Source organism: Monodelphis domestica, chromosome 3, assembly GCF_027887165.1.
Source record: "Monodelphis domestica isolate mMonDom1 chromosome 3, mMonDom1.pri, whole genome shotgun sequence".
NCBI classification, from domain to species: domain Eukaryota; kingdom Metazoa; phylum Chordata; class Mammalia; order Didelphimorphia; family Didelphidae; genus Monodelphis; species Monodelphis domestica.
In genome coordinates, this window is record NC_077229.1 from 13,670,163 (window position 1) to 13,738,639 (window position 68,477).

General features: G+C 54.1%; 3 protein-coding genes across 10 annotated transcripts; 1 reads left to right on the top strand and 2 right to left on the bottom strand.

The window, feature by feature from the left end:
• Positions 1–406: 406 nt before the first annotated feature.
• SMPD4 (sphingomyelin phosphodiesterase 4) lies at positions 407–39,210 on the bottom strand. Of its 4 annotated transcripts, none has more exons than XR_008917256.1 (21): positions 38,811–38,939; positions 35,272–35,358; positions 33,117–33,203; positions 32,349–32,491; positions 32,147–32,222; positions 31,473–31,581; positions 31,322–31,374; positions 29,619–29,770; positions 26,205–26,337; positions 24,653–24,724; positions 20,827–20,916; positions 9,611–9,756; positions 7,778–7,868; positions 7,291–7,391; positions 6,749–6,912; positions 6,243–6,448; positions 5,068–5,301; positions 4,790–4,921; positions 3,855–3,983; positions 873–2,992; positions 407–745 (listed from the first exon to the last, which is right to left on the bottom strand). XR_008917256.1 is itself a non-coding variant. In XM_056821316.1 (21 exons), exons 3-21 carry the CDS (start codon positions 35,308–35,310, stop codon positions 2,666–2,668), a joined length of 2,484 nt encoding a protein of 827 aa, XP_056677294.1. In that variant the 5' UTR covers positions 35,311–35,358; positions 35,953–36,050; positions 38,811–38,945; the 3' UTR covers positions 407–2,665. The 4 variants fall into 4 exon arrangements, 3 of the variants coding, with proteins under 3 accessions (XP_056677294.1, XP_056677292.1, XP_056677293.1); XM_056821316.1 differs by adding an exon at positions 35,953–36,050 and having other exon boundaries at positions 407–2,992; positions 38,811–38,945; XM_056821314.1 differs by having other exon boundaries at positions 407–2,992; positions 38,811–39,210.
• Positions 39,211–39,266: 56 nt separating this feature from the next.
• On the top strand, positions 39,267–46,877 carry MZT2B (mitotic spindle organizing protein 2B). Of its 5 annotated transcripts, none has more exons than XM_056821335.1 (4): positions 39,267–39,717; positions 42,722–42,876; positions 43,427–43,600; positions 46,607–46,877. In XM_056821335.1, the coding sequence occupies exons 2-4, from the start codon at positions 42,774–42,776 to the stop codon at positions 46,747–46,749; spliced, it is 420 nt and encodes a 139-aa protein (XP_056677313.1). In that variant the 5' UTR covers positions 39,267–39,717; positions 42,722–42,773; the 3' UTR covers positions 46,750–46,877. The 5 variants fall into 5 exon arrangements, with proteins under 5 accessions (XP_056677313.1, XP_007490860.1, XP_007490861.1 ...); XM_007490798.3 differs by lacking the exon at positions 39,267–39,717 and adding an exon at positions 39,724–41,401; XM_007490799.3 differs by lacking the exon at positions 39,267–39,717 and adding an exon at positions 39,725–41,401 and having other exon boundaries at positions 43,427–43,558.
• Positions 46,878–60,285: 13,408 nt separating this feature from the next.
• On the bottom strand, positions 60,286–67,854 carry LOC100025645 (tubulin alpha-3 chain). The gene is made up of 5 exons (XM_007490800.3): positions 67,696–67,854; positions 65,775–65,997; positions 63,540–63,688; positions 61,120–61,800; positions 60,286–60,674 (listed from the first exon to the last, which is right to left on the bottom strand). Exons 1-5 carry the CDS (start codon positions 67,696–67,698, stop codon positions 60,378–60,380), a joined length of 1,353 nt encoding a protein of 450 aa, XP_007490862.1. The 5' UTR covers positions 67,699–67,854; the 3' UTR covers positions 60,286–60,377.
• Between the last annotated feature and the right edge of the window lie 623 nt (positions 67,855–68,477).

A 68,477-nucleotide genomic window follows, 5' to 3' on the forward strand; every position in this document is an offset into this window, starting at 1 on the left:
GGTTGCCCAGAGCTCCTGAGAAATATGAGTTCAGGATCACCTGGCCAGTATGGGAGAGGTGAAACTCGAATTTGGGTCTTCCTGGCTTTAAGACTGGCTCTCTCCATTCTGCCAGATTATCTTGCTGTAAGAGAATTATTAAACAAAACAAGCTTGAGCATTTCACTTCACTCCAAACTAGCCACAATGAAAAAAGACGGAAGGATTGAGTGTTGGTGGGGCTGGGTAAAGACAGGCACATCCACAAGCTCAGAGAAACTTCCCGAGCGTTCCTTCAACTACTTTGGATTTGCCATTCTGGATATCCAATCCTAGGACTCAACTCCTCTTTGACTGGGGCATCCCACTGTTGGGCCCATATTCCAAGGAAGTCCAGGACAGAAGCAAAGATCCAAATACTCATAGAAACACTTTGGGTCCCTTTATTGATAGCCATTTTTTTAATCTCATCTTCATTTTCAGATAGAATGTCCCTCCCCTCCCCAGAAGATAGCCTTCCATCCCTTGTAACAAAGAAATTTTAAAAAGGAAAACAGTTCAGTAAAATGAATCAACCTATCAACCGAGTCAGACAAAACCAGCTATCTTCCCCACCAAGAGTCCTTCCACTGCTCCTCTTCAGGGAGGAGTTGGTCCTTTTGATGTCCTCTTAGACCGTGTTCTGGTTCCTGCTACATCGGTTCACTTCAGTCTCCCATGATTCTCTGAATTCATATTCCTTCTTTCTTACAGCACAAGATTATTTCTAGAACACAGAGAAGAACCAGGAACAAAGGAGACACGCTCATGGGTTGGAAAAATGGTTCCACAAGAAAGGCCAAGTGTAGACCACCAAGCACTGATGCACAGAAAGTGGCAGATCCAACACACACCTGTTGCCAGGGAGAGCCTGGAAATGCCACAGCCCGGCCCGTGGGAGCCCACCAGGACAGAACATGGCATATGACATCAGACAAGGTTTCCATGTGGAATGTTTTTGCTTAACTGTTTCTTGTCACAAGGAAGTGTTGGATCTAGGAAGAGGGTTAGAAAACAGCACGAAAACAGAAAAAGGCAGCAAGAAATGTCTCAGAATTACAAGAGGCAGCATGATAGTAGGAAGGCCTGGCCTGGGAGGTGGACAAATGGGATTTGAATCATGGTTCTGATCCCATCTCGGTGAAGAAATGCTTCTCTGGACCGGTTTCCGCATCTGAAACAGGGGGTGGGGGTGGCTCCTTGAAGAGCCCTAAGGCGCCTCCCAGCTCTAAATCCTGTGATTCTCTGGGGGTTTGGTTACTACTGTGATCTGGAGACTGAGGAACTGTGGTCCCTGGCCGAAGATCCAAGGGGGCACTGGATGCCCCGTGCCAGCCTGCCCATCCAGGAGCATTGAAAGCAGGGTGCTGGCGCCCTCCCTGCCAATCACACCATTTCAGGGCCGAGTTTCGCAGGACGTGACACCTGCTTTGAGCACTGTTTGATACGAAAGATACAGATCGCTGAGCTTTCAAGAAGCCATCCTCAAAGGCTTTGGGTGGCCCAGAACTTCTCCAGCAGGATCCATCTTTGGTTTGATCACAGAAGCCCGTACAAGGAGGTCACCTGACAGTCGTTTGCCAGAACACCTCCATTTCTTTGGAGCAGAGGGACAGCGGGGGAGCCAAAGGGACCCCCCAGGGTAGTCTTCGTGCCCATCACCCTGGCACTCCAGCCCTGGGCATCCCCATGGAATGCTACTGAATGGAGTAAAAAGCAGTTTGGTGCACCCTGAATGCCACTGAGGCTACAAGGTCGGGAAGGCACTCGAGCGTGTCTCGTCCCCTCGCGTGAGTGAGTGTGATTGTCTACTTTCCCTACCAAGGCTGGTTTTGTATTCAAAAAATACAGGGCTCCACGACCTCGAAGGGAAGCTGCCCATCCCGGGGGAAGGAGGAAGAAGCCCCCCATCTCAGCCACACTGAGCTGGGAGGAGAGGCGATGGCAGGCTTGGGGCATCCCTTCAGGGGTCGGTCTATGATGGGGAAATCCATGCCACGGGCAGCCCTCATTGCCGAGGCGGGTTCAGCCCACCACGTTAGGGTTCCCTGCAAGCTGCTCCTGTCCCGCGGCCCCCTCTGAGCAGAGCCGAGCATCGAGGTCCTCGGGGCATTCCCCGCTCTCTGGCAGCCCAGGGTCAGGACCTGGGCTGGGAACGTCTCCTCTCCCCCCTCCTGCCGCTGTTCTAATGGCCTGACCTCCTCCCGGGCCTCCGTCCCCAGCGTCCAGAAGGACCCGAAGGGGAGGGGGAAGGGATAAAATCTGAGGAGGACAAAGCCCGCGTCCCCAGCACTCCAGAGGGCTCGTGACCGACTGCCTGGCAAGCCGAGCACAGCAAGGCCCCGGCCCGGCGGCCATCCAGAAGAAGCGGCGCTCGTGCCCCTCCCCACCCCGAGCCCAGCCCGGGATGTGCGCAAACCAGGGCCCCCAAACCCCCATGAAGCGGCCCCCCGTGCCCCCTCCGCCCGGCCCCAGTCCCAGAGGGCACCCGTTCGTTGGTCCACACAATGCGGACAGGCTGTGCGTCTGGCCTCCAGCTGCCCACACAACAGTGGCTTGTCCAATGTGCACGGCTGTATTACTAAAAAAATACGTTACAAAAAGCGTGGTGACATCAGCCGGGTGCCCACGACTGCGGCCGGCCAGCTCAGGGCTGGTGGGGCTTGATGTTCTGCGTGATGACGGTCATCGTGATGGCGTAGAGCAGGTAGGTCACGAGGATGAGGACTATGCAGGACAGCGGCCCGACGCAGAACAGGGACGCGACGAAGAAGATGGTCAGCAGCGAGACCAGCGTCCGGTAGCTGCCCAGGAAGCGCAGGCTGATCCGCGGACCGTGGGGGCGGCCGGCCCGGTGTGGCGCCACGGGGCTCAGCCTGGTCCTCTGGGCCTGGACCAAGTCCATCAGGTGGTAGCGGCAGAAGGCGCCCAAGAAGTCTTCCCGTGAACACAGCGCTGCCATCTGGCCTGCAAACTGAAGCAGAACGAGGGTGGTCAGCATGGCTCCGGGCCCAGGGCACACTGGCCAGCGCGTGGCAGGGGCCCGAGTCCGAGGCCTGGCAGCCCTCAACCAGCCGTGTGTGACCTGGGGCGCATCCCGGGGCCTGGCTCGCTGGGCCAGCGCGCCTCGGCCAAGGCTTTCGCAGAGCAGCTCCCGGCTTCTCCGGGCGGACGCCCCACCTCTAGAGGATGTGCCTGAGCCGGCCCGATGCCTCCTTCCCTCCTGCTGCCTGTCCCAGCCTCCCTCTGCCCTCCGCCCCGGGGAGCAGGGACCAAGGCCAGGGGCTGCCTCATTACTGTGGCCACGATGCAGCTGATCCCAGTAGAGACGAAGCTCCAAGGGCCTCCCCACTCAGCCTGGGGGCAAACCCACCAAGGACCCGGAACATGGAAGAGACCCGGGCAGAGAGCGGCCCAAGGACCAGGGATAGCATGGCCGGGTGTCCGGACAAGGAAGCCCGAAGCGCAGGCAAGAACGTGCTGTCGATCCAGCCTGTGTCCAGAGTGGTCGAGCCGCGGAGAGAGGGGGCAAGGGGGGCGCCCCCACACTGGGACACTGGCAGCGCCTGGGAAGCCAGGCAGCCCGAGGGCACTAGCTAGGCACAAGGCTGGCACAGTGACCATCCTTGGGAGAGCCGGACGGCCCTGGGCCCCCAAGGGGAGCCCTTTCACGGTTCCCAGCTCACCCTAACAGTGATCTCACCCTGCAAAAGGTGACAAAAGCCCCACCATTCCGGCCTGATCCTCTACAGCACCCAAAAGGGCGAGAGCCGGGCAGACACGGAAGCGCCCCTGCCTCCCCCTAGGCCTCGGCCTGGGCCTTGGCGTCCACTCACCCGCCGATTCAGGGCAGAGGACACCCGGAACAGCAGGCGCACCAGAGGGGCCGCCTCGTAGCTGCGGATGGGCTGCAGTTCCAGGTCCCCCTGGTACTCGATTTCAAACCTGCGCAGGCCGTTGATGATCTGAAAGCCAGGAAGGAAGCGCCAGCGTCAGCCCCGAGGCCCACCGTACGTCCCCCAGGTGTCCCGGCACGTGTGAGAGGCCGGAGCGCCGCGGAGCCCCTGCAGACTAACCCACGGCAGACGTACGCTTCCTTCCCCTGGTCTGACTGGGCTCTGCTCTCAGCCACGGGGGCGGCTAAGGATTATGGCCACAGGAAGAGGCCACGGAAGGGATCTTACAAGGAAGAAGCCATTTCCAAGAAGCCCGGAGAGCCCAGGACCAGGCCTGGAGACCGAGGCTGCCTGCCCACAGTTGTCTGTTCCTCCCCGCACCCAATCGGGGCCAAGAAGCAGGCTGAATCGGGTCGCAGAGTGGCTGGGCTACACGGGAACGAGAGGCCCGGCTGGCCGGGGGAGCTCTGCTCCTTCCCGAGCCCTCGAGAAGCCCTTGAGCCGCTGGACACACGACCAGACCCATCCACCCCTGAGTGACCCCACAGGCTAACAGCATCTGTTTCGTGGACGCAGCAGGGAAGAGAGCACAGGAACGTGGGCTGCTGCCCGAAGGGCGGAGGTCCTCGGCCACAGACCGAGTGACCGGTGCTCAGCCAGACGTCGCCCGGGACACCTCCACTCAGAGAAGCTCCGATGCAGATCAAGCCTGCTGAAGGCGGGGGCCCGGGGGCCAGGCCGCCCAGCCTCGGGCCCTCCATGTAAAATGGGTCTAAAGGGGCCTCTGTCCATCGGAATCTAAGAAGGCCAAGACAGGTTCTGATAGGAAAGTTGGTTTTCGCGACTGTGAGGCCAAGGGCCGGCCTAGACCTGACCTGGTATCGGCCCAGCGGGGTGAGAACGAGCCCCTCGTCGCTCATGATGCAGTCGGGGAGCTGCTTCTTTCCATTTTCGTCCGGAGTGGCGCCCACGTTCACCATGACCTGAGTCAGCTGGGCCTCGCTGATCTGTTGGCAAACAGGCGGGGCCATCAGGCGGCCCCAAGTCACTGGGCCTGGACGGTGTTGTCCCCCAGGCTGACCCTGGTCCCTCCGCCCCTCCCTCCCTCCCTCCCATCCAGGGAGGCAATGGCCGGGGCAGCCCCCCGACGTACCCGGAATATCTGGCCCAAGTACTCCAGGGCCTTCTCCAGGTACTCATCGGTCTTCTTGATGCTGTCCTGGCCCAGTTCGTCGAGGTCGTTAGCGCTGAAGGTACCATTCACATCGACGTGTCGGAAGCCCAGCCAGGAGAAGAAGGACCGGTTGGCCGACATCTCATTCGAGTAGTCGGAGAGCGAGTTTGCCGTCTGCTTGGCTTGCGCGATCATCTGGGCTAGTCTCAGGACCTAAAATGCAGAAAGAGACAAGTAGCGCGAGCCAGTGCGCCTCCTCTCTTCCCACATGCGCGCACACCCTCAGGGCACAGCCTGCACCCTCTCTCTCTGCTCCAGGGCCTGAGGAGGAGGCCGTGGGCACACCTCCCCTCACCCGGCGGCTGCAGGCCAGCCTGCTCTTATACACCTGCCCCCTTTTGCGGTCTGTCTGTCCCAGGTAGATCTGTGTCCACGCGGGTCACTGGAGGAACGAGCGGGGACCAAATCCACAAAGGAGGGACTGTCCAGGGCTGGGGACACCAGCACCCGTGGGCAGGAAGCCCTCAAGGTCTTCTCTATCCCAAGGTGCCCTGTGCACAAGTCTGCCCGCTCCCTGTGAGCCTGTCTCTTCTCTGTAGACACGGCCCACTTCCAAGCCACCTTTCATGAGCCCGGGGGCTGGGGGAGCAACCAGGCACCCATTCAGCCAGTATGGGGCGACTCCGAGCCCGAGGAGTGGTCGGGACTCAGGGGTCCCCCTCCACGGCCTGATGGGGTCCTGTCTGGGGCCCGGAGAGAAGGGAACAAAGAGCATCAAGCTGCTCCGTGTCTCCCCTGCTCCGGTGCCAGGGCCGGGGACACAACTGCTTGGAAGGGAACGACCGAGAGGCCCCGGCTTTGGGGGACACCTGGGCCGCTCAGCCAGGATGTGCCACGCTTTTCCCTTGTGCCCTGGGAAGCAGCTTCTGTCGGGGCACCGGGCTCCCCGTGGGCTGAAAGTAAAGGCGCCCCCTCCTCGGGGCCCGCACAGGACCTCGGCGCCGGGCTCGATTCCCAGGCCTGGACGGCCCTGGCCATCAGTGCGGAGAGAACCCTCAAGGACGGATGGTGCTGGAGCAATTCAGGCTCTGACCCAAAGGCCCTCCAGTCCTATCCAGCCGCATCCCACGGTACAGCTGGAGAGCCCGACTCACCAAGGCGCGGACTTCGGGGCCAAACATCTGCTTGTACTGGCCCTCCTGGCCCTCCAGGCTGTACACGTGGCTCTTCACCTTGAAGGACGCGTCTGTGATGGTGGGGGGCCACGAGGACAGGAGGTTCCCCGGGAAGTTTGGCGTCATGAAGACGCGATGCTGGCGGTGTGGCATGACCAACTCCGGCTCCAGGAACAGCTGCTCTCCTGTGGGGGAGGGGATGAGGTCCGGCCCGGCCTGGCCCGCCGCTCCCCAGCTCAAGGGGCCTCACCCCACCCCCACCCGGCCATGTGCTGGCAGCGCCAGGCACGTTCTGGTGGGAGACCCGAGTGTGGGAGCGCATATCCCCACGTCAAAGCCCGCCCTGGGGGGGTCTGGGGTGCCGTGGGCAGCCTCAGGATTCCTGCCTCGGCTTTCTCACCCGTGAAACAGAAGGGTACCCCGCCGCACCCCAATCCCCTAGGAGGAGCCGTGGAGGAGGGAAGGGCCCGGGGGCTGCCGCTCACCTTTCTGAATCATCTCTGCCAGATTGGGCTGGGCGAAGACTTTGGCCACGCGGAACACCATGAGCGCGTTCTTGGGGCTCACCAGGTCAGTGCGTAGGGCACGGTTGAGAAAGCCTATGAAGAGCCGGGTGTAGAGCAGCAGGTTCTCCTGCACAAAAGGCGCCCTGAAACACAACCGCTGCAAGCGTGAGCCCGGGCCCCAGGAGGTCTCCACGATGCTCGCGTCAGCTCTCAGAGGGAGGGGCCGCCCCGCGGCTCCACCCACTTCTGGACAGCTTAAACGGCCAGGCCGGGCCACAGTCCCTCCTCTGCCCCAGCCGGAAGCTCCGGGCTTTCCCCAACAAGAGACGCTGCTCCGCTCGGGGAAGGCAGGGGCCCGCGGAGCCAGCCTCTCAGAGGGGAAGAGAAGCGGGATGACAGGAGCCCAGTGAGAGGGAGTAACCCAGCCAGAGGCCTAGCCCGGAGGGGCCGGCACAGACGCCCCAGCCCAAGGAGGCAGCGGGGCCTAGGAGAGCCGACGCGGCGAAGGACGGGGCCCTCACCACTTCTCGGGAATGCTCCGAGGCTGAGGGTCCGTGGCCAGAAAGGGCTTCTCCGGCGCGTATCTCCAGGGCTGTAAGTAACTCAACCACATCTCCAGGACCTGGGAGAGAAGAGGCACGTTTGGCACAAGCTGCTCCTCCGCAGCCCCAACCCTGTCACCCATGGAAGGGGCTCCTATCCAGCCCACCCCAAGGCCTCTGAGGCCAATGATTCCCTCCTAGGGCCCCCAGGGGATGCCGGCATGCCCGTCTAAGCTCGCCTGACGCAGTGGGGGTGGCTGTCCTTCATTTGGGGGCTTCCTGATGGCTCTCCACAGCCTGAACCCCTGCCAAGCTACCTCTTGATAGATCCCATCTGTCCAACCCATTCCCTGCTTGGGAGGCTCTTCTCGGGTACCCAGGATCAAACTCAAGAGGCCCCTCTCCTGAGGGTGACCAGGTTCTAGGTCAGTCCCTAGGGAAGTCACAGAGTCCAGCCCATACGTACTGCTCGGAAAGAGGCGTCCAGGGGCCAGTGGCCAAAGCAGTGCTGCAGGAAGATGTAAAGCTTCTGCTGGACAAAGCGAGGGATGACCACTCTGCACACAAAAGGGACAAAAGAGTCAACAAGGCGGCAGGTGGGGACCAAGGCTAAGCCATTAGCCTCCAATGAGCACCGAGTCCTGCATTCCCAGGGGGCTCTGCGGCTCAGATGGAGCCTCGCTGGGGCATCCTGGGCACGTGACTGAACTTATCTGCCTCAGGCTCCTGACCTGTAAAAGGAGACAACGACAGCCCCTAACTGTATGGTGGTTGGCTCAAATGAGGTCGTACTTATCTCCATGTGAGCTACCAGGTCTCTTACCACGGCTCTACCACAACAGCCATGTCGAGGGCACCAGAGGGCAGGACAGTCCTGGCAGGCAACACTGACCCTTCCCCAATGAAGGGGCTCATGCCAGGGTCAGACAGGCCTCCAGTCAGTGCCAAGCCTAATAGAGGGAAGCCTCCAATCCCAATCCAGTCTCAGATACTCATAGCTGTGTGGCCCAGGGCATGGCATGGAACCTTTCTGCCTTAGTTTCCCCCTCTATAAAATGGGGAAGATAACTGCATCTGGCCCCCAGGGTTTCGGTGAGGATCAGCTTAGTAAAGTGCTCCATCCCAGGCCTGGCACAGAGCAGGCGTGACCTCCCTCACCCTCCTGTTGGCCTCCCTGTTCCTCCGGTGACATGGGGAAAGAGAATGTCAAAAGAAGGTTCTCTCAGTCTACATGAGCTCAGGAAGGCATGAGAAGGTAGGTGATGGCCGCACGGTGTTCCCCAGCACCCCAGCTCGGCCGGTGTAGTCTCCAATGCTGCAGATGATGTCAGGCACCATCACTGTGTTGGTGGGCACTGAGGAGCTGGGACGGTTCACGGGGCAGAGTACAGACCCCATAGCTCTAAACCTGCAGGCCCTGGGCAGCCAACATGACCTGCACAATGTGCCTGGGAACTGAAGGAGGAATGGAAGACGTGGGAAGATCATGGAGCGGGCAGCCCCCGAGCCAAGCCTCTAAGAGGCCACCAGAATGGGGGCACAGCCTGGCTCCCCTAAGAATTTGTCTTATGGGAGAGGCAATGGGGAGCCAATAATGATGTCAGGGGAGGGCAGGCCATGGCTACATCGGTTCCACAGAAGCAAGGGTTTGGAATGAATGGTGGTGAGGCAGAGGTGCAGGGAGAGAAGAAGGCACCATCAGGAAGTTGGCCAGCAGAGGGCACTTATTCATCACTTTGGGGCAGCTCAGGAAAGAGAGAAAACCAGGACTGGGCCTTCTGCTGGGCCCAGGGGGAGTCTCTCTGCCGCTCGGAGCAGAGCCCTCTACTCTGGTGCCCTGGGAGAGGGCAGCCACACTCTGGGATCCCCGAGGCCCAGAGGCAGCCCAATACGTCCTCGCCACAGAGAGGGGGACTATTGATCCCCCCGAACCTCGAGGGTCGCTCTGGCACGGCGACATCTCCCAGCTTCGTCTGAGGCAGAGCGTCTCCTGAGCACACTGGCCACAATCATCCCTCTTACAGAGGAGGAAGCGGGGGCGGGCAGGGATGAAGTGATGGCTTGCCCCAGGTCCCAGAGCCACTCAGGAAACACTGGAGGGCAGCCCGCTGGCATCTCACCCCTGTCCTAGTGACTGCTAGTGTCCCAAGGGCTCTGGCTGCCTTTGGGGGCCATGGCAGGGGTGAACGGGCAGAGAGCCTGAGGAAAGAGGCTGGCATCCTGGGGGCCACCTGCGGGAGGAGGCCGGGAACGCGAGGGTCAGGGCCCGAGCCGGGGAGGCAGGCTAGGCTGCACTCACCGTTTAAACTCCTCCAGGGGGCTGGCGGTGTGCGAGTGTGTGGACGGGGACAGCTGCTCCGGCTTCAGGCTGTTGGAGAAGGCATGCAGGTGTTTCAGGAGCAGTCTCACCACCAGCACGTGCTCCTCTGTGGGCTTAAAGGATTCCTGCATGGGGAGTGAAAGCGGAGACAGAGCGCTGGGAGAAGCCCAGCCGCATGCGGAGGGGCCCATCTCTAGCTCCCACTCCTCACCCCGGCCAGAGTTCCTGGCCCCCACGCTCGCTAGCACCTGCACGAGCTTGCTGGAGACGCCTGGGCACTCTCACTTTGGCCCATCACCTCACTAGCCTGAGGTGACCCCCAGAGCTCACCCCCACGGGCACCCAGCCCCCTTAGCATCTGCACACTGGAGGACTGGCCCAAGCCCTCCCCTTGTGTCTGACCCAACATGGGTAGCACTGGGGACGTCTGGAGAAAAGCCCCATCGGTGCCTGAGCCCAGAAGGCAGCACCATGCTGGGAAACCTCGGAGGACCTTCCCTGGGGTAGGCTTCAGAATCCTTCGGGCTTCCAGGCTGGCAGGAGGGCACTTCCCTCTGCCAGAAGGGCGGGAGCAGCCCACAGCCCAAGATGCACTCATTTACTCTAATTAGCTTAAAGTTTACGTCATCCGCCTGCCCCACACGATGCTCTGGGATCCTACATGGAGCCTCGGCCTGCGCAGAGGAACAAACAGCAGGAGATGCCAATCAGATTCTTCCTCTAAAGGTGGAAGGAAGCCAGAAGCAGGCAGGAGTCCCGCTCCTCCGAGGGGCCTCGATCCAGAGTCCGGCATTTCATCCTCCAAAGAGTGGCTTCAGAAAGGGGAGCCCCTCCACTCCCATGTGGATGACCACGTGCTTGGGCTTTGGTTCCCTCCTCCTGCAAAGGCGCCAACACGCTCTGCCCTGCCGGCCCCCAGGGCTATAGGTGCCAATCATTCAATGCTATGGGGCTCTGGGGCTTTCCTGTGATCCTAGCAACTCTTAGGAGCGAGCCCGCAGACACCATTTGAAAGCAATTCACTTGGCCTTCAAGGCCCTTCTCGGACGCCTCTTCCTGAGTCACTGGATTCCCTTCCATGGACTCCCACGTCCCAACTCAAGTGGACAATGGTTCCGCCCCCGGCCATCCTGGGCATTCCTTGCTTTTCCCACGGCTGGTGCGGCCATCCTCAAAGCCCACTTCCCCATTCTTCCCCCCTTCCATGGAGAGCCAGGGCGGCTGAGCCAAGCACAGACTGCGGGCCTCTGGGCGCGTGTGCTACGCCTCTCCTGGACGCCAACTCGGTGACGGCAGGAACGGAGTCGGGGCGGATGTTTTCTCCGACCGCGACGACTGGTCCTCAGTTCGGTACGGACTGACCAACGACCTGCCTCTTTCCAGGTAGTGTGACAGGCCTTGGGGCCACGCAGCGCCTGATCTCTAGGACGGGAGGAAAGAGCCGGGGCCAGAGAAGCGGGGATCCTCAGGGCTGCTCGACGCAGACGTGCCCAGGGGAGCCCCGAGCACAGCCCACATCCCCTGCTAAGGAAGTCTTCCAGGAGCTGATGGGTCACAAGAAAGGGAGCGCCTCGTCCGGCTCTACAGCGGCAGACGGAGGACCACGGGAGGACGTTCCTGACATCAGGGCTGTCCAGCGGTGGATGAGGCTGCCACGGGAGGGGGTGACTTCTAAGAGGAGGCTGCAGGAGGCCGCGGGGTAGGGGAATAGGCTTTGGCCAGGGGGTTGGCCCCATCCCCTCTCCTGGCCTGGGCCTTCACAAGCAGGGTCAGTGACCGAGGAGTTTTAGAACATTTCATGTAGTGTCTTGCCTGTCCCTCTTCTCCTGTCACCTTCGGCTTACATGTTCTTCCTTTTTTTCCCTTTTTTAATAAAAAGTTCTCACCTGCCGTTTTAGAATCAGCACTGTGTCCCGGTTCCATGGCAGAAGAGCAGCAAGGGCTAGGCCATGGGGGTGAAATGACTTGCCTAGGATCACTGAGCTAGCAAGTCTCTGAGGTCATGGTGGAACCCAGGACCTCCCGTCTCTAGGCCTGGCTCCCAATCCACTGAGCCAGTTAGCTGTCCCTGTGGTCTCTCCTTCCTTCAACCCCCACCCCCACCCCCCTTCTGCAGGCTAAAGTTTACTCTGATTAGCCCCATGATCAATGCTGGGTGTACCTCGGTCCTGAGTCAGGGCTGGGAGACAGAGCCCCAAGGCCCCAGGCACTGGCCTGCCCTACAGCGCATGGGCCAGAGGCCACTGGCTAGGTCAGAGCTGTTCCTGTGACTGTTTCTCGTGCTGCCCAGAGGGGAGAGAACAGAGGTCCTGGGGCTCACCGATGGGAAGGGCCCCTCAGCATTGCCATATGGTTCTGAAGACCCCTAGAGGCTGTTAGCTCCAACCAGAGTCAGGAAGGCCAGAGGGGGAATCCGGGCTCTGCTGACTAGTTCTGAGGCTGCAGGCACAGCTGGGAGAAAGGGCTAAAAGTGACTTTGCAGGATTGTGGTGAGCCTCGAAAAAGAGAACCAGCCAGGAGTCCAACTAACAGCTAAATGCCAGCTTCCACAGTCAACAGGGACAGGCCTGCCCCAGGAGCCCAGGCTGGGACCAGCTCTGAAAAGCTCTCAGCCTACTCCCTCCCTCCCAATAGGCTCACTTAAATGTCTTTAAAGATAATGAGAATGGGGCAACTGGGCAGCACAGCAGACAGGCACCAGGCCTAGAATCAGGAGCTGGGCTTGCATATGGCCTTAGATGCTTCCTAGGCATGTCCTTTGTCCTTCTGTTTGAAATGCTGTTCCTGGGGTGGAGCCACAAGCGCAGCTTAGTAGCAGCGAAAGCTGGCACCTAAGAATGTTCCCAAACTAGCCTCAAAACAACTAGAGCCATAGAACCAACAGGGAGACAGGGCAAAGGAGCTCTCCCTCAGAGAACAATGTAACAGGGAGGCAGAGAACAGATTTTCACAGGAAAAGGGGGAACCCAAAGTCAAATTGCACTAGGAAGAGTACCGGACAACCATCCTCCACCTACTGTGCCAGGTTCTGGGACCCCAGGACCCAACCTAAGCCAACAGCAGAACACCCCACACCCCTCATCCACCCCTTGAAGTCCAAAGCACTGGCACAAGCCCACATTGAGGTCCCGAAGTCTGTAGAATTTGGTCCTTTCAAGCCTGCAGTGAAGCCCCAGGACAAAACATCTCACAGTGCAGAGTCCTGCAAGTCATTAACAGAGGCCACAAAATCAGCAATTTTCAGAGCTCCTAGTACACAGGCAAAAGAAGGCTGGGAAAATGAGCAAAAGAAACACCTAACCATAGAAAATTTCTACAGAGAAAAAGAAAAGCAAGGAGGATTCAGAAGGGAATATAATGAGGGCAAAGCTACAACATGCACAATTTCAAAGGAAAATGGGAATTGGTCTCAGGTACGGGAAGAGCTTAAAAAGGAATTCAAAAATCAAATGAGAGACAGGAAATGGGAAAAAGAAATGAAAGCGATGCAAAAAAGAAAATAACAGCTTAAAAAGCCAAATTGGTCAAGTAGAAAAAGAGGCACAAAAATCCAGTGAAGAAAAAGAGTTTCTTAAAAAAACAGAATTCACCTTCTGGAAAAAGAGGTTAAAAATCCAAAGAAGAGTTTCACAAAAAGCAGAATGGAGCAAATGGAAAAGGAGATCCAAATGGTCAAAAATGAAAATCTTTCTTTTAAAAATTAGAATTGGGCAAATAGAAGCTAATGACTTCATGAGACATCAAAAATAAAACAAAATTTAAAAATGAAACCCTGAAAAAAATATGAAATATCTCCTCAAAAAAAAAATGACTGACCTGGAAAATAGATTCAGGAGAGACAATCTTAAGAATTATTGGACTATATGAAAGTCATGAAAAAAAAAAAAGCCTAGACATCATATTACAAGAAATTATCCAAGAAAACTGCCCTGATATTCTTGGATAAGAGGGTGAAATAGACATGGAAAGAATTCACAGATTACTTCCTGCAATAAACCCCCAAATGACAACTCCCAGGAACGTTATAGCCAAGTTCAAGAGATCCCAGGCCAAGGAGAAAATGCTATAAATAGCCAGAAAGAAACAATTCAGATATCAAGGAGTCCCAGTCAGGATTACACAGGATCTGGCAGCTTCCACAGGAAGGACCACAAAACGTGGAATATGATATTCCAGAGGGCAAGAGAACTGGGTGTACAACCAAGAATCACCTACCCATCAAAAAGGACTATATACTTTCAGGGGAAAGTATGGGCATTTAATAAAATAGAAGACTTCCAAGAATTCCTGAAGAAAAGACCAGAAATAAATGGAAAATCTAATGTCTAAATACAAAATTCAAGAGAACCATAAAAAGGGTTAGGGTTAGGATTAAGGTTAGAGTAAGAAAGAGAAAAAAATTAAGGGCTTCAACATAGTCAAATTGATTATATTCCTATATGGAAAAATGAGATCTATAACTCTTAAAAATTGTTATTATCATAATAGTTAGAATAAATATACATAGGCAGAGAGTGTGGTATTGGGTTGTTTAAGATGATATTAAAAAAAAAACCCAGGGGAAAAAAAAGAGAAACACAAAGGAAGAAGTAAAATGAGGTAAATTATAAAGAGGCACATGGTTGGGGGGGGGGGGGTTAGGAATACTATTATAAGAAGGGAAGGATAAGAGTGATGACAGGTAATACTTAAACCTTACTCTCGGTAGAATTAGTTTAGAGGGAAGAACAGACAGATTTATTGGGGTATAGAATCCTATCTTACCCTATAGAGTAGAAGGGGAATAAAGAAGGGGGGTGGGGTGGGGAGGGAAGTAAAATAAGGATGGGGGAAATGCGGACTGATTAAAAGGAAAACACTGGTGAGGAGGGAAAGAGTGAAAGGAGAAAGGACAGAATTAAAAGAGGAAACCAAGATGGAGGGGAATACACAGATTATAATCATAACCGTGAATGTGAATGGGATGAATTCACCCATAGTGAATTAAAAACCAGAAATTTATGGGATACAGCCAAAGCAGTACTCAGGAAAAGTTATATCCTTGAGTGTCCATATCAACAAAATAGAGAAAGAGGAGATCAATGGATTAGGCATGCAAATAAAAAATTAGAAAAAGAACAAATTAAAAATTTCCAGATAAAGACTAAATTGGAAATCCTAATAATCAAGGAGAAATTAGTAAAATTGAAAGTAAAAGAATTATTGAACTAATAAATAAGACTAGGAGTTGGTTCTGTGGGAAAAAAAAAACAAATGAAAGTATTAATCTAATTAAAAAAGAATCAAATTATCAGTATCAAAAATCAAAAGGGGATGAGCTGATATAATAAAATGACAATTCTACCTAAACTGATTTACTTATTCAGTATGATACCAATCAAACTACCAAAAAACTGTTTTAGAGAACTAGAAAAAAAAATAAAAATTCATCTGAAAAAACCAAAAATTCAAAAGTATCAAGGGAACTAATGAAAAAAATGTGAGGAATGGAGGCCTAGTAGTACCAGATCTTAAACTGTACTATAAAGTAGTGATAATTAAAACAATATGGTACTGGCTTAGAGACAGAAGGGTGGATCAATGGAATAGACTAGGGTAAATGGCCTCAGCAAGCTAGTGTTCGATGAATCCAACGTCCCAGCTTTTGGGACAAGAACTCACTATATGACAAAAACTACTGGGAAAAGTGGAAAACAGTATGACAAAAATTGGGTTTAAATATCTCACACCCCATATCAAGATACAGTCAAAATGGGCATATGATTTAGACGTAAAGAGTGATATTATAAATAAATTAGGGAGCACAGAATAATTTACTTGTCAGATTGATGGAGAAGAGAAGAATTTATAACCAAACCGGAGATAAAGAGCAATACAAGATGTAAAGTGAGTAATTTTGATTATGTTAAATTTAAAAGTTTTCATCCAAACAAAACCAATATAACCAAGATTAGAAAGAAAACAACAACCTGGGGGGAAATTTTATAACAGATTTCATGGATAAAGATCCAATTTCTCAAATATATAAAGAACGAAGTCAAATTTGAGAATCCAAGTCAATCTCCTATTGACAAGTGATCAAAGGATATGAATAGGCAGTTTTCAGATGAAGAAATCAAAACTATCAATAAACACATGAAAAAATGTTCTAAATATCTTATGATTAGAGTAATGCAAATTAAAACAACTCTGAGGTATCACCTCACACCTAGCAGATTAGCCAACATGACAGCAAAGGAAAACAATGAATGTTGGAGGGGATGCGGCAAAATTGGGACCCTAATGCATTGCTGGTGGAGTTGTGAATTGGTCCAGCTATTCTGGAAGGCAATTCAGAATTATGCCCAAAGGGCTCTAAAATATTGAATGCCTTTTGATCCAGCAATACCACTACTAGGTTTGTGCCTCAAAGAGATTTTTTTTAAAAAGGGAAAGGTTCTGTTTGTACAAAAATATTTATGGCTGCTCTCTTTGTGGTGGCAAAGAATTGGAAACTAAAGGGATTCTCCACTGGGGAATGGCTGACCCAACGGAACAAATTGTGGTATGTGATGGTGATGAATACTATTGTGCTATAAGAAACAATGATCAGGATAATTTCAAAAAGAGCTGGAAAGAACAGATGCAGACTGAAATAAGCAGAACCAGGAAAACACTGTACACAATAACAGAAATATTGTGGCGTGATCAACTGTGACAGACTTGGCTACTCGCAGCAATACAAAGATCCAGGACAATTCTGAGAGATTTGGGACAAAGAATGCTCTCTACCTCCAGAGAAAGAATGTGGGAGAAGGAATGCAGATGAAAGTGTATGACTTTTCACTTGCTTATTTGGGGATATGTTTGGGGGTTTGGGTTTTATAAGATTATTCACTAACAAAAGTGAGTCATATGAAAATAAAGTTATGAGAAGTTAATATTTTCCTTAAAGAAAAAAAAGTTATTACTAAGGGGCATCTAGATGGCTCAGTGGATGGAGAGCCAGGCCTAGAGATGGAAGTCATGGGTTCAAAACTGGCCTCAGTCATTTCCTAGCTGGGTGACCCTGGCCAAGTCACTTCACCCCCATTACCTAGACCTTAGTGCTCTTCTGCCTTGGAACCAATACTAAGATGGAAAGTGAGTTTTAAAAAAAATCAAGGCAAAGTTTTTAAAGTTTCATTCAGGTTGCTGACGATCAGAAAGTTAAACCCTGTTTGGCAGCACTGAAGCCAGCTTCCCCGTGAGGCCCTTCGAGGGCTGCCTATGGCACGCCAGGCCAGAATGCCCACTCTCACCTGGGACAGCACTGCAGGAAGGGCTGATCGTTGCAAGAGATTCTCTTCTTCATGTTCCCTTTGTCAGCATTCTTCTCAAATGGCAAAGGCACCCAGGCTGCCCACAGCTGAACCTGACCTGCCAGCTGCGCTTGGGAGGTGGCACCTGCCTGGGCTCTGGAAGAGGGTCATCTTCCTCCCCAGAAGGCCTTTTTATTCAGAGTTGGGTCTTGTTTGTTTTTAGCTACCATTTTGGTTCCTCCCCCTACAAAGCCATTCACTCCTGGGTAGGCAAGTACACCTCTCAGCTTGTTTTCCCATCTGTAAACTGGAGCTAACAATCTCTCTTTCCTGTGCCCAGCCTGCAGAGTGGCTATGAGGTTCACCCCAGAAAAGGGCCAGGCAGTCTTGTCACTGGCATTGTAACATAAGTGCAATTAGAACAACTGAGCCCCCTCAAATAGACGCTCCAGGCTTTCCCACAGGAACTACCCATGGTGCGCAGCCATCTCCCTCCATCCTCCCTTCCGCAGCGGGTCTGGGCACCCAGTGCCATGCTTGGCATTCACTGCCTGAACCCCCCTGGCCAATGGGCTTTTTTAGATGAAAAACAAAAGTGCCGGCTTCTCCACGGATCAAGGACGTGCAGTCAGCACCACGTGCCCAGGTCCGGCTAACGGGGTTTCCTGGCTCTGCCGTGGTCGGGTCCTGGCACCAGCTGCCTTTCCTGCCCGGGTTCTCCTCACAGGCACCTCTGGGAATGTCCGCTCCTCCTACAGAGTTCTCCCTCTGTTCTGTCTCGTGTCTACACACAGCTCCACTGAGTGCCTCGAGAACGGGGACCGTTTGCCTCCCTGGCCCCGGGCACAGGGCTGGGATGTCGGAGGGGCTTAGACAGCAGAGGCGGCAAAATCTGTGCACCAGTGCTGTTCAAGCACCCACACAGAGACCCGTGTGTACATCGCTGCGCTACCCAGAGGGCCTTGTGGGGATCACATGCCATTAGTACTTCCCACGAAGAATCCCTGAGGTGAATGAGCAAATAGCCCAAGGCCACGGCCCTCTGTAACTGCTCACGGTCCTGCTGCCTTTCACATTCACCCCTAAAAGCAGCTGAGGTTTCCCACTCTCCCCAATCCTCGGCCCCCCGGCTAAAAGGGGTGACAGCCCCAGAACACAGCACTCCGTGCCCTTCCCATTAGTTCCTCCGGAATAAATTGAAGAACATTCAATCCAAGCTTGTCTCTGCCAACAAGTCACTGTACCCCAAAATTTCAAAAGGTGGATTCTGGGCTCAGAAATGGCAGATGACACCACCACCGGCTCCCCTCCCAGGAACCCCCAAAAGACTCTCACACACATCAGAAGCAGGCCTCTTCCCAGTCAAAATGTGAAAGCAGAGAAGGTGGCTTTGGAGCAGCCATGGCCCCTGTCCAGCACACGTGGCCCTGCACCGGGCAGCTGTACAGCAGACTCGAGGGTAATGCTCCTTTGGCATCCATGACAAAGTTGGGGGACGCCTGGGCTAGCCCATCATCAGTGTGGCTCCAAACAAAGGCTCTAAAACAGGGAGGGCAGACCGATGTCATCACAGCCCTCGCCACTGCCTGCCGGGGTGAAATGCCCAGTGGAGAACCAAGTGTTGGTTGACTGACCGAGTGCCTTTTCTGAGCTCCCAGCTCCAGTCCTGCCCCTGCCCAAAGGAGCCCCCAGACCCTTGCACGGCCCTCACTATTCTGATCATGGGATTTTAACAGTCGGTCTCCTTTGTAAACCGACTGGTGTTCTGACAGAGTCCTGCGGCTCCCCGGCCTGCCAGACCGCGCACGAAGAGCCTCTCTGCTCTGGCTAGCAGCCCAAACCGTGCCACGGCCAGTTCTGAATCCAGGGGGCAGGCCTGAGAGCCTCTCTGCCCCTTCCCATCTCGTGCTGCGGGATCTGACTCCATCCAGGGCTCTTCCCCAACACCCTGACAGGCCCAAGGCAATGATCCGCACGCCTGAGGCGTGTGCAGTCTCCCTGCTCTAACAGGGAGTCTCCCTGCACGACGGATCCCGCCACCTCTTCTAAGCACATCCGGGTCTCTGCCAGGGAGGGACGTGCGCTTTCCTTTCCCCCTTTCCAGAAGGAAGCTGAGCCCCACACTGAAGTGTGACTCCTGTCCCTGCCCTTTCTTTACGGGACTTTGTCAGGGTCTCCCACCCTCCCCCTCAGGTGTCCTTTTGCTTCTGCCTCAAGGCGTGGGCAGGGGCCTGTCCTGGCCCTTCTTCTGGGGGGAACTCAGCAAATCCCAGGATTCAGTGTCCACTTCCACTGCCCCCTCCGTCACCACCCAGGATATCCTACAGGCCTTGGTCCGAGCCCTCTCCCCCCTCGCTCGAGCCGTGAGTGCATAGGACCAAAGCTCTACCCCCCGGGGCTATCTCCAGGATGGGCCACGGAAGCCTGGCCTGGCCTCGACCTCCCCTTCCCACAGTGACTCAGTGACTGCTCCCCGAAGGCCCAGCCACACTGCAGCGAACTAAAACACTCCATCCGTGCCCTTTCTCCCCTCCTCGCCCCGAATGAGAAATGCTCATTGAGCCCTTGCCGGCACAACCAATTCCTCGGCCTCCTTCCCAAGCACCGGGGCTGGGCCTGGTCTCTCCTCAGTGTTCCTGCTGCCAAAGGACAAATATAAACGTGTGCGTAGACGAGGCCATCTCTGGCACCCGGAACCTGCTCCAGCACTCGTGAGGGGCGCAGGGGGAGACGAGGGAAAGCCCCCGGGCCGGGACGAGGGAGAAGCCTCTGCTGCTACTTGGCTCCCTTTCCTGCGTGCACATCAGGACGTCGGGTCAGACAGAGATGGGCCGCTGCGCTGCCCGTGAGCCGCACACAGCCCCAGGGAAGCACATTCCCATCGCCTCCGGTCTACTCTAGTTGTCATTTCTTTCTTTTCTTTAAGCTCTCACCTTTCGCCTTAGAATCAAAGCTGTGTATTGACTCGAGATAGAAGAGTGCTGAGGGCTAAGACATGGGGGTTAAGGCACTTGTCTAGGGTCACAAGCCAGAGGTGTCTGAGGCCAAATTGGAACCCAAGACCTCCCATCTCCATGTCTGACTCTCTATCCACTGAGCCACCTCTCTGCCCTTCCAATTGCATTTTGATCTGGTTTAGGCTGCACTTGGGAGTGTTGTGGGCTGGCCCAGGCAGCAGATGCCCTCCCAGGTCTAACAGGCCTTGCCTCCAATACTGAGAGAACTGTCAGCTACAGCAAGGAGAATGCAGGCCTTGGAGCCAGAAGGACCTGGGTGCAAATCCCAACGCCAACGCGCACGGTCATTGAGCCCCTTCCTTTCTGAGCCATCATTTCCTCCTGTATAAAACGGGGCCAACAACAACAGGGCTGTTGTGAGACTCAAAAGTGCACAAAGTATTGTGCAAACCTTGAAGCGCCAAAGAAACCCCAAGGCCTCTGGGACCCGTCACCGCCTAAGACAGAATGAATGGTTTCCTTAAGACGTCAGGCCATCCGAGTGGCCTGGTGCTTCCCAAGGCCCGTCTGCTTCTCTGAACTATCAGGGGTCTGCCAGCGTGCCCTCCCTTCTCGGGCGTGAGCCATGGAATCTGCCCTCAGGTCCCTGAGAAGGGGGAACGGGCCGCCCTTTGTCCCATGTCACTAAGAGGAGCGAGAGGGACCTCAAACAGGAGGAAGTGACACATGCGCGCACACGTACCTCCCTACTCTGCTCTAGCAAAGCTCTGAGCCCAGCCAGGGCCGCGTTCTGGGCTGCTCCGTCCAGCTTCCTCAAACCCCCTGACAACCCTCAGGTACCCCCGGGGCATCCCTCGGTGCCACATGTGCCACACACACACACAGGCACGCACACACACATACTCTACAGACTGCCAACAAGAATAAAAAAAGAAAACCAAACAAAAAGATGGTGTACTTGGTATGCGTGGAGGGCCTGGTAGCTGGGTTGGGCAGGAGAACTGTGGAGGCTACTGGAGACACTGAGTCGGTAGTGAAGAACCTCCAGCTAAGAGACAACAAAACAAGAAAGGAGAACAGAGGGGGAGAGAGAGACGTAAGTGGGAGAGGAGGAGGAGGAGGAGAGAGGGAGAGAGAAAAGAGAGAGGAGGGAGAAGAAGAAGAGAAGGAAGAGAGGAGGGAAAGAGAAGGGCAAGAGGTGAGGCATGAGGAACAGAAGGGGAGCAGGGTAGAAACAAAGTGAGGAAGAGGAGAAGAAATGGGGCCAAGGATGGGGGAAGAAAACAAGGTTAAGGAGCAGGGGGAGAGAAAGAGAAAAAGTGAGAACGAGCCCAAGAAAAGGAAAAAGACAACAAAAACAAAAACAAATGCAGTCAGTGCCAATCCAGCCACAGAGCCCTCCTTCCAGCAAAACAGGAGCCCTTGCTTGCCACTGCTCGGTCTCTGCCCACCCGGGCCCCGCCCTCACTCTCTGCCCACCCAGGTCACCTGGCCCCTCTATAAGCCTGCCAACTGCATGGGTGCGTAGGGGAGGGCACAGGTTCCAGAGCTGGCCTGGGCACTGGGCCTAGGTTTGACTCTGCCCGAGCAGCCTGACCTCCTAGGGACAGGAGAGGGTCTAAGCTCTGCAAAGGGCTAGCTCCTGAGCGATGGGGCACTGATGGGGGAAGGAGTCCATACCCGCCCTTCTTGGGCCCTGTGCCCAGGGGGAAGCCTTTGAAGCAGGTGCAGGGAGCGGCCTTCTACAAAATCCCAATGGCTGCCTATGGAATGTGGGACAGGAGACTCTAATTTATCCAGAATTCCAAACACCAAAAAACCAGGGCAACAAGGATTTCTTTTTAAGCCCTCTCTGCCCCCCGGTCACTGCACACATGGCCAGGGCCTTGCTTGCTGGATGGCAGCCTGGAGGTCCTGAGAGAAGTGAATGGTTGGGAGCAGCGCTCAGGAACTTCATTAAATTCTAGCTTTCTGGAATCAGGATGGCCAATCAGCAAGCTCAAAAGTTGTTGGGACTCGGGGGAGCAGTGTCCAGGGTCCAAAGGGCACTGCCCTCAAGGCAAGGAGTCCTGGCTCCTGGCTTTGTAGAGGAGTCAGCCCCGGGACTGTGGATGAGAAACATCTCCTCCTATCGGCTATGGATGATCAAGAGCAGTGATCTGTAAATGAGTATTTGTCGCACCGCCTGGCAGGGGCAGCCAAGTTGTTCAGCGGATAGAGACAGGAAGTCCTGGGTTCCAATTAGGCCTCAGACACATCCTAGCTGGGTGACGCCGGACAACTCACTAAACCCCAATGTCTGGCCCTGACCGCTCTTCTGCCTTGGAACCATCCACAGTACTGATTCTAAGACAGAAGGGAAGAGCTTAAAAAACCCCAGCATGGGCCACCTATCCCAGGAAAGGAAGCAGAGGCTCTGAGAGGCTCCCAGTGACCTGGGCTTGGCCCCCATCATCTGCTTTCTGTCTTGGCACGAGTGTTCTCATTCAACCAACCCCAACTCATCTGGATAAATGAGAGTCTCCTGAATGCAGGTCCCGGGAGAATCTGGACAAGGTGCAGATTAACTCGGAAGCTGTTCCGGCAAGCCAACCCACTGGAGCTGGGCAGAGTCACCTGCCACCCTTTGAGGGCACATCCGTTAGTGAAGCAGGAGGGAGTTGGGAGATGAGCCACAGCAGTGCAGGAAACAGAGAGATGAGAAGCCCGATGAGGAGGAGCAGAGAGAACACAAAGATTCCTGAGCAGCTCAAGCGCTGGCATAAACCCTGGCTACGCTAAAGGACCCACTAGCTCTGGAGCCCAGCTCCAGCCCCAGATTATAACCGGGGACCCATCAGCCTGAGAAGGTCACGGCTCCATTTTCTCCCTTTGAGATATTCCATCACCAGAAGGGCAACAAAAGGCATCCTGGTATATGTGGAGGGCCTGGTAGCTGAACTGGGCAGCTTCTTGGTATCTTGGGCACATGGCCATCTGGCTGGGCTCCCAACACAGGCTGGGATCCTGTGCTCATCACTGCCTCCTGCCCTCACCTCCAGGCTCTTCCTCATCCTCCCGAGGTTCTCCAGTCACCAGTGCAGCAGCAGCGAGTCCTCAGAGCCTCCTCCTTGAATGTTCGCTGCAGAGCAATGGCGAAGCCAGGACAGGAACAAGGCTGCAGGGGGGACCCTGGCTGAGGCCAGTCACTTGGGACAAGTCCCAATCTCCACTGGCCTCGGGCCTTTAGAAGTGAGAAGGAAGATGCAGGGGAGGCCCAGGAATCACAGCGCTCAGACTCGTTGACTGGTATTTAAGGGAGGAGGCAGTGTTGGGGGTGGGGGGGGCAGGGGAATCAAAATAGACAATGGCTCCAGAGTGGGGTACAGCCTTCGTCTGTGCTGTCTGCCCCGTAGCCCTCCTTCTCCCTTATGGCTGCCCTGCAACAGGGTTCAGGTGCCCTGTCTATGGAAGGGCTGGAAGAAAGGTAGCTCCGAGGTGGAGAGACTGCTTGGGCCAGGAAGTGGGAGGACACAAGGCAGAGCTGGAGGGCACGCCAGCACAGGCAGGGCAGCACTCTCAGGACACCCCCTACTCCTCTCCTGGGCAGCCCTTGGCCCCCTGGGCAGTAAGCTGGCTGTCAAGACTGACTCTCAGGCCCCAGATATGCAGACTATTAATAGCTCAGATCAGGAACCTTGAGAACTTATCAAGACTCTCCTGAGGTGGCCATGGAGAGACTGAGGGCCTTCTACAACACAATAGGCAGGGACCTATGTCCCCACTTTGCTTATGGAGAAACTGAGGCTTAGAGAGGCCTCCCTGCACAAAGGCCAGTCACTATTAAGGCCTGGAATAGGCACTTGGCTCTAAGAATCTTGCCACTGAGTTCTGGGTCACAGGAGGCCCCATGAACACAGTGAGGGAAGGTCCCCTTATTTAGCCATCTTCCAAACAGGGAGCCCTCCAAAGTTTTCTCTTGCCCTCCAGGCCCCCCAAACAACTTCTAGGCTGCTTCCTTATGCCAGTGCATCCATCAAAGAAACACCACCCTCCAAAGAGGTCCTCCAGACAGAACGAGCAAACAGAAGACAAACTGAAAGCACCCCACGATCCTCCTTTTGCAAGGCCAAGCTGCATGCAGGAAGAGAAAAGAGACTAAGCATCCAAGGTGAGGGGAATGCAGCGAGGGCTGGAAGGCACCCCTCTCCCACAATCTGGGGGGGACGACAGGAGCCCTGGCCAGCATTTATTGGTAAACCGAGGGTCTTCTCGCCTCTCTCCCACCTCAAGAGGCTAAAGAGGTCAGTTTTCAGGCTCACACCAGCCACCCCAAATATTCTGTGGAGGTGGCAAGACCTCACTGGGAAGGAGGGCAGAAGGAAGTGGGTTTAGGAACCCATCGAGTGGGCAACCTGTCTCTTGGCCCATCCCTGGTGTGCAGAGCACATGAGAATGCTTCTGTGGACAGGGTCCCACAGTAGAACCACCACAGCCACCAATCACCAAAGGCCCCGGCTTTCCCACAGGGAGAACATCCAGGGTCTCTGACTGAGCAGCTGAGTAACCGGAGGCAGGGAAGGGACATGGCACAACTCAAACACCCTCCTCTCTGACGACGGGGACAGCTCCTTGGCTCCACTAAAGCATCCCCCAGCTAAGTGACCTCGGGCTGCAGGGTGGCTGGCTCCCTTCAGCCCTTCCATTCCATTCCCTGGAGAATGAGGGCCTGTAGGCTGATGATGCGGCCCAGGGTCAGGGCCAACAAGTGAGGCATCGAGGGAAGGCAGACCGCGGGGCCTTACCTTGGCGTGAGGGGACTGCATCTTCTGATACATCTCCAGGGAATAATGGTGAAGCCACATTTCCACAAAGACCTGGGAAGGAGCCAGAGCCCAGGGTCAGACTGCAGGCTGAGACCCCCCTCCCTCCCCCCAGCACTGACTTCCCTTCAGTCAATACTCAGATAATCAGGGGTTGTCAGAGCTGGGAAAGGAGGGCCCAAGCCACCAGGCCCTCCCCCGCCAGACCTCAGGAATCACCCTGGCTTCAACACATCTGGAGATGGGGAACTCACTACCTTATGAAGTGGGGCACATTTCAGCTTTGGCTGCTGACAATCTTGCTTCTGTTGGCCCCAACCTGCCCCATCTCATGCTAGCACTGACCCCAGAACAGGCCGAATGCTTGTTGCCCTTGATGGGCCTTCCAACATTGGAAGGAAATAACAGTATTACAAAGAAGGCTTTGCTGGGTCCATGCACCACCCAGAGGAAGTCCAAAAGGGCTCCAGGATACTCTGGGGATGGGCACTGCCACCCCAAGGGGGCGCCAGCTCGAGTCCTGCATGGCCCAGCTCAGAGACTGTCCCTGCGTCCCCAACTCCTCACCCCTGGCTGTCCAGCAAGGTTACTGCTCTTGCAAACCTCCTGATTCATCCTTCAAGGCCCAGCTCCATGTCAGCACCTCCATAGGCCTTCCCTGATCCCCTCCCTAATCCTCCATTTCCCATCTGAGCCTCTTTCATTCAGAGTTCTATTTTCTTTAGGATTTTTCTGTTTGTTTTAAACCCTGACCTTCTGCCTTAGAATTAATCCAGTGTTTGGTTCCAAGGCAGAAGAATGGTCTGGGCTAGGCAATGGGGGTGAAGTGACTTGGCCAGGGTCACCCAGATGGGAAGTGTCTGGGCCTGACACTCCATCCCTTCTCCTAGTGCAGGGGTCCCCAAACTACGGCCTGTGGGCCACATGCAGCCCCCTGAGGCCATTTATCTGGCCCCCACAACACTTCCGGAAGGGGCACCTCTTTCATTGGTGGTCAGTGAGAGGCCACAAAGTGCTCACGTACAGAACTACTTCCGGTGACGTAATCCTTTGCATGGCGCCTTGTTCTGAGAGTAACTGAAGGAGAACGAGGCGCCCCACAAAGGATTATGTGGCTGCACAATGGAAGACGTCAGCATGGTGAGCAGCGATCTAGGAGAGGGGATTCCGCCCTGTGTATCCTGCTGTCTGGTATAGTGGTGGCGGGGATGGGCCTGTGCAAGGTGGGACAGGCCCATCACAGCCAGCGCTGCAGCCTCTGCTATCCCAGACAGCTCTATACAGATTTGTTCTTCCTTTTTTTATAGTTCGGCCCTCCAACGGTGGAGGGACAGTGAACTGGCCCCTGTGTAAAGTTTGGGGACTCCTGCTTTAGAGTTTACGCACATCTCCCTTTCCCTATGAGAAGGGTGGCTCCCCAAGGACCTGAGCGGAGCTCTCCATCCCGCCCCCTCCATAGGCTCTGGCCTAGACCTAATCGTGCCTCTGGATGGTGGGCAGCCCACTCCCTCCCGCTCCCTGGCCCCGGGCTCACCTGGAGCAACGTTTCCGACCTCCAGATCTCCTGGGAGGCAGGGTCCGCATTCACCGAGGGCTGGTGAGAAATGTGCCGCTTCAGCAGGCTCGTGTGGTGCAGCCCATACGAGGAAAAAGGCACTGCGGGGGTCCTGGGAGACAGAAGGGGACGCTCGGTCTTTCTTGGCCACCAAGACAGCATCAAAGTAGGCCGGCTCTGCAAGCGGCTGAGCTGCCGGCTGGGGGGGCCAAGATCATCTCTTCTCCCCAGGACAAAGGGGACTAGGCCTGCCCCACAGGCAAGCACTGACCTCAGCATCAGCCAGAAGACCAGTGTGTGTGGTCAACAAACCGCCTCACTGTCCGAGCTATGCTGGGGCCTGGTCCTTGTCCCCACGGACTCCTGAGGCCCTGCCCCATTCTCATGGGGAACGTGACACACGAGTGGCCAGGGATGAATGCCTGAGTAAGGGGCCTGGACGGGGGGCGGGGCATCACCCCAAGCAGATGTGCCAACCATCTGTGTGTGCACAGATGTCCAAGGGAGTGGCCAAATCCCCCATGCCCCAGACCCCGTCCTCTGCTCTGGACCACCCTCACAGCATCCCGAGTGGGCCTCTCTCAGGTCTACAATGTCCCTCCCCTACTCTCCTGTGATTCGCCAGCCCAGCCTGCGAGGCTACCCCAGGCCTTAGCAGTGTGGGTCTGACTTTGTAGCCTGTCTGTCTCTGTCTCTGTCTCTCTCTCATACCTTTCTTCCTCCTGTTTGTAATTAAACTCCATAAAAGGTTGACTGCTGACTTGAGTTTTCATTAAGGAATTACATAGCTGAATTCCTTGGTGACCTTAAATTAATATATATCAGTCTTTTAAAGTGATTTCCTTGTCACATTGTGGCGACCACGAAGGGATACGAACATTCTGTCCTACATACTTGTGGGATAGAAATTACTTTAAACTGGACCTATACAAGGCCTATTTTGAATTTTTTCTTACTTTTTATTATTTTTCTATTCTTTTGATAATTGATCCATACACCCCCATAACTGAACATTGCATTCTGAGCTAAACTTGATATTTTTTAATACTTACTTCAGGGGGGATTGTATTTTAATTTAAAATCTAAGAATTTTTTTTATTTTTGAATTTTTTTTGTTTGAGATTGTATTTTTATAAAAATCCAAGAATTTTGAATTTTGTTTAAGATTTTACTGTTATAAAAAATCAAAGATTTTGATTCTGTTCAAGAAATGATCTTCAAGAAAGAAGCTTGAAACTTTTATATCCAGAGAATGAACTGTTGCAGAAAGATGCCGAAAACCTACACTTCATCAAGAAGATCAAGAATGAACTTTGGATATGATTTGATTGGACTGAACTTTTCATTGAACATTTATTGTAATTGTACACATTTATGCCAAAAGGGACTGCCCCTAATTTGGCTTTCTGTCAATGCGCCTAGCAAAACATTGGTTTTGCTTTCTTTTCTTTTCTATTTCCTCTCTCACTATTCTAATTTCTCTTAGAAAATTGAAGATTGTGTATATCTATAGTTAGAAGTGCATTTAGAACTACAAAATGATTATGTTAAATGATCAATGGGGAGACTAGTCTCCCAATGATCATCAGGGGGGGATTGTAAACCTTAAAATTTCTTAGACTTATAAATGTTGGAAATTTCACCATTGGGAAATTTCATACTTGAAAAATTTCCTACTGATAGTCTATTGGAATGTGAACCCCCCCTTGGCATGGGAGGGTCCTTCTCCTCCCTACTTAAGATTACTTTAGGACAGAAACCTTTTGCTGAACAATGGAAAGGGCTTTGACCTATGCTTAAGCATAGAACAGGAAGTTCTTTGAGTCATGATTGATTTTAGAATTGATACAATAGAGATACTTGGAATGACAGAACCAGGTCTTGGAACTTCCAATCTCCACCCTACTCAGGGTAACAGGATTTAGGAAGGGCTGCAGCAAAGGATCAAGATTTAATTATTTGAGAATATGACCTTCAACAGACATGTGCAAAGCCACAGACCTCTTGGCGGTCCTGGGTTAAGCTAGAGCCACCATTGGCACAGGGAAGACATGGACAGTGATTGGTAGATGTGAGAACTGAGGGGAGGGAACTTGGATGGTTTCCTTAAAGATAGCGGGGTCTGAGGACTAGGGAGGTTGGAGAGGTTTTGCTCTGAGAAGCTTGCCCCTGAGATTGGTCACATGAGTGATAGGGGGTATTTAAGTCTCTCTCTCTCTCTCTCTCTCTCTCTCTCTCTCTCTCTCTCTCTCTCTCTCTCTCTGTCTCTGTCTCTCTCTGTCTCTCTGCCTCTCTCTCTCTCTCTCTCTCTGTCTCTCTCTGTCTCTCTGCCTCTCTCTCTCTCTCTCTCTCTCTCTCTCTCTCTCTGTCTCTCTCTGTCTCTCTGCCTCTCTCTCTGTCTCTCTCTCTCTCTGTCTCTCTCTCTCTCTCTGTCTCTGTCTCTCTCTGTCTCTCTGCCTCTCTCTCTCTCTCTGTCTCTCTGTCTCTCTCTGTCTCTCTGTCTCTGTCTCTGTCTCTGTCTCTGTCTCTGTCTCTGTCTCTCTCTCTCTCTCTCTCTCTCTCTCTCTCTCTCTCTCTCTCTCTCTCTCTCTCTCTCTCTCTCTCATACCTTTCTTCCATCTGCTTGTAATTAAAAACTCCATAAAAGGTTGACTGCTGACTTGAGTTTCATTTAGGAATTACATAGCTGAATTCCTTGGCGACCTTAAATTATTATATATCAGTCTTTTAAAGTGATTTCCTTGTCACACACAGCACCCATCAAGGCCCCAATCGCCAACCTCGGACACCCCCTAACAAGCAGGAGAGCAGTCGTAAGGCAGTGTCTCCCATGGCCCAGGGGGTAGTTGGCCCTGGTGAGCCAGAAACTTCCTCCCCCAAATGCCAGCTCCTGCCTTCGGGGAACGTGCATTCTACAGGGAGAGCCAGTGTGCATGCGCACAGGAGGCTGGGTACTACTTGGACGGGGGCACCCCCTGGAGGAGGTGCTGCCAGAGGTGGGGGGCTGCCTTGGTCCTTGCAGAGTCCTAGGTCACATGCTGCCAGAGGCAGGCCAGGCTGGCCTAGTGCAGGCTTATGACAGTGACCAGTGTAAGGGGTTCTCCGACCCTGCTGCAGCCCTCAGGAGCACAGGAGGAGACGGGCAGCTGCTGACCCTGGATGTGTCCGATCCAGCCCTGGTCGACTAGACTCCCCTGGGTTTGTGCCTGGGGTTCCACTAGGCCAGCCCTTCCTGGTAGCCAGGGAGCACGTGGGAAATCAGAATGTTCCACCCACAGTGAGCCCCTAAAAGGCTGCCCAAGTGTGCAGTCTTGCATGACAGGACAGAGGACAAGAGCACAGACATTCGGCTCCAAAGTGGGGCCCTGGGACACGGCTGGCACCAAGCCTCACCTGGGAGTGGGAGAAGGGACGGAGCACCCCAGGGTGGTCGAAGGGGGAGGGACGACATTGCCTTCTGTGGGTAAGAACCACGTCAGGTAGCGGTCCACCAGGATGAAATAGGCACAGTCGGAAGTTCGGACATGAACCGACATCGGAAAGCTCTGGAAGACAAAGAGGCCTTCGTTATGGCTCCTGCCCCAGCGAGTGGTCACGTGTCCCCAACCTCCCTCCACCCCATCTCTGACCGAGTCTGTCCAGTGAAGCCCAGGGGCACCCGTCCGACCTCTCCTGCATGAGACGTGTTGCTAGCCATCCAGAGATGGTCACTGAGTACCCCCCGCGCCCCAAAAGGCTGCTTGTGCCTAGTCCCTCCCCCACCTTTTCAGACATGGCCTTTAGCCTTCTCCCCACTGATCTTTGGGCCCAGCCCCAATGCCCGGAGGAAGAGCAGACACAACCCCAAAACCAGCAGTTTGGCTGATTTTTCATCCCTTTAGCCTCCCTCTGAACCAGTCAGGCTTCCCCAACACCCAGGGTGGGGGAAAGGAGTCACCCCAGCCCAGTGTGAGGACCCCCAAAGGCTCCCCAGGCCAGCTTCTCCCAGGAGAGATGAACTACTCAGAGAGGAAAGCGGGGGGGGGGGGGGGGGGGGGGGGGCATGGGGTTCAACTTAAAGAGCAACTGCGACCTCCAGCCTTGTCCCATCCCACCCCCGGGTCCTTTTGTGGGTTCTGGGGCTGCTCTCAAAGGAGTCAGGGATTACTCCAAAGGCTGGACCCCAACAGACTTCCCTAGTACCAGTCACAGCCCACCAGGAAGTCCGTCACCTCCCTCCTTTCTCCTCTCCTAGCTCCTACCCACCCCCAAAGCCCTGCACTTAGCCTCCAACTACAGCGCCCCCCCCCCCCCCAGCTCCTGTCGCAGCATGGCCCTCCCTACTGGCAAATCGAGGGGAGGCTCCCTGCTGCCTCTGGGCAGCCCCGACCTGCTTTCCCACCCTCAGGACACAGGGTGCCCCCAAAGGCCCAGCCCCTGTTCTGGTCTTCTTGTTCCTTATGGCTAACCTCATCTCCCCCCTTCTGGCCTTTGCCATGGTCAGCCTCCCCACCCAGAATGCCCTCGCTTTTCAGAGCCCCATTCGTGTGCCTGTATCTGCCCCAAACTCAGCACCTACCCCCAAAGCCCCCCACGGCCCAACCCCACAAAGCCAAATTCTGTTCTCTTCCCTCACCCTCCTGCGTCCGTAAAGCCAAGCCTTCAGTGGTGCCTCACACTGCCACCCCCAAGGGGCTGTACTGTACCCATGCTTCATCCACTCAGAGTCAGTCTGTCTGTGCCCCCCGATTGGCCCCTCCTGAACCCACACCTCCTACCCCCGTACTAGTCTAGGACTGAGGGCCGAGCACCGGGGGTAAAGAGACTCACCCAGGGTCACTCAGCCAGATCTGAACCCAGAGCCGTCCCCCACCCCAAGACACCCACCGGCACCCTCAGAGTCTACCCTTCATGGACACAAACTCACAGCCGGCCCCAGTGCCCTGGCAGGGGGACGCTCCTCTGGGAGGAGGTACCTGAAGAGGGAGCCCAGTCTCTGTGTGCTCAGAAACATCACCATGTCCCCTCGGGCAGCCCCTCCTGCCGTGCCACCCCCCATGCCTTGGGTCTCGTCAGCCCCTACCCTGCCTCCCCCGCTCAGGGCCAGCTGGTCATACCCTCTGCGTGACGAGGCTCAGGGCGAAGAAGAACATGTAGTACTCGAAAGGGTATGGGGTGGTTGTCAAGGACAAAGGCGTGCACAGGCCCTGGGAGCCCAGAAGCCAGCGGGCACCCCCTCCCGCCCACCCCCAGGCGTGGAAAGGATACTGAGGGCCAAGTGCAGGCCCTGGCCGCCCGCGGGGGGGAACTGGATCTTGTTATGGTACAGCGGACACTCCGGGAGGACCCGCTCCTGGATGCATGCTCTCACGGGCTCCTGAAAGAGAGGGGGGTCGATGAGCCCAGGTTCACCCTGAGCCCGGCCACACACGAGGCCCCTGGGGCCCGAGGGGGCCGTCCTGCCCTTTGGGGGCTGCCTCTCTAGTAGGGGGCACATCCACAGACCCTTGTAGAAGGCCGTGCCAGGAGAGGCGGGCGCCGGGGGATGTAGAGAGCAGGACAAGAGCGGGACATGCTCAGGAAACAGAAGCTGGGGTCAGGCTGGAAGAGCCTTGAATGCCAGAGTAAGGAGTCGCTGGGCAATGAGGAAGCACCGAAGGCTTTTCAGCAAAGAGAGACACGACGGCCACAGGAAGAGTTTGGGCAACACATCTGAACTCGTTCCATTTACTCCTGCTTCACCCACAGACACCGGCAGCTCTCCCACCCATTCTGGCCAAGTGTGATTATCCCAGAGCACGAGGGAGTCTCTCGGGCCTCTACTGGGCCTCCACGGTGTTGGTGTGGAAGGCCGGCCATAACGGGGCCCCATCTCAGCAGGCTTGTGCCCCCCCCCTCCGGCCCCCGGCCCCCGTGTGCATGCAGACTGCCCAGGTACTCACAGGAAGGTAGGACACAGGAAAATCATACTTGTAGTCCTCAGCCTGGAGCTTGTACACCAGCTTCATCATCGGCCCACTGTATAAGGAACGAAGGAAACAGCATGAGTGGATCCCAGACGCAGAGGGAGGCCCACACGAACTTCGGGCTCTTGTGGGGCCGAATCGGGCCACCCATGGCTGGGGCTACAGAAAATCCACTTGCCTGGGGTCTAGAAACTCCATTGCAATACTGTACTCGATGGGGTTCATCCTTCCCTGCAGGCACCGGAGGTTCCAGCCAACCAGAATGCCATCCAAACTGCCAAAAATACTTTCTACGAGCCATGGGAAAATGTAGTGCAGCTCCTGAGGTGGGAAGACAGAGAGCTCTGAGAGGAAGGAGCAGCATTTAAAGCAGAAATGCCCGGGGGGGGGGGGGGGGGGGGGGGGGCGGGCACTAAATCTTGGGTTCGCCGGGCTATTTGGCCCCAACTTTTCTCTGTCCGGCCATGACACATCTCCCCTGCGTCCAGCGTGCATCTTTTCTAGCCTGTGTGGCGGGGCTGGAGCCCTCCACTCCACTGGGAAATCCTCTTGGATTTCCACACAACGTGGACCAGTGGAGTGAGCCTCCAAGCGGGAGGGCCTGGGCCGTACCCACTCCCAGGGGAGCACCAGGCAGCCCTCAGGGAAGCCTGCAGGGCCAGGCACCCAGGCCTGCGCCCCCACACATCATGGCCCTGCCTGGGGATGGCACCCCCACCCCGCAGGAATGCCAAGAGGCCCTGTTTTTAATGCAAATCGAACAAGTCTGGAAAACGAGCATCAGGGAGTCTTCGAGGATCTTCCGTCGGGGCTGCCAGCACCCCTGATATAATTCATGGCCTAAACCCTGGGATAAGCTTGGGCTGTGGAGGGCTCCTCCCACAAGAGGCCCTCGGAGCAGAGAGCACACACGCAGGCCCACGTGCACAGGCAGGTCTGCAGCTACCTTGGCCGGGAAGTCGTCGATCACCTTCACTAGATCGTGGCAGCGCTGGGTGAAGGGCTTGTTCACACAGTCCGCCTTCAGACTCGCCTGCAAAGAGACCGCAGTGTCAGAGCTGGCTCCCACCAGCGCTGGTGCAAGGGCAAAGGGCATGAGTGCCCAGGAGGGTCTGGGCCTTCTGGTCGATGGACACCGAGCGCGCCATCTGCCCTTCGGCCCATCCCCTTTATCCCTCTGAGGCCTCCTTGGGGCAAGCTGGAGGCAAGAAGGCTGCAGCTCTGCCTCAGCCTCCCGCCTTCTGGCCAAGGACCTCTCTGCGGAGACAAAGCCTGGCAGGGGGCTGAGAGCACAGCGCACGGGTCCGATCCCACCCTAGGTGGTAACCCTGGCCTCAGTTTCCTCCTCTATAAAGCAAGAGGCAGGAATCGACAGACCCCAAGCTCCTTCCTTGCTCTCACTCTAGGACATGCCTGGATGAGAAAGGGCCCTGCCCCAGAGCTGAGGACTTTTTTTCTGCCCCTCAGACAGACCCTGTGCTGAGATCAGCTCAGATAATGCAAGGAAGATACACACAGAACTTCCAAATTCTCACAAGAAGGAAACATGGGACAGCATGGAAAGAGTGGTAACCCCTCAGGACAAGTCAGAAAGCCTGGTCAAATCTTCCCCTCGGCAGCGCTCCCCCAAGCCCTCCTCCTCAGGAAAACAAGGTGGGGAGACTAGATGAATCCCAACATTCCTTCCAGCTCAAGTCCAATAAGACGCATGATCTGGGTGAGAACACTCTAGGCCTCAGCCCAAGAGGGCTACTCTCTGGAGCCACCCAAAAGCTTTGGCTTCTCAGACCTTTGGGATGGCCTGGGAGGGAGACAGAGGGGTCCTGTTAGCCTAGTCCTGGAGGACGGACAGCAAATTGCTAGGAGGTACAGCTGGTCAGTGGAAGCAGTCCCTTTCCTTCTTCAACATACTTAAGAGGGAACCAGGCCTCCAAGAGGGTTAGCAACTCCAGCACAGACACTGTGACACTAAAATCCAGTGTCCCTTCCTCCAAGGCACGCTCTGTTGCTGCTCAAACTGCTCCCTAAGACACCCTCAAGATTTCGTGCATCCCATCACCCTAATGTGGATCAAGACCACTCTAATTCAGCACACAGTCCTTAGAAGCAAACGTTTGTTAGTGGGCAGCCAGCCTGGGCAGGTGCTCAGAGGGCAAACAGGCAGGGGGTCCCTGGGCCTTGTTCAAAACCCCTCTAGCCTGGTAAAACCTGCCACCCACTGGTGTAGCCCTCAAGATCCCAGGATCACTGTTGTACTGGGATGAATCAGAACTTCTCTCTCTCTTTTTCTCTTCTGAGAAAACAAAAAGAAGTGGCTGGCTTCTAACACTCACCCCCAAGTGACCCGCCTGAGGCCAGGTGCTTTCTCCTCCCTGGGCTTCCCTCTCTCTTCATCTCTAAGGCCCTCTCACTTGACCAAACTCAGAGGCCTGGAGTGCTTGGGGACTAGAAAGCAACTTAAACCCAATGCTGTAGCTGATTCTCTCCCCTGACCTCTGAAGAGCTAGGGCAAGGACTAGGCTGATTCCGATTTTGTACAGGAGGAGACTGAGGGCCCAGATTACATAACTAATAACAGGTAGGACCAAATCTGCTGCCTCCTGGCCCAAAGTTCCTTCTGCTCCATCACACTATCTTCTAATGTATCCCTGGGCATCAGAAAACCAGAGGATATGAATCGCAAGGAACTGGTGGCACTTTGGAGCACAAGGCTAGTTAGACAAGTGTGGTACAGTAGAAAGAGTCCTGGGCCTAGGGCTGGAGGAGCCACGTTCAGAGCCTGGCTCTTCCACTCTTCTAGCCGGGTGGCCTCTGTGTCCAGGGTTCATTGGGATTAGTCACTTCCAACTCTAAAGCGGTGGTCTTACATTACTTGGCATCATATATTGTGCTGCCAGAAGTTTGTAAGAATGTGTACCCATTGGCTTGACAGAGCCTCACAGAAGCCTACAAATGCGCATCAAGGGCCCATCTTGAAAATGAGTCAATGGAGGCTTGGAGGGGGCTCCCCAAATCCAGTCAAGTCATCCCAGCTCAGGGGTCCTTTGTGATGTCCCATCACTACCTACATACAAGACCCCTTCCCTCAAGGGCTTACTTACCAGTAAGAAACTTGGCGGCTGCACGTGGGGAAGAGCCATAACAACTTCCCGAGGACTGTCTAAAACTTCTGTCTTCTTAGGGGGGTACTGTGGGAAATCAAGAGAGGCACAAGGTTAGAAGATAATAGTAAAAGGAAGCAACGAAAGAGCAAATCTGAACTCAGCAGAACTCCCAACAACCCTGGAAGGCCAGTGACCTTTTATTCTTCCCATCTTACAGATGAGGAAACAGAGGCAGACAGCTCAGCTGACTTAGCTAGAAAGTGCCTAATCTGAACTGATCTCTCCACTGTGGTCCTGTCAGCTGTCTCCCCTCATTCCTGTTAGAAAGCAGTCACTCCTTTACTGGCACAGTGCCTGGCACAGAACAGGCATTTAATAAATATGAATCAATTCACTGACTGGCATACAGCATTAGTCATTTCCCTGAAAACCCAGCTTTATGTATAAGTACATCATGAGGGTAGGGATGGGAGGTCAAGGCCACAGGGAGAGGACAAACACACAGGAGCCTCCCCTACCCCCAACCCTATACCGCCCCACTAACCCGTCAGTTGAAAGCCTTGTCTCCTCTTTTATCCAAAAAAACAGAGGCCATTTGCCACCAGTTCCCTCTCCTTCCAGACCCCTTCTTCCTCATATAAAACTTCCCTTCCATGCTACTGCACCACACACACATACCACTGTATAACTCCCTGCTAAAGAAGTGATTCTTCCTTCTCTTCAAGGCCAACCATGAGGGACCTCAAGGGCAGCAGTTAATGGACAGACAGGGGAAACTGTGGAAAAGGCAGAGGTTCAGAGTGAAATTCTCTTTGGGCTATAAAGAGAAGAAAAGGGCAAACCGCTCCAGCATCTCTGCCAAAAAAAATCCCAAATGGTATCAGGAAAAGTTGGACATGACTGAAAACTAGATGGACTGACAGAAAAAAGTGGTTCAGGAAGGGCATATGGACAGTCTTCAGGTCTTTGAAGGCAAATTGAACTAATTTTGCATGGCTACAGGGAGCAGGATGAGACACTATGGTAGATGTTGCAGATGTGGGTTCAATAGAAAGAAAAGCTTCAAATCTAAGCTGCCCCAGAAAATGTCAAAAGTATCCATCAATGGACATCTTCAAATGGACTCACAGTTATGATTGCTAGAGATCCCCGTTTCAGGTGAGGGCCCTCGGAGAGCACTTTTACCTCCACTAGTTTTTTGCTGCTAGGAATACTGGGACAAGGATCTATCCCAGTTTACAGCACACCATGAGGTCTGGCTCCACAATTCTCAACATTATTTTTGACCCTGAACTAGCTCCCTAACACTGTCCCTCATCATGGGACTGACTGAAGCTTTTCTAGCTAGGGAGCAGGGAAGACCCTGATCAGAAGGGGTCCAGAAGCTATAGCTAAGTCAGGCTGGGCAAAGGCCAACATAGTGTTGAGCCCAGGGGACGGACAGACAGAAGTGCCTGAATGCTAAGCTGCTGCTACCAGAATCAACAGGGTTCAAAGGAGAGGCAAAGTCTAAGCCCAGGTAGAAGAGCCTGATACCAAGGGCCCAAAGAGGGATATGAATTTAGTTTAACAATCAAGCCCACTAGTGAGTAAAGGCTGGACTTTACTTTAGGCAGTTAGGCAGCCACATACAAAGGCCTAACCGTTCAGCTACACCCCCCCTTCTCCATCCCACTAAGGAACTTCAGACAGACCCATTCCCCATGGCTGCAGGGCTATCAGTGGGTCCCTAAAGGATAGAAAAGGGATAGAATTGTGAATCAAAAATCTGCCTCTGCAAATTCAATCCATTATTCAATTCAAGGCCTAGTTCAAATATCACATGTCCCACAAGGACTTCTTCAGTCTTTCATCTAATCCATCCCCTGTGGTCTTCTCCATGAGCTCTGAATGACCGATCTTATATACATGTATATAAATACATGCCCTTACACTCACATATGTCCACATCTCATCCCTTCCAAGATAACAAGCCTTTGCCATCTCCCTCCTGGCCCAGCATGGGGCCTTTCACATAGCTTATTTAATAATCACTCAGTTGGTGAAAAAGCAGAAGTGATTTGGTGGCTTCTCCACAGATGTCCTCCCTCAACATACTAGGTTATCATGTATAGAAGTGATCTTATATCCTCACAGCATGGTGCCAGGTCCTACACGACCTGTCTGGCTAAATAGCCTTTGGAAAGGATCTTCAAAATTCTCAGAGAGGCTGTCCAGGTCCACAGCAACTCATGAAGACCCACCCTTAGCATCAGGGAGGAAGGGAGGAGCCACACCAGAAAATGCCAGATCTTTGGAAATGTTTGTAAAGGGCTTCTTCCAAATTCTAAAAGCTGTCAGTCTAGGGACTACAAATGTACCTGCCCTACTTCTACAGCATGGGCAATAGTAATGTGGCATAACATGGCCACAGAAGGCCTGGGGCTGCAGGATTTGAAGGCAGGTTAAATAAGAAGATCCCCAAGGTCCCTTCTAGTCCTAAGGCTGCCAGGAACAGTCAGTCAATATATAGCTCAGTCCACTCATGCCCAGAGGGGAGGCTCAGGACTTTTGTGCCAGTGATTTTGAGCCCCCACCCCCCCTATCCGTCTCAGCAGGGAGTTGTTAAAAGCTGTTATGCAGTGGTTGGGAGGGACCCAACACCCTGAAGCCCACCCCTCCCTTCAACATAATTACTGACAGGTGACCCTCCCACCTTCGAGACTACCAACCAGTCTAAAGTGGCTCTGATCATTCAGAATGGTCAGATCCAAGAGGTAGAATCTAGACCTAGAAAAGCAAGGGGGTTTTGAAGGACTCCTTCCAACAGTGACTGCTAGGGAGAGTGGGACACCCCACGGGGCCACAAAGGCAGTTCATTTCCAAGGATGGCTCCTCTGAGCAAGATGGCTTGGGAATTCTGCAGGATGGGGAGGTTGTTGGGGTTCATGGGGCATTCTGGTCCCCCAGGGAATGGAGGAGATAACATTTGCGCCTCTCATGAGCAAAGGTGCAAAAGCTCCTCAGGAATGGTTGACCTCATGCCCCCGAAAGGGGTGGGGCGGGATCAAGGTCCTTAAAAATTGAAGGAATGAGGAGGGGGCGGTGAGAATCCTCACAGGTGAGGGAAAGGCTCCACCTGGAAAGAGGGCGGGGTCCCTGTCTCAGGACTAGAAAAGGGGGGGGTCATGGCCCCTATGAATTGGGGAAATGAGAGGGGGTGGTTTTAGACTCCTAGGGACGGGAGTCATGGCCTGACTCAGAGGAAAGAGGCTCCTCACAATGGAAGTCAAGGCCCGCCCCGGCCTTCCCCCATGCCTCAGAACTGGGGTGAAGGGGCTCGGGAGCCCTAACAAGAGGAGACCCCGGGGAATGGGTGCGGGGTGACCGCCTGGGGACGGGGCTCAGGTGCCTCATAGTAGGGGGACAGGAGTCGCCCCCTCATAATAAGGGCGGGGGCCCCCACATTAGGAGTGGGGGTGAGGAGTCGCAGCCTATCAGAAGAGGGGACCCTGGTGGGACCCTCAGACCGAGGGTCAGGCTCCAGGTTGGCTCACCTGCAGGCCCTGCTGCCGGGGTCTCTTTGCCGCCAGTCCCAGCCGCCATCCCAAGAAGCCCTGGTCGCAGTCGCTGGCGCTAGCGTCAGCGCTGGCGTCATCATCCTGCGCGTCAGACTCCGCCCCTTGGGACGGCTGGAAGAGAACGGTCTCACACTGAGTCTGCGCCAGCGAAGAGCGCATGCGCAAACGGCGGCCCCTGCAAGCGTGGGGATTCTCGCTCTGTCTCCGCCCTCTCCCACCTCAAGCTTGCGCAGTGGCGCGCCGCTTGCGAGCGGGAACAGGGAAAGGGGATCAGTGGCTTAGTGCGCAGGCGCGCCTCCAGGTCTGTGGGTCTCCATCCTCCTTGAAGGGGTTCCCGAACTCCGAGGCGCGGAGCTAGGACGGAGCTGCTATTCTGAAGCGAGCCTCGCCGCGATTTCTTCCCCTACCCAAATATTACCCTTCACGGAGCCGTCCCCCGCCTACCTCATAGGACGGGCTCTGGGAGGAGTCAGTGAAACAATAAAGGGGCGGGGTGGGGCGGAGCTGAGGGTGGGGCTTAGTCTGGCATTCAAGGCCCCCAGCCGTTCCCCTGCTCCTTTTGAGCCTCATCTCACATTCTCCTCCTGCCCTCTCCAGTCTCCGTGCCTTTGCTCAAGCCGTGCCCATCCCCGCTCTGGGGGAGCCTGTAAAAGGTGTTAAGGTTACCAAGCGTCTGGCGCCACAGGGGAAAGTCAAGTGATTTGACGCAGCTGCCAGATGTCAGATCTGGGACTCTCTAGGACCCCCCTCCCGTTCCAGTAGGACACAGCACTCTCCCTAATCTCTCATACCTCTCGACCTGGACCTCTCCTTTGTCTCAGTTCAAGAAGGAAATAGGAAATCCACAGTGTTTGACGGTAGTGGGAGCAGAGGGGCTAGACGTGTGAGTGCATTTAGGTGCTTTCGGAGCTCCTGGAAGTGGGTTGTTATCTCTCCTGTAGCGATGGCGGCCATGTCGTTCCCGGATTAGACTTGGAAGCCTTAGGGGAGACACGTTCCCTTTTGTGGTCTTATCCCATCCCTCATCCTAACAGTACCGGAGGCCAGAGATTGAAATTCTCCAGAGGCAGTCTCTCGCCCGGCCCCGCCCGGCCCCGCCCGGCCCCGCCCTGGCCCAGGTACCTCTCGGGACCTCGTTCTCCGGCTCTTCCCGGGAACATCCCGAAACGGCTCTAAGTGGTCAATAGCTAATTAGGAGGTGGTTCCTCCAAACTCCCAAGCCCTCCCCAACTAGAGGGAACGGAGGTGGCTGCGGCGGCAAGAAGAGGATTCTTGGCTCACTTTCCCATGAACCAGACGCGCCTTCAGCCTAAGGAAAATGCAAAGAGCCGGAAATCGATCCGGAGACCCGGACCTCCCCCCCATCCACGCCCCTTATATGGAAATGAATAGAGTATGAAAAAGAAATGCTCGCAGGAGCAATCAATGTGTGTAAATTGACTCCGGAATAGAAGTAGAGCTAGGAACGAAAGGGTGTCGAGGCTAGTCGGCTTTAAGAATATTCTGTCACGTGAGCCCTCAGAAGTGGGAGGAGTGAGTCTCTCCACTTCACAAAGCAGAAACCCCGGCGGACAGATTAAGTGACGTGGCCAGGAGGGGGCCTGTTCTAAGGCCGGGCTTCAAGAGTGCCCTCCTCTTTTTTCAATCTCGCTTCATTCCTGCAGGCGGGCGAGAAGCAGCGAATTAAGCGCCCTGCAGACATTAGGGTGCAAGAGAAATGCCGGCTGCTATTATTCAGGCTGCCACTTTTCCTCTGCACCCTCTAGGTAGTGAGTTCCTCGTCGGGGAAAAAGTCCAAGCCAGGCTGAACGAGCCTTGCTGCGCTTTAGTCTTTCTAGCCCCTGAGAAGTGCTCAAGAGCTTGCTTCTGAATGGATATCTGCGGATGGGCCCGGGACTGGGCGGGAACTAGGCTGCTCTGAGCTGACGTGCGGGTGGCCGGACGGAAAGTCTCCGCCGTGGCTGAGAGAACTAGCGGGCAGGCCCAGAGGCTGGAGGCGGGCCTTTGAGAGATTGACGCAGGACTAGCGAGCTCTAGGGGGTGGAGCCGGGTGAGGGGGCGGGGCCTCTCCTAGACGAACGCTGCCTAAGACTTCTGGGGACCGAGCTTCTACGACTCCGACGCAGTCTGGCGGTCTCTAGGGGGTGGGGCATCGATGTGACTGACGCGGTCTAACTCCTTGAGAGGCGGGGCCTAGACTGGAGGCGGGACCTCCCCATGACGGACTCAGCCTAACCGTCTCTAGATTGGGCGCAGCCGGGTTTGGGGGCGGATCTTCGGCAGTACGGGGCGTAGCTCAGGCTCCCTGGGCTCCCTGCGGCGGGTCGAAGCAAGCCGGCTGGGATGGCTGCGGCGGCTGCGGCGGCTGCGGCGGCCGGGGGTGGGGGTGCAGCAGGTCCCGGAGCTGGGGCCGGGGGAGGCCCCGGGGTGGGCGGGCAGGCCCCGGGACTAGAGGCTGCGCTCCAGAAGCTAGCGCTGCGTCGGAAGAAGGTGCTGAACGCCGAGGAAACGGAGCTGTACGAGCTCGCCCTGGCGGCCGGCGGAGCCATCGACCCTGACGTTTTCAAGTGAATCGGGGCGGGGGAGGGAGGGGGCAGGGCTGGGCGGGGGGGGGGGGGGGAGGAACCGCAGGAGGCAGACACCGGGTCCGAGGGAAGGATGGAGGAGGCAGAAAGACTGCGCACTCCCGGAGGTGCCGTGGAGTCACTAACAGAGGAAGCCTTGGGGCCCCGAGCCAGACGCGGCGGGGGCGTGGGGAGAGGGTCGAGCAGAAGGCTGGGGAGCCGGGGCGGGGCCTCCGTTTCCCCATCGGTAAGACGGTAGGCCCCGCTCTGTGGCCCCTGAGCTCAGCTCTTCCTGGAGGCGCCTCCTTGCTCGCGCGGAGCTGCTCTGCGTCTGTCCAAAAGTGGGATTGGAACCCAGACCTTGGGGCGCCTGTCCAGCGGCCTTCATTTCCGCAGAATGCCAGCCTGGCAGCCTGGGGCATTCCCTGTGTGGCGCGGGCAGGAGCTGCTCCTAAGTGCCGCTCTGCTGCTAGGGGAAGCCTGGCCTCCAGCCGGCCCCTGCTGCTGGTGGAGTGCCCTGGGGCAGCCCCGAGGCCCAAGCATTTCCTGAGACCCTGTACTAAGCCCTGCAGTGCAGAGAATTTGTAGACAGTCCCTGCACTCAAGAACAGGAAGGCCTCGAGTTCAAATCCCGACTTCCTAGCTGTGTGACCCTGGACAAGTCACTTCCCTTCCCTCTGCTTCAGCTTCCTCAACAGTAAAGTGGCACAGTACGAGCCCCTACCGCCCACGAAGGCCAAATAGAACAATGCGGTAAAATGCTAGTAAGATTGGTTTTCCCCAGACCTTTGCTTTCCGCCTTCATGACAAGGCTAAGACAGACAGGCAAGGCCGGGGCCAACAGGGTGAGGTGACACGTCCAGGAGCACCCAGCCGGGAAGGTCCTCCTGCCTGCAGGCCTGGCAGCTCCTCCACTGAGCCAGCTTGTGACCCCCGCGGCATCTGGGCCAGCAGCCAGGCAGGTGGGGAGCCTCGAGGGCCCCCCGTGACAACAGGCCTCAGAGCGAAGGGCAGTCTGACAGACAGGGAAACTGAGGCGGGGCACCTCTCCAGAACCACCGGCTCCCGGCTACAGCCCGGCCCGCTGCTCCCCGGCAGACGTGCCCGTCCTCCCCCCAGGGGAGGTGCCGGGGCGGCCGCGCCACAACCCGCTCTAAGCTCCTGCCAGGTGCCAAGTAGCAGGCTCGGGCCGGGAGGTGAGGCGGGCGGTCTCGGACCCTTCCTGGTCGCTTAGCCCGCTGCCAGGGCCCGGCGGGGCGGCAGAGGAAGCCAGGCAGGGGGCCCGGGAGGAGGGCAGAGGCTCACGGCAGCTCCTCCCCACAGGATCCTGGTGGACTTGCTGAAGCTGAACGTGGCCCCGCTGGCCGTCTTCCAGATGCTCAAGTCCATGTGTGCGGGGCAGCGGCTGGCCCTGGACCCTCCCGGGCTCGAGAGCGTGCCGGCCGCTCTGCCCCCGTCCGCCTTGCCTGACGCCAGAGGTCAGAACGGGGTTTAGGAAGGGGTTCGAGCCGGGGCTGGGGGGACCTCGGGCGTCTGGCCTGGCCCGAGAGCCCTTCTCCAGCCGGCCCGGCGCTCTTTGGGGGGGACCCTGCGTCTCGGGGGGCAGCGGGCCTCGGAGAGCCGGCGAGTCCCTCGTGGGCGACGTCCTGACGCAGCTGTGCCCGGGGGAGGGGGCCGCCCTCCGGGCCGGGCCTCATGCAGAGGTCCCAACTCCCGGCCCCGGGGGGCACGTGCCCGAGAAGGTGGCCTCAGGGCCCAGCAGGGTCTCCCCCGGCCCGGAAGCCCCCCTGCGCCCTGTCTCCTACCTTGTCTTGTGAAGTGCAGGGCACGCGGAGGTGAGTGTGCGGCCCCGCTGGCCTGGGATTGGGGAGGCCGCAGAGCCACACCCAAAGGGGCCGGCCGGCCTTACCCCGGAAGCGCTTCTAGAGGAGGGCGGCCGCTGTGCCCCCGCGGGCTCCGGGAAGGGGCGAGAAGGCTGCCTCCTCCACTGACGGGCCCTGTCTGCTCTTTGTGTCTCTCCGACTCCAGAGGACTCCCTTGTGTGTGCCAAGAACAGCGCGGCGGCCTCCTTTCTCTCGTCCCTCCGGCCTCCGCGCCCAGCCGCCGCTGCCGCCACCCAGACGGCCGCCGTTTGCTCGCCTCTCTGTCACAGGGCCCCAGGTTCCTTCCAGTTTTCTTGCTGCCTGCTCTCTCCTTTCGCAGGTCGCGTTCACTAGTTTCTTTACTGGGGTTGGTGCTGGCGGCCTCCAGGAGCACCTGACGGGCTGGATGTAAGGGGGAGCCCTCCGCAGAGGGAGGGAGGCCGCGGGACGCCCGGGGTGCCCAGGAGCTGGGGCTCGGGCCTAGGGAGGAAGGAGGCCGAGCCGGGCGGGAGCCGAGGGCCAGCCGCTCCGTCTCCAGGGAGCAGTAGCCATTCGGAGGGCAGAGGAAGCTGGGGAAGGCCTGGCCGGCCACGCGGCAAAGATCCCGCAGTGGCTCACCAGTTCTTTCTCCAGCCTGTTTGACAGATTGAGGAAACTGAGGCCAACAGGGAGAGGTGACTTGCCCAGGGCCCCCCTAGGACGTGTCTGAGGCTGGTCCAGGCCGGGCGCTGTCCCGCGTGCCGCTTCGCTGCCCCTGCCGTCACGTGTCTGTGTTAGCCCGTGGGTGTGGGGCGAGCGCTAAAGGGAGTGGGAAGAAGTGGGGGGGAAGGGGCTGCGAAGAAAGGGAAAGCCTGGACTCGGGAGGCTTCCTGGAGGAGGTGATGTTGAGGCTGGAAGGAAGGAGTAGGATTCTGCAGACCGGGACCAGGAGGCCTCGCAGGGCTGGGGACGTGTCTTGGGCAGGAGGCTGGAGAATCAGGGGTGCCGAGGGACGAGAAGCGGGGGCAGACGATGAGGGGAGCGTGGAGGGACGGCAGGAGCCCATCTGGGAAGGGGGATCAGGGCGGGGGGCAAAGGCAGCCAGAGCCGGGAGAGTAGCGGGCACCCCTCGGGGGCTTCGCCTTCAGGCTTCACTCGCCCCCTCCAGCTCCACAGAACGCCCCATCAGAGGCCCGATAAATGCGTTATTAGGGGGGGTCTGCGATCCGGCACCCCTTCCCGACCAGGAACGGTCTTACAGATGGTCCGGACCAGTTCTCTTGTCCGGGGGCGGCCTGCTGGCAGGAGGCCATCTTTGGCCTGGGTAGCCCCGAAGACTGCCCACCTGGCCCAGGGGAGGGCGAGAGAGCACTGGGGGAAGCAGCGTGGCAGCGGTCTAGAGAACTGGCCCAGGCACAAAGGATGCTGGGAGACCCGGGAGTGGCCTCCCAGCCCCCACCTCCAGCTCTTCCCTTGCGTTCCCTGTGGGAGCTCTGGACGCCGGGGCCGGCTGGCCGGCTGGACCTCCGAGCCCTGTCCAGGGAGGCCCGAGGCCGAGGCTCATTTGCAGCCCAGAGCCGGGGGCCTTCCTGGAGCACGTGCGCCCCCACCAGGACAGGAGTGCTGTCGGGGCCCCTCATCATCCCGGGGAGGAATCGTCCGCCTCCGTGAAGGGGGCTTGACAGGCAGAGACATTTGGAAGGCGGCGTCTGAATGTGAGCCCGAGAAACAAGCCGCGGCCCCTAGTTAGTGACCAGAGGCCAGGACGGCCTTCTGGAGGAAGGAGCGGAACCTCGGCAGGACGGGCTAACGGGCTAATGGGCCGGGAGACACGCTGCCAGCCGCCCCTAGTGTGTGCGTGTGAGATAGGGTTGTCTGACCCCAAGAATCCAGGGAAAGCCTTGTGACACGCAGCCTCGAGAGGTAGTGAGCTCCCTGTCACAGTCTTCATGTAGGGGCAGAGAGCCCTCTGGGAGGGAATCCAGGCTCCAGGCAGGACAGGCTGGGCTAGATCCTGTTCAGGTGAGGCTGGTGGGCTGCGCTAGGCAGACTGCGTGCTCGCTCCTTCTGGCCCGCTTTTCCTGCTTCTGTGAGTAGGCGAGTGCATGACCCAACGGGGACAGTGTTTTTGTGGCCTGGATGGAAGGGCTGGTGGGAGCCTCAGGGACAGGGGGACAGCCCAGCCAGGGCTCCCCCCCCCCCATCTGCTTCCTCAGAGTTGGAGGGACAGCTGGGCCAGGGCTCCCCGCTGCTCTGAGCTGCCTTCTCGGGCCCCCCCCAGTCTGACGCGCCCTCTCAGCCCCCACCAATCTGATCTGCCCTCTCAGCCCCCCCCAGTCTGACGCGCCCTCTCAGCCCCCACCAATCTGATCTGCCCTCTCAGCCCCCACCAATCTGATCTGCCCTCTCAGCCCCCACCAATCTGATCTGCCCTCTCAGCCCCCACCAATCTGATCTGCCCTCTCAGCCCCCACCAATCTGATCTGCCCTCTCAGCCCCCACCAATCTGATCTGCCCTCTCAGCCCCCCCCCAGTCTGACGCACCCTCTTGGGGCCCCCCAGTCTGATCTGTCCTCTTGGGGCCTCCCCAGTCTGATCTGCCCTCTCAGTCCCCCCCAGTCTGATGCACCCTCTTGGGGCCCCCCAGTCTGATCTACCCTCTCGGGGGCCCCCCAGTCTGATCTGCCTCTTGGGGCCTCCCCAGTCTGATCTGCCCTCTCAGTCCCCCCCAGTCTGATGCACCCTCTTGGGGCCCCCCAGTCTGATCTACCCTCTCGGGGCCCCCCAGTCTGATCTGCCTCTTGGGGCCCCCCAGTCTGATCTACCCTCTCGGGGCCCCCCAGTCTGATCTGTCCTCTTGGGGCCTCCCCAGTCTGATCTGCCCTCTCAGTCCCCCCCAGTCTGATGCACCCTCTTGGGGCCCCCCAGTCTGATCTACCCTCTCGGGGCCCCCCAGTCTGATCTGCCTCTTGGGGCCTCCCCAGTCTGATCTACCCTCTCGGGGGCCCCCCAGTCTGATGCACCCTCTTGAGACCCCTCAGTCTGATCTGCCCTCTCAGCCCCCCCAGTCTGATGCACCCTCTTGAGGCCCCCCAGTCTGATCTGTCCTCTCGGGGCCCCGCAGTCTGATGCACCCTCTCGGCTGGGCAGCACTGTCTTTCCACCACAAAAACACTCGCTGGTCCCTCTGCACGCATGTCCGGCCTTGGGGCCCGCCTGGAGCCCCGGAATGTCTGCTGCTGCTGCTGCTTCTGAGAGCTTGTGTCTGTGCCGTCTCCGCTGGCTTCCGTGAAATCGTCCCGGGCTGGGCGGGGGGACAGGCTGGGCGGGAGCGGCCGGCCCTGATGGAATGTCTCGTGTCCCCCAGGGAGAAACAAGAGCAGCGGCCCGGTGCTGGGGGAGCGTGGAGGCCGAGAGGGAGCGAGCCAGCGGGGGCCCAGGCAGCCCAGTGCCAGCAGGCTGCCCAAGGGGGGCGGCGCCGGGAAGAGCCCCACTCGGAGCAGCAGCTGAGGGGCCACCAGGAACGCCAGAGCAGGAACAGGAGCTGAGTGGCAGCACGTGCGGGGCAGCTCTGGGCAGGAGGGGGGCCTCGGCCAGGCGTTTCCTCCCACCCATAATAAACCATGTTTTGAAATCGAGCTGTTGGATCGGAGGCGGCCTTCTGTCCTCCGGTCCGGTTTCTTTCTTATTACAACCGCCTTCCCTCCTAGGGCCGGGGGGCGGGGGGCGGGAGGGACTCACCAGGGTCCCCGGCCAGGATGGAGCCCCAGCTGCTGCCCCTCTGCTGATCCACTTTCAGCAGCGTCACCGGAAGTCATTAAGAATGATAGTTTATGGAGCCCTTTAAGGTTGGCAAAGGATTTAAACAGGATCCATCCAGGCCCTGGGTTCAAATCCACAGAGACCAGAGGCTGGGGCAGGACCCGCGGGTCCAAAATAATGGCCGTAGCCAAGAACCAGAAACTCTGAGGCTGCCCGTTCACTGAGGGGCCGCCGGAGCGTTCTTGGGCCAGAAGAACAAGGCCTGAGTGTGATCCAGAGAGAGCCGTGATGCCACATGAAATGAGCAGACACAAACCTCTAGAAAAAGAAGTGGTTGCTCTTGATGGCCAGCCTGGCTTCCTCTAGAACGGTTCTGAAGGCTCGCCTGATGGTGGCTCTTTTTTGAAGAACATCTCGTGGGGTTCTGGTTCTGCCCTTTCACTCCACATCTGTTCACTGAATGAAATCCTCAGTCCATCCCCCCTTCCACCCCAGAGTACTCCATCACCAGCCTGGCCATGGTGTCGTCATTCCCCCATGTGAAGTAATCCCCTGATTGTGAAGATTAAATTGTAACTCCTGACTATTATTAGAACACCCTACACTTAAAGTTGAGTATGGAGATCTGCCCATTTTTAGATTTAATCACCAAAAGTGTAAACATCCTACTTAATCATTAAGTGGGAGTCTGTAACCCACATGTGCGATAGTGGGTGACGAATCAGAATTAAACTGACTGCCCCTGGGCAGTCCTAAAGAAAAGCTTCAACTGTGATCGGTAGCCATAGTATTTGGGGAAGGCACAGGAAGTGACGAAAGAAGCGTCTTTAAAGGGGAGTTACACTTCCTGAGTCAGTACTACTGACAGGTCTTCATTATTTGGAGTGGAAAATCTGCTGACCACACCCAAGACTCCCTTCCTGGTGAGGCTGTTCTAAAATCTTTTCCTTTGGACTGATACATGAGTGAAAAGCTGACTCTTAACTGCTGACTTTTTCTGAAAAAAACTAGCCTCGGGAGAGAATTACCTCTTGAGACTTCCCCAGGTCCTCAGTTTTGCCGAGGCCTAAGGACTAAGTCTCCCTGCCTGGGTTGAGCCAGGGGCCGGGAGTAAATACTTAGTGATTAGGCTATATATCTTACCCTAACCTCTCTCTGATTTTCTTACTTCACTCTATATTTTGTAAATAAATCTCTTTGGAATGAATATAAATTCCTGGAAACCCTATTTTTAAATATATCCAGTCCAACCTTTTTTACAACATAACCCCTTTTCCCCTTACACCCATGAGGGGCCTCCCTTTAGTTTCTGATTCTTTGCCACTGCAGAGAGCTGCTATTGATATGGTGGAATGTTCCGCTGGGACAGCCTGGGCCACTCTGATCCAGGAAAACAGAGGGTCCATCCCCCTCCAGAGAATGCCTACGAAAACCTAGGACTGATCATTTGTCTATTTGGGTTTATGACGTGGGGTCGGGGTCTTACAAGATCACTCCCCAACATGAACGATGTGGGAATATGCTTGGCGTGATGATGCAGTATAACCCGGAGTGAATCACCTGCTGGTACCGGGACAGGGAAAAGGAGGGAGAGAAATCCAATCAGAAAACAGGAAAGCAGAAGTGGGAATTAGTTATTACAGGTAATTGGTAAAATGAAATGGAGCTGCTAGAAATCTTTTTCTACAAGCAGGCCCTTTCCCCTTTTTCATGACCTCTTTCAGATACAGACCAATAGTAAAACTTAGTAAGCAGCACCCATCAGATTAATACCCATCAGATTTTGTTTTGGAATATTGTAGCTACTCTGTTTCTCTTTTTCAATTGAAATTAATCCTGTTGGATAGTCCCTCTAAGAAAACATTTTTAGGAAGTCACTGTTGGAGAGGTAACGGACGTGCAATGGTACAACCAGGCGGAAAGGCAATTTGGGATCACATGAGCAAAATGTCTCAAAATCCCTTTACCTTGAGAGATCTCACTACTAGATGGACAACCGGAGATGTAATGACAAAAGGATTTCCCAGCTTTTTGATATAGCAAAGAAATGTAAACAAAGTAGTTCTGCCTTGTTTGGAGAATGACTCAACAAATCCGGGTCCATGTGCCCTAAGACCAATAGGATGAGAACAATAAAACTCATCTGGAAGTGCAAAAGATCAAGAATAGCAAACAAAGGAATAGAAAACATATGAAGGAAGGTGGCCTAGCAGCACCAGCTCCTAAAGTATATTACAAAGCAGTGATTATCGAAACTAACTGGCAATGGCTAATAAATAGAAAGGGAGATCAGTGGAACCCAACAGACACCCAGCAAACTTGTAATGATGACAGATAGATGCAGGAAAAGTCTTTGACAAAATACAAAGCCCATCCCTAATTCAAAAAATTAGAGAGCCTAGGAATAAAAGGGCCTTTCCTTAAAGTAATAAGTAGTATCAGCAGGTATCATCTGCAATAGAGATAAGTTGGAAACCTTCCCAATAAAATCAGGAGGAAAGCAAGGATGCCCATTATCACCTCTATTATTTAATATTGTACTAGAAAAGCTAGCTTTTAGGGAGCAACTGGGTGGTGTGGATTTTAGATTTATTCCACCCTGCTTAGTCTAACAAAACAGGAATGTCTACACCCCTACTTAAGGATTAAGTATTTAGGAGGATGAACTATGACAGACGTGCTCACAAATGACAAATTAGAAACAACTGACAGACCCCTGGGCTGTCTTAAACCAAGCTTAAGCTACCATTCCTACATGTGAAATGCAGGAAGTGATGTAAAAACGGTCTATATATTTTGCATCACTTCCTCTCTCTGGCCTCTTTGTGCAGAAAGGGGGCTCTGGCGGCAGCGTGTTGAGCGTCTTGGCGTCTTGGCGTGGCAGCAGCTATTGTCTGGGTTTGGCGGTGAAAGTCCTTGATACACTACTGGGAGAAGCTTAGTAACCTAGTTCAGGTGAGGCGTCTTCACTGAGCTCTTTTGGAGTTTAGTCTGATTCTTTTCTCCTTTACCTTTCAAACACTATCCTCTTAGGAAGCCTCTAATCTTCTGAAAAGACCTCATGGCGGAGGTCTTTGAACTCACCCTGGCACAGGCTAGGCTGGAGAAATCCTATACCCTTTCCCTCTCTCTTTTTCTTAATTCCTTCCCTCTATATTAATTAAACCACCATAAAATTTCCAAACTGATGGGTATTTTATTTGGGATTTTCCCTGGCAACCAATTAAATTTAGATTAAGTCACTATCCTAAAATTTCCCCTTGCACCACTCAGCCTACACTGCGGGGCCGCTAAAGCTGGTGGATCTTTTTAAGGTAAACTGGCAACTTCCCCCCCTCCCCCATGTATGAAGCTGATTTTGTGAACTTTTGTAAGACTTTACATTTATCTATGGAAGGCCATCCCCATAGATCCAGCGTGGCACCCCGAAAGCTTCCCTCAGAGAAGGGAGATCTCTTTCTCTTTCCTTTTTCAGAAGCCCTTCCATTTCACTAGGACATAGGATGCGCTGGAGGCTTCCCCAATCAGCCCTCCCTTTGGCAGAATGTATCCAAGCAGCTCCATGGCAGGATGGCTTTGCCTGGATCCGAACACTCGCTCAGACTCTGCGACTGCCATTGAATGGCCACAGGTGAGACCATAGTGCCGAGCCGGGAGTCAGGAGGCCTGGGTTCCAATCCTGGGTCTGACATTTAGAAGCTGTGTGACCTTAAGTAACTCATTGGACCTGCCTGACCTCAGGCTTCTCTTCTGTGAAATGGGGGTGTTAGTACTTGTACCAGCTGCTTCCTAGGGCTGCTCTCACAACAGTAAAGCCCCCTAGGACTTCTGCCCAACAATCACAACGTGGCGGCTCACCCACAAGGTTCCAGGCAGGGTGACCCATCCAAGGCCAGCACAGAGCAGGCCTGGCCTCGGGGCCGGCAGCATCTGCTGCTGCTGCTGCTGGACCATCCTTGGCCCCAGATCCTTGCTCCAGTCTCCTAGGGAGCTGGAATCTCATTCATTCCCTCCTGCCGTGCCCATCACGCCCCATCCACACCTGCCCATCCTGCTCAGGCCCAGTGTTCTCCTCCTTGGGCTCACATAGCCAGCAGAAGCAGAGCTCAAATGCGGGATCTCCTAGGCTGAATCTTTTTGACCCAGTTAGCATTGAAGGATGGCCTGAGAATAGCGATTCACCCAGCGTCACTGCAGAAATGCAGGGGAAGGGGCATGTCGCTCTAGGCAGAGGTGCCCTTTGGCATGGCCAAACAGCGTGTCGCCACGCTGGCACCAGGGAGCCCCTCCACACTCACCAGAGGCAGACGCAGCTGATGCTGGGGCCACACTCAGAGCCTTTCCAGCCTGGCTGAGCTGCCCTGGTTTGTGCCAGCCTGGCAAAGACTGAGAACAGGCACCGACACACACAAGAGGGGCTGTTGGCATGGCTCGTTGTAATGAATATGGAGCTGGAGACACATAAACATGTGTGTCCTGAATGTGGGTTAGAGAGACCTGAGTTCAAGTCCTGTCTTTTTACTATATTGGCAATAGTTATTAATGCATTGATGCCACTTTGGAGGGAGCTCACTTGTGGATTCCTCATGGTCCATTGCCCTGTGCTAGGTGACCTAATGATAGGAAGCTGGGCTCAGAATCAGGAAGACTTGCATTCAAATGTGGTCTCAGTTACTAGATATGCAGCCTTGGCAAGTCACTTGACTTCTGTTTGCCTGAGTTTTCTCCTCTGTGGAATAAGAATCATAATAGCACTTACTTCCCAAGGTTGTGAGGATGAAATGAGATAGTAAATGCAAAAAATTTGTAAACTTTACAACGCACATTGTAAATGCTAGCTATTATTATTAATTATTAATAACAGAGGGACAACAAGGCAGGGGATAATATCATCCACTGCCCAGAGTTGTGAGGATCAAAGACAATAATATTTGTAAAGCACTTAAACTGTGTTAAATTAAAACATTTAATTCCTCCTTTCCTTCCTTCCCTCCTCCTTTCCTTCCTTCCTTCCATTTCTGAAGGGCCTCCTGTAAAAATTAAATTTAAATCTCAATAATAAAAATGTTGTATTTTAAGGGATTTATTAATGATCATCAGACATCAAGGCATAAAGAGGATACAAAATAAAGACCACATGCCCATGGCTGATCAGCCTGTTCAGGTACCCTCCTTGCTGCCCTAAGCTCGCTGTCTTCAAGCCAAAGAGGGCAGGACCCTCCAGGTCCCCGCCTAATATCCCCTGTCTATAGGAAGTATGTAATGACAGGAAGTCAGAGGGCTCCTGGGAAATGTAGTTCCTTTTTAGGGTAACAGATTTTCAGTTATACATTCTGTGAACCTTAAAAATTCCCAAGCCCTACTTCATAAGATTGGATTAAGACCATTCCCCTTTGGGCAGTGAACTCTACTTAGATCAGGAATGTGAGAACTCACCTACTTAAGTCTGCCCTAGGAGAAGATAAAGTTGTAAACTCTTTTCTGAACAATGAAAAGTACTTAAACCCATACTTAAGCCATGTCTATTTTAGGACTAATACAAAAAAGGTGCTAAGTACCTATAAAGATCAAGCAACTTGTGAACTTACAAGGAGCAAAGAGGAAAAAACTTACTCAGAGATTCTAGTCTACTCAGGTGTGAATTACTCAAAAGAATAGTCTACTCAGGTGTGAACTAAGAATGGCCAGTCCTTTGAAAAACGTCTACTGTGATTGGTAGATGTAAGGACTTAGGGGAGGTGACATAGGAGAAAATGCCCTTTAAAAAGGAGCTCAGATAGGAGCTCAAGGGACATTTCTGAAACATTCAGATTGAGGATTGAGCTGGTAGAGTCAGCTGAGATGATGCTGGCCTGGTGTCACTAGAATCCTTGCTTGGACAGATCCTGTGGTGAGTGATTAAGGACTGACTGATCTTTTCTCTTAGGGCTTAGGCCTGGGTTGGCCAGGGCTGCCTGGGCCGGCCTATTCTTTTCTCATTATTCCCCTTTTTCTCTCTTTCACTCTTTCTTTAATTCCTCATTGTATTAATTAATATATATCTCTATAAAACCCAGTTGACTTGGGTATATTTCATAATTGGGAATATTTCCCTGGCGACCACCTTATATTTGATTTAAAAACAAAACACTGTAGTGAAAACATATTTCCTGCGGTCACAACTTACTCATCTACTCTTTATATCTATCACAATTTATATCTTCCACTATTTTAATCACCACAGTTTATGACACCCAACCATTTTAATTATTACAATTCCTATGTATAGCTCACAAGTTCTGCTTCAGACACATGGGCCCCCAGAAGGTGAAGCTTGCCATCGACTAAACAAATCCTCCAGACCCATTTCACATGGAATGTCTGGCCAGGTTTCCTCCCATTCAATAGCTATCCCGCTACTTATTAGAACCCAAGAACAGACCATTTGGTGCCTGGGCCTGGGTTCTCTTTGTGATCCTTCACTGCCAACCGGAGCTAACTTTTCCTTTTCACTCGAGCCCAGCAACTTCAATGAGGCCTATGACAACCGGATCGCCTTCATCCAGCAGCCATCAAACCGGGACATCTTGTCGCATGAGCTACGGGGAATAGGTGTGAGACCTCGAAGCCAGATTCGTGGGATGGATGGAGAAGACGCACAGCGCAGTGGTCATGGGGAGGAGGAATAGCCAGGGGCCAATCATACTTCTCTTCAAGGCAGCTGGACTAGGGAGGGAGTCGGGAGCTGGAAGCACATCTGAATGGCCAACGTTGTGCTGCCTGAAATGGTCTGTGCTTGAGGCACTGGGAATGCCTCTTCTCGTGGAAGTGGGAGTTGGGGTGGGGACAAGCGCTGTGCGGACCAGGAAGAGCCAGGTGCCATTGCCTGGGTGGTCATGAAGAAGTGAGACTCGGGGCTGAGGGAGTGAGCCCAGCGGCTGTTCGTCCGGCCACCTCTCTCTCTTCCCTCCAGCCCCTTCCAAAAGTAAGCCACGGCTGCCACACAGGGCACCTTGCAAATGCCCAGACAGTGTGTGCGGGGCAGTCCAGTGTGCCCAGACAGAGTCCTCTTCACCTGCGGGCAGCAGGAAAGATCCATCTCGGCATCTGGGCACCAAGCCTGGCTGCCATTGACCGGTTACCTCCGACACAGGCTGGGTGCCCAGGCGAAAGGCTACGTTCTTCCCCTTGCACAGTCCTACATACCAGCTTCTTTGTGCTCGTGGGCTTTGTGGCCTCCGAGCTCTTTAAAGATGCTGTGCGTCCCTGAGGAGGATCATGAGGAATGACCAGATGGCCAGGCCCTTGAAGAAAGTGAGGAGGAGAAGACCCTCAGGCTCTCTCTCCTTAGCAGAGGAACTGCTGGAGTAGCAGCCACGTGTGCCCTCCCCAGCCCTCCCCCCAAAGGGAATCTGGGACAGTCCTCAGGGCCTGATTTAACTTGGACTCTTCTAACCGCCACTTCTCACATCGAATTAGTCCAAGTCTTAATACTGTTCTCTTTTAATTCTTTTCGATGAACAAGCATTTATTTTCTCTCCTTCCCATCTCGCCCCCAGTCTAAAAGGAAAAAAGAAAAACAGAACCATCATAATGCAATTGCATAGGTAAGCAAAGCAAAGCAGATTCCCACATTGGCCAGGTTAAAATATGTCTCTTCCTGGGGGCAGCCGGGTAGCTCAGTGGATTGAGAGCCAGGCCTAGAGACAGGAGGCCCTGGGTTCAAATCTGGCCTCAGCCACTTCCTAGCTGTGTGACCCTGGGCGAGTCACTTGACCCCCATTGCCTAGCCCTTACCACTCTTCTGCCTAGGAGCCAATACACAGTATTGACTCCAAGATGGAAGGTAAGGGTTTAAAAAAAAAAAATATGTCTCTTCCTCTCCAGCCTTCTCTCCTTTTCTTCCCTTCCTTCCTCCTCTCCCTCCCTCCCTTCTCTCCTCCCTTCCTCCCTCCCTCTTTCCTTCCTTCCTACCCTCCTTCCATCCCTCCTTTCTTCCTTCCATCCCTCCTTCCTTTCTTCTCTTCCCTCTCTTCCTCTTTCTTTTCTTCCTTCTTCTCTTCCTCCCTCTTTCCTTTCTTCCTCCCTCCCTTCCCTCCTTCTATTCTTCCCTCCCTCCATTCCCTCCTTTTCATCCTTCCTTCCCTCCTTCCTTCTCTCCCTCCATTACCCCTCCCTCCATTCCTTCCTTCTTTTTTCTTTCCTTCCTTCCTTCCTTCCTTCCTTCCTTCCCTCCCTTCCTTCCTTCTTTCCCTCCCTCCTTCCTTCCCTTTCTTCCTTCCTCCCTCCCTTTCTTCCTTCCCTCCTTCCTTCTCTCTTTCCCTCCTTCCTTCCTTCCCTCCCTTCTCTCTCCCTTTCCTTCCTTCTTCCCTCCCTTCCTTGCTTCTTTCCATTCTTCCCTCCCTCCCTTACTTCTTTCATTCCTTCCTCCCCTCCCTCCCTCCCCTCCCAGATTAAGTGAATTGCCAGTCATATAACTAGAAAGTATCTGAACTCAAATTTGAACCCAGGTCCTCCCAACTCTAGGCCCTCGGTCCTTCCTGCAGCAGCCAATCAGGAAACTGAGCACAAGCTCAGGGGTCCTGGGCCTTAGTTCAGGTTCCACCTTTGAACCTTACTCTTTTTAGGATCACAGGCAAGTGACCCGACTTACCTGGACCTCAGTTTCCTCAGAGAATATGCTTCACCTAACCCACGCTACAGAGCTTCTCCCAGTCACCTCACTGGCAAGCCGCAAACGCCAACTGCAAAGACGTCAAGCACACACCAGGAGAGGGAGACAGACAGACAGACAGAGACAGAGAGGGAGGGAGAAAGAGAAAGACAGACAGACAGAGACGGAGGGAGAAAGAGAAAGACAGACAGAGACAGAGAGGGAGGGAGAAAGAGACAGACAAACAGAGAAAGAGACAAAGACACAGAGAGAGAAAGAGACAGACAGACAGACAGAGAGAGAAAGAGACAAAGACACAGAGAGAGGTAGGGAAGGAGAGAGAGGGAGAGGGAGGGAGGGAGGGGGCATAGTACAGATATTTAGAAAACTGTGAATCACTTGGAATCAGCCCCGGCCCAGGAACTACTGCAAGAACTCTCCATTCAGAAGGCCCAGGTCCAGTGGGAGAGTCCCTGGAGTATTTCCATTTCTAATTTTTCATGGTCAAAGAAAATGAATTTGGTTGGCTTTTAGGAGACACCCAGGCCTTTCTCAAGGGCCTTTCCGGCCAGAAGCCTTCAGTTCATTATTAAAGGATGGTGGAAATGGACTGTGGGATATCTGTGGGACATTTCACTTGGGAGTTGGCTGCTTAGGGTTGATCCAATGACCTGTTAAACAAGTATCTCTCTTCCCAAAATATATGTTGGCTAGAATTACAAACAAGCAATATTTTGGGCAAGCCCTCTTGGAGGAAGACAGCTAGAACCACGGACATATGTGGTTTTAGAAGGTGATAGAGGGGGAGAGTGGATAGAGTCAGCTTTGGAGGCAGGAAGATCTAGGTTCAAGTTCTGCCTCTGACTTGAACTAGACTTGGAGAAAAGAAGAGTTAGGTTCAGCAGGAAGCTGGGTGGCTCAGAGGATTGAGAGGCCTAGAGATGGAAGGCCCCAGATTCAAATGTGGCCTCAAACACTTCCTGACTAGGTGACCCTGGGTAAGTCACTTGACCCCTTTGCCTCACCCTTACCACTCTTCTGCCTTGGAGCCAATACACGGTATTGACTCCAGGACAAAAGGTAAGGGTTTTAAAAGGGGGGAGGGGGACCTACTTGTACACAAATATTTATAGCAGCTCTTTTTGTGATGGCAAAGAATTGGAAACTGAAGGATATTCATCAATTGGGGAATGGCCGAACAAATGGTGGGAGGTGGTGATGGAATACCATTGTGCTGAAAGGAATGATGAACAGGAGGACTTAACAAAAGACCTCCATGAACGGATGCAGAGTGAAATGAGCAGAACCAGGAGAACATTGGAAACAATGACAGCAATATTGGGGAATGGTCAACTGTGATGTAGCTATTCTCCGCAATATACTGATCTAGGACAATTCGGAGGGGATTATGACAAAGACTGCTCTCTACCTCCCAAAAAAGAACTGTTGAGAGTCAGAATGCAGATAAAAGGATACAATTTTTCACTTGTTAATTTGGGTTTTTATTTGGAGGTTTTAGCTTTATAGGATTATTCACTTACAAAAATGAATATGGAGATGTTTTGCATAATAATACATGTAAATAACCCAGATCAAACCGTATGCCAGCTATGGGGGGGGGAGCAAGAGAGGGAGACAATTTGGATCACACAACTTTGGAAAACTTATGTGGAAATTTATTATATGTAATTAGTAAAAAAAATTTAAAATAACACTAAAAATGTTTAAACCACTTGTAAAAAATGATGGTAATCTTATATTTGATAAAAGTATAGATAATAAGAAATCACCATTTAGTAAAAATGGCTGGGACAAATGGAAAGTAATTTGGCAGAAACTAGGAACAGAGCAATATCTTAAAACATTCACTAAAATGAGATCAAAATGGACACGATTTAGCCATAAAAGGAGATATCATAAAGAGAGGAATTTGAGTCAACAAGAGACGGAGAGAATTGTTGAGGTATAAAATTTTGAGAGAATTAAATGGCAAATTTCTTGAACAAATAAAAAAAATTGCTAAGATTGGAAGAAAAGCAGAAAATTGGAAAACACTTTTCATGGCTAGTCTCTTGAATGGCGGTCTCATATCTAATATGTAGAGAACTCTGTCAAATCTATGGGAATAAGAGCCATCCCTCAACTGACAAATAGACAAAAGATATGAACAAACAATTTTCAGATGAAGAAATCAAAGCTGTGTATAGTACATAAAAAAATGCTGATTAGAGAAATGCAAAGCTAGGTATCATGTCACACCCATCAGACTGGCAAAAACAAACTAGAAAATGATAAATGTTGGCAAGGATGTGGAGAAGTGGAGACATGAGACAACTGTTGCTGGAGCTGTGAATCGATCTATCTCAGAGACCAATAGGGGATTATACTTGGGGAGTTGTAAAATTATATCCCAGCAATACCATTGGCTGGGTCTGTTTCCCAAGGTGATCCAGGAAAAAGGAAAAGAACCTATGTGTTCCAAAATACTTATAGCAATTCTTTGGGGTGGCAAAAACTGGATTGAGGGGATGTCCATCAATTAGGAAATAGCTAAACAAATGGTGGTATATGATTGTGATGGAATACTACTACTGTGTCATAAGAAATGAGATTTTTTTAAAAATCCATGGTGGCAAACCTATGGTTTGCATGCCAAAGAGGGCACTTGGAGCCTCTGTCCCCAGCACAGAGTTCATTACTAGAAAGCCAGAGGGACATGGGGCTGGGCTGCTCCCCTCCCCATCTCCATCGTGTCTGAGGATGTTTCTCCCATCACCTGCCCCTCTGCCCAGCAGCCTAATGGGAGCTTCCTCCCTCCCCTGTCTGGAATAAGGCAGAGGATCACATGAAATGTGAGGGCACAGTTTGGGCACTTGGGCTCTAAAGGTTCACCACTACAGCCTTCTATCTTAGAACCAATTCTATGAATCGACTCTAAGGCAGAAGAGCAGTAAGGGTTAGGCAGTGGGGGTTAAGTGACTTGCCCAGGGTCACAGAACTGGAAAATATGAGGTCAGATCTGAACACAGGCCCTCCTGTCCTAGGTCTGGTTCTCCACCGAGTCCCCCAGATTAATTTTTTTTAAACTTGTAATGAACTACATGAGATAATAAATAGTGAAATGAGTGTTATCAAGAGAACACTATATTCAGTCACAGATTTAATACTGGAAGAATAACTTGTGAATGTTCACTTCCAGAGAATGAACTGAGAAATGGAAACTAAGACCTACTCTATATATGTATGTCTGCCAGATGATGCCTTCTCTGGTGTGGGGAGGTGAGGGAGAGCTTGAATTGCCTGGAAATTAAAAAAAGAAAAAAGGCCCCAGGATGAATACCGAGAAGCCTAGAAAGGCACATATGAACTGATGAAAAATGAAGTCCGTAGAACCATGCAAACAACATACATTAAAATGTAAACAGAACCAAAAAAGCCTGAAACTCAATATGGAGACATGATAATGACCAAACTTGGCCCCAAAGCAGCAGCATGCACTGCCCAAGGCTAAAGGAGGAAACGCTGGGTCTGATAGCAGATCATGATAGCAGATCAAAGCATGCCAATCCTTCACTTTATTTCCTTTGTGAGATTTTTATTGTATGTGTGGTGTGTCTTCTTTCACGGCTCAGGGAACAGGGAAGAACGTATTGCACGAAAGCACTGGCATAACCTTTAACTGACAGGGTCTGAATCCTAAAATGTCAGAATGTGAAAAACTGTTTTACGTGTAATTGAAAAAACTTGTTAAAAGTTTAAAAAATAAAGTGTTGTGAAGAGCTCCCTCCCCATCCTTTGCTGAGATGGGAGCCCCAAGCGTAGAACACTGCATGTAATGGCAGCTTCTTTGGATTTGCATAACTTTTTTCCTTTATAAAGTGTAATTAAGGATGGCTTTGGGGATGGGAGAGCAGCACACAGGGAAATCTGGATCAAAGACAAAAAGTACCCACAAAAATCTATTGAAAGTGACCCACTTTTGCTCAGGGATGCTCCTCGTGGCAGAATCCAATGCAGTCCCCGGCCTCAACACAAAGGGCCTCCACGACAGATGACAGGTCCGTCCAACCTTCACCAAAGGTCACCAAAGGTCCCCGAGTTCTGACTCTGCTCCTTCCCACCCGTTCCGTGTGCCCGTGTCTGTTACGCCGAGGGCCACAGGAGCTCATGGGACCCAAAGAGCTCTCTAAGTTTCCTGAGGCCAAATTTGAGGGAAAGGCTTTATTTGACCCAGAAGGAAAACCTAAGGGGATGCGTGCCATCGTCCAGTAGCTCTGGGGCCATCCTGTGCAAGAGGGATGAGCCTGGTTCTGCTTGGCTTGAGGAGAGACTGCCAAGAGGCCAAGATAGGTGCAGGAAACAGCTCATTAGCCCTGACTAAAATGGGTCCTCCTGCCTCCAGGGGAGGTGGGTTTGTCCTCCAGAAAAGGCCACCAAAGGGAAGCGTTTCCTTTGGGCTGGACTAGAGGAACCTCAGTCCCTGCCAGCTGAGACTCTCCTGCCCGGGCACTTCCCCTCTCCAATACCCCACGGCCTACTTCTGTGATGCCAGGTTCTTACTGGGAAGTGTGGCAAGGGCAGGGATAGGACCAGAGGATTGCTGAGGCCCCTGAACCCCGACCCGCTCCCCGGAGAGAAGAGGCAGACGCAGCTTTACTACGTAAACGTTTATTCGTAAACAAATTCTGTAACCAGTTAGTTATACTCTTGGGGGTGGGAAGCGAGGCTCCGGCATCCCTCCTGCCTAGTACTCTTCGCCCTCCTCGGCCTCAGCCTCCACCGAGTCGACGCCCACCTCTTCGTAATCTTTCTCCAGGGCGGCCAGATCCTCCCGGGCCTCGGAGAACTCTCCTTCCTCCATGCCCTCGCCCACGTACCAGTGGACGAAGGCGCGCTTGGCGTACATCAGGTCGAACTTATGGTCCAGCCGGGCCCACGCTTCCGCGATGGCCGTGGTGTTGCTCAGCATGCACACGGCGCGCTGCACCTTGGCCAGGTCGCCGCCTGGCACCACGGTGGGAGGCTGGTAGTTGATGCCCACCTGCCGAGGAGAGAGGAGGGACCCCGTCAAGTCAAACGGCCCCGTGTTCTCCCGACACCGACACGTTCTCCCAGACCTTTGCTCACCGCTCGGGCCAGGGCCGAGCTCTCTCCCGGCACCAGAGTGGGGGACCCGGTGTGAGCAGAGCGGCGAGGCCGGAGAGCCCCGGAGCGTGCGGACACCGAGTCTGGGGGCTGTGGGTGCTGGGGGGAGGGGGGGGGCGCAGGGACCGTGGCAGGGAGCAGCTCTGGGGCCGGGCCTCTGCCCCACCTGCCCCACTGACCCTGATCCCGAGGCTCGGGGCCTCCCCTCTGGGCAGAAGCCGATTCCACAAAGGAGAACGTCCTCACGTGACGCATTCCCGAGCACGCGCTCCCCTCCCGACACGCCCGACGCTTCCCCCACACGCCCGGGCTCTCCTCCGCCCCGCCGCGGGGCTGCTTACCTTGAAGCCCGTGGGGCACCAGTCCACAAACTGGATGGTGCGCTTCGTCTTGATGGTGGCGATGGCGGCATTCACGTCTTTGGGGACCACGTCCCCGCGGTACAGCATGCAGCAGGCCATGTACTTGCCGTGGCGGGGGTCGCACTTCACCATCTGGTTGGCGGGCTCGAAGCAGGCGTTGGTGATCTCGGCCACCGACAGCTGCTCGTGGTAGGCCTTCTCGGCCGAGATGACGGGGGCGTAGGTGGCCAGGGGAAAGTGGATGCGCGGGTAGGGCACCAGGTTGGTCTGAAACTCCGTCAGGTCGACGTTCAGGGCCCCGTCGAAGCGCAGCGAGGCCGTTATGGAAGAGACGATCTGCCCGATGAGCCGATTCAGGTTGGTGTAGGTCGGCCGCTCGATGTCCAGGTTGCGCCGACATATGTCGTATATGGCTTCGTTGTCGACCATGAAGGCGCAGTCGGAGTGTTCCAGGGTCGTGTGAGTGGTGAGGATGGAGTTGTAGGGCTCCACGACCGCCGTGGAGACCTGGGGTGCCGGGTAAATGGCGAATTCGAGCTTGGACTTCTTGCCGTAATCCACGGAGAGCCTCTCCATGAGCAGAGAGGCAAACCCGGAGCCCGTGCCTCCGCCGAAGCTATGGAAGATGAGGAAGCCCTGCAGGCCGGTACACAGATCCGCCTGAAGGAGACAGGAGAGAAGACACGGCAGTCACCCAGGGGCACGGGAGCCTTTTGGGGGGCCACCAGCACCCTCTGAGGCCACCCACAACCACAAGGCTGGCTTCTCCTAAAAGGTCAGAAAGTGATTTCAAGAAAGTCTCTTTGGGCCCCTTCTAAAACTTTCATCTAAAACACATACTTCACCTCATGACACACAGATGGGACTACATTGACCAAAAAAACCATTCTTCTTAGCCAGCCATCCCAATCCTGCATAAACAGTGCTGTAGAGTCAAGTCCTCTCCTCGTTTTTCTACCCACCAAGGATGTTCCATCTGGTCTCAAGGAATAACATCAAGGAACCCACATTAGCCAATTTCCCACAGAAACGGGAGGCACAGAAGACTTCCCCTAATTCGAGTCCTCTCCATCACCGAGCCTCCCAATTTCTGAACTCAAAGCCCCACTCCAGTGCCACCTCCTCTCCCCCAAACCTATCCCTGATGGCCTCTTCCCATTCCCCTGCCTCAAATTTCATTGTATTTTGGAGTTTTTATTCTTGGTCTTCCTTCACAAAAGCCCTTCTTCAGGGCCTCGTCATGTCACATTGACCCTGGGTCCAGGAGGAGGGAATAATGACACAGATGAATTAGAGTCTTAAGATGTTGGTGCAGGCAGACATGGCTGCTAGACTGAAGGTTCCCCGAGGACAGGAATTACCAGTTAATTTTGGAACCCTTCCTCCTCCTCAGCTTTAGTACAGTGATGGCAAACCTTTTAGAAACAGAGTGCCAAGCCACAACCCTCACACTGCATGTGAGCCACCCCCTTACCCCAAACAGAGGAGGGAGGGAGTGCTCCCACTGGACTGCTGGGCAGAGGGGCAGGTGATGTAAGAAATATCCTCAGGCACTGGAGAGATGGGGAACGGAGCAGCCCCCTCCAACACACCCTGGCATGCATGCCATAGGTTTGCCCACATGGCCTTAGAACAAGTTTTTGCTCAATTCCAACAAACAAGATGCCACCAATGCCAAAAACATCTAACTTGGGGGGCCAGGAGACCTAGACTTGGACCCTACCATGGCCTCAGTATGACAGCCTCTCTGAGTCAAAGGGAAAGAGTCTGTTGTGAAGACCGCTGCAGCCCAGGAACTTGTCAGCCATCACCAGCTCCCTGGTTTCATAATCCTGTCCCTCCTTCATGACCCCTCACCAGAGTCCTGGCTCACCACACTCCTCTCTTCTTTCTATACTTTCCTACTTGATGCCCTCATTAGCACCTAAAGGCTTACCTCTGTCTATGCTGATTCTTGGGCTATACGTTCACCCCTTGTCTCTCTCTGAAGCTCTGGTCCCCCACGAGCAGCTGTTTGGTGAACAGCTCTCCACTGGGCCCTCCTCTTAGTATCTATGCTCTGGTCCACACCTCCCTCACCCTGTGCCATTCTACAGGTTGGCTGTCCTCATGCCCAGAGTGCAGTCCCTCCTCACCTCTACCCCTGGAGAGAAAGGCTGGCTGGGTTTTGTGCCTGGAACACATTGGGCTCTTAAATGCTTAGTGGTTAAGGTGCAGCACAAAACTTCAGAATGCTACTTATGTGTCACCTAGAAATAAAACAAAGAGCACTAGCAGAAGTCCAAATGGTGCCAAAGTGGCTCTCACCCTTTCAGTCTGCCATGGGCATACATCTAGTGAGGGCCAAATAGGAGCCTGGCTGTGCTCCAAGACCATTTCACGTTGTCCTGGGCTCTTACCAGTTTGCGAATCCTGTCAAGGACCAGATCAACAATCTCCTTGCCGATGGTATAATGGCCTCTGGCATAATTATTGGCTGCATCCTCCTTTCCAGTTATCAGCTGCTCGGGATGGAAGAGCTGCCTGTATGTGCCTGTCCGGACCTCATCTACGGCAGAGCAAGGTTGGAGCTGGTTATTTCACTTACTTGATTCTCCTCAAACATGGGAGGAAGTGAACGCCTTCAGGTCCTACAAAGGAGCACGTACTCTCTGAAGATGGATGAAGCAGCAGCCTCGGAGTCAGCACTGGAAGGGACCTTAGAGAGCATCTTTTCCAGTCCTTTCATCTTACAAGTTTGAAAAAGCTGAGATTCAGAAAGCTTCTCTGGGAGAACATTGTAGATCAAAGAGTATTTTCCAACTCCCAGATTCCCAAATCTAGTGAAGACTGAATGAGAATTTGGAGCCAGGCCAATACCTCTAGAGGCCAGAAGTCCTTTTACAAGTTTGGTTTATGTCTAGGCTCTTTAACTAGAGTGGCACAGTGGAAATTGAGTTACCAGGATCTGAATTCAAATCCAGCCATCACCACTATTCTGGCCCTGGACAAGTCAATTTACTTCTTAGCCTGGGCTGCACTAGGCATGAGGCCAAGTGTTCCCTCTGCTGAGTGTGTTCTCCGCAGGGAAAGAGGGGCCAAACATCCAAATGACTACGCAGATGTGAGAGAGATGGTTGGGGAGGGGGGCGCTGCACAGAAGGGGCACCACAGGAGCAAAGTCCCGTAGGAAAACCAGGCATTGGACTCCAGGCAGGGGACAGACTAGGTTTACTACAGCCAGGTGGCGTGGTGGATAGAGCGCAGGTCTGCACTCAACAAGACGCATCTCCCCGAGTTCAGATCTGACCTCAGACACTTCGTGGCTAAGCACCCTGGCCAGGAGAACACACTCTGCTGGGAACACTTGGCCTCACACCTAGCGCAGCCCAGGCTACGAAGTAAATTGACGCATCATATCACATGATCGATATTTTATAGAAAAGGGATTTAGACCCCAGCAGTGAAGGACTCATTATTCTCAATGACTATGAAGTCACCTGGAGGAAAAGGTTTATAAATTCCAAGATTGGGGGAGACCAGATTGCCCGGGGGGGGGGGGGGGGGGCAGCACAAGGACAGGGACACAGAGAGACAGAGAGCTAGCTGTAGAGACTTCTGTTTCCCTTTAGCCCAAACTCTGGACAGGTGCTCCTCCCCTGAATTACAAAACAGCCCTAATTTACACCCAGTACCACAGGCCTCAACAGAGCCAGGAGGGAATTTAACCCAAATCGGTGGTCAATTATATAACAATCCATGAAGGGCTCATTGGAAAATCTTGTGGTGATGGGACCCCCCACCCCCCCCCCCCAGCGTCCACTTCTGGACAGCTGCTAGTGCCCTGGAGAAAAGAAGGCTGCTCCTCACTGGGCCTCAAAAAAGCTAGAACTGTCTTTGAAGTCTCTTCCTCTTCTTCCACCATTAACCTTCTGTCTTGGAATTGAAATTAAAGTACTGCTTCCAAGGCACGAGAGCCTAGCAATAGGGGTCACATAGCTAGGAAGTGTCTGAGGCCAGCTTGGCACTCGGGGCCTCCCATCTCCAGTTCTCTGTCCACTGAGCCACCCAGCTGCCCCTTTAAGTGTCTTCGAAGAATCGTGCACTGCACTGCAGGCAGCCAAAGAGCACTCAATGCTTGGGGTATAGTCTTTGAGACCTTCTGTCGCCTCCAGGACATGACGAGGTGCCAGAGGCCTTGAGGAGAGGAACTCCACTAAGTCTAGCATCGGCCCAGAGGAGGCGCTTGATCAATCTTGCTTTTCCAGCTTGAACACTGTGACAAATCAGCTACCAATTTCACACAGCGCAGCCTGAGTCTGCCTTCCTCTGTGCCCCCACAACTTGGCACAACCTAAGAAATGCCTGCTGACTAGACTTTCACATATAACAATGCTCTCCCCAACTGTGGGAATGCAAACGGAGGCAATTCCAGTGACTCTGACAAGGGTGGATCATGGCAGGTGCTTGGTTACACGCTGATTGACAAGAATCCCTTTGATTCAATTAAGCTGGCTTGGCCTCAATTACCCAGAACGTTACCTCCTTGCCCACCTGACTTGCCAGTTTTAATTCTACGCCCAAACACCATGTATGGCTCGGGGAAGCCTCCATCATTGTGAACACAATCTTAGTTCAGCTGCTTGAATACGTACCAACAACAGTTGGCTCCAGGTCCACAAACACAGCTCTGGGCACGTGCTTGCCAGCCCCAGTCTCACTGAAGAACGTGTTAAAGGAATCGTCTCCCCCCCCTATGGTTTTATCACTTGGCATCTGACCATCCGGCTGAATTCCATGCTCCAGACAATACAATTCCCAGCAGGCATTGCCAATCTGGACCCCCGCCTGTCCCACGTGGATGGAGATACACTCACGCTAGGAACAAGAATACATAAATCTTAAGTTAATTTTCCAGGTGATCAATGTTTGTAGAAAAAGCAAAATCTCTACCTTTTTTTCAGGCCTTCAAAGCCCTTTTCCACCCAGTATCTTTCAAACCTAGTAAGGAGACCCAGGAGGCAGGGAAGACACATCCATTCTCATTTTACGTGAGAAAAACAGGATCAGAGAGGCCAAAGGTCTTGCTGCTCCTGGCTAAATCTAGGAAAGAATCGAAGCCTTCTGGATTCTTGCCCACTATTGTCTTATTCCACTTAGGTTCAGCATGTGGCAAGCCCTTTGATCTATTAAACCTCAGTTTCCCCATCTGTAAAATGGAGGCTGCCTGACCTGCTTCACAAACTTTAGAGCACTGCCCATTTACACTTGAAAACACCAAGTCCTCCAAAGATCATAAAACCGGAAGACAGAAGGGCAACGGCTGGGCAACTGGGCTCTATAGGAGACTTGTCCAGCTAGGGCCAGTCTGAGGCTAAATGTGAACTCGGGGCCTTCAAGGCTTAGTGCTCAGCCCAATGGGCCACCTAACCCTTTCTATTGTCTTATTATCAGTAGCTATTACCCCCCAGAGAAGGACACTGAGGCACAGACTCTGCTTGAGGTCAAACAGGTGGGACAGTCTAAAATCACACCCCGCTGGCAAAGCTGAGACTAGTTCCCACCTGCAGCCGCTCTATCAGCAGCCTAAATGGGGGAAGAGGGAAGGGGAGGCATGCGTAACCATACGTGGGCCTGGGATGGATTCTACAGGTTTTCTAATTATCTCACAACAGCTGCTTTTCTTTGTTGCACTGTGTCTAATTTGGGGCATTAAAACCACGATTGGGGCAGTTGGGTGGCACAGTGCATGGAACCTCGAATTCAAATCCAGCCCCAGCCCCTTCCTAGCTGAGTGACTCTGGGTAACTCACTCATGTTGGCCTAAAAAAAAACCCAAAACGTGATTTGGGGGGATCCAAGGCTTCCCCGTCACCTCATTTTCTGTTTCCCATAGGCGGGGAGGGGGCTTCCTGGCCCTCCCCACCCCCCTTCCCTAGGTGATGTTATCGAGCTAATTTCTCTCTTCCACGTGAGCACAAGGCGGTCTTTGGGCCACGTGACCTCCACCCCACCCCCACGAACTCCGCGGGTGAATGCTTGGCTCCTTCCTCCCCTCACTCCCCCTGGTAGAGACACGTGGGAGTGGCGGCGGCCAACCCTTCCCTGCTGTCTCAGAATCATCCCTTTAAAGGGATCCCAGCCAGGTGGTGAAGAGACTCTCCCAGGGCCACTCGTAGTTCTCTTTGAAACTCCAGATCTTTGGTCTCCAGGCCTGGCCTCCATCCGCTGAGCCCCGCCCACTAATGCTTTTTACAAACCAAACGAGGGCGGGGATACCGAGGCTCCCCCTCCTTCAAACTTCGGGGCCTTATGTTTGGCTTTCTGGGATCCCCCACTGCCAGCCTCAGTTCCCCTCTTTGCTCCCTAGGGTTCTCTTCCCTCCCCTCAAAGTCCTGGGGTCCCCGCTGAACAAAATGGAGGCATCGCCCTCCGCGACCCTCCCCCAATGCTTTAGGGGGTCTCCTGTCCTCGCCCCAGGGCTGCCTCAGGGAGGCTCCCGGCCCCAGGGATCTGTCCTGAGAAGGCCTCAGAGGAGGGAGCCAAGTTTGGGCCCGGGGACCCCGCGACCCATACCATGATGAGACACCGACGCCGACACCGCTATCCTCAACACCGCTGCCCTCAACGACCAGCAACCGACTAAGGGCGCGCCGGACGTCTTCGTGCACCATCCGCGCCAAGCCGACCGCTGATTGGCCGAGCTGCTCAGAGTGCGGCCGCCCATTGGCCAAGCTGAGTCCTAGCTGCGCGCGCATGGAAGGAGCCACGAGGCATGAGTCGCAGAAAGCAAGGCGCGAGGCTACTGCGCCTGTGCACAAGGCACCAAGTGGCTCTGAAAAAGAAGCCTCGGGGCTACAGCGCGCTCAGCGGTTGGGAGTCTGGGGGGGAAGGGCGTAAATTGATTGCGCCTGCGCAACCAAGCCCTGGCATTGCCCTCTCCTGGAGCCTCAGCTTTCCTCCTCTGTAAAATGGGCGCTAGGATCCCCGTGTGACTCCCAGGGATGGCTGAGGGCCTGGCTGTCTGAGTGGGGTCCTTCTGTTGGAGGAAGGAAAAAGGCGGCTCAGCCTTTATGATTGAAGCCTTAAAGCTCCCCCAAACCATCCCACCTATTGTCTCATGTGGATCCTAGCTCTGGTGAGGGCTGGTGGAGGGTACTGCTGTCCCCATTATACAGGTGAGCAAACTGAGGCAGTTAAAACAGGTGGAAGGAGCCCCCGTTGAGCCCGGAGCCTGCCCTTTCTCTGTTTCCTCGGCCCTCCCATTGCCCCCTGCCCTTGGGGTGTATTCAGTAAAGTGGGGATGAAGCCGCCCTCCCAGGACATCCCTTTTCTGGCCAGGAGGGTCATTTGCACCT

Excerpts from the sequence above, each read along its gene's own strand:
- SMPD4 (XM_056821314.1), bottom strand. The coding sequence starts at position 38,993 with ATGCGCTCTTCGCTGGCGCAGACTCAGTGTGAGACCGTTCTCTTCCAG. Across the intron at positions 4,922-5,067 it reads ACTTGGGCCAGATATTCCGG|ATCAGCGAGGCCCAGCTGAC; the intron begins GTACGTCGGGGG and ends GTTTGCCAACAG. Across the intron at positions 3,984-4,789 it reads CCCCGCTGGGCCGATACCAG|ATCATCAACGGCCTGCGCAG; the intron begins GTCAGGTCTAGG and ends CCTGGCTTTCAG.
- MZT2B (XM_007490798.3), top strand. The coding sequence starts at position 41,178 with ATGGCTGCGGCGGCTGCGGCGGCTGCGGCGGCCGGGGGTGGGGGTGCA. Across the intron at positions 42,877-43,426 it reads CGCCTTGCCTGACGCCAGAG|AGGACTCCCTTGTGTGTGCC; the intron begins GTCAGAACGGGG and ends CTCCGACTCCAG. Across the intron at positions 43,601-46,606 it reads CCTGCTCTCTCCTTTCGCAG|GGAGAAACAAGAGCAGCGGC; the intron begins GTCGCGTTCACT and ends CGTGTCCCCCAG.
- LOC100025645 (XM_007490800.3), bottom strand. Across the intron at positions 63,689-65,774 it reads CCTGGAGCCAACTGTTGTTG|ATGAGGTCCGGACAGGCACA; the intron begins GTACGTATTCAA and ends GCTCTGCCGTAG. Across the intron at positions 60,675-61,119 it reads GGTGCCCCACGGGCTTCAAG|GTGGGCATCAACTACCAGCC; the intron begins GTAAGCAGCCCC and ends TCTCCTCGGCAG.